This window comes from Amphiprion ocellaris, chromosome 20 (genome assembly GCF_022539595.1).
Source record: "Amphiprion ocellaris isolate individual 3 ecotype Okinawa chromosome 20, ASM2253959v1, whole genome shotgun sequence".
Classification (NCBI taxonomy): Eukaryota; Metazoa; Chordata; class Actinopteri; family Pomacentridae; genus Amphiprion; species Amphiprion ocellaris.
The window spans coordinates 24,532,387-24,604,475 of NC_072785.1; the positions used below are offsets into that span (position 1 = coordinate 24,532,387).

A 72,089-nucleotide genomic window follows, 5' to 3' on the forward strand; every position below is an offset into this window, starting at 1 on the left:
AAGTCAAACTGATTAAATTAAAATGTAAAAACATAAAAAAGGTGACGCATACTTTAGAAAAATGATTCATTTTTGTGCAAACTTTTGAGTTTCTCTGCCGCAGCACATCGTGTCCTTCCATTTCCAGCTCAGCACAGACTGTTCACCACCCTACACTGTTACATAATTCATAATATACGGCTGAACCAGCTTTCCAGAGCTGCACATACATTTGTCATAACTTTCTGAATATCCTGTTACATTGTAAGCTGCTGTTACCTCGTATTTCTGGCCGCTCTCATACACATTCTAACATATCTGCTGACAGACTCCGTCCTTCAGCATGACTTGGAAGATTTACTGATCTCTACTGATGACTGGAGCGTAATGAAAACATCAAAAGACAAAGTGAGTTCATTTTAGTGTTCATCAGCTGACGTGTGCAGCTGCAGTATGAACAGTCAGACGACATGAAACATGACTGCAGCCTCTGATAACTTCATTACTGACGTTCATCCTCGGAATTCTAATTAGCAGCTCATAAAATCTGTCCTCCTTCATGGTCGAAGGTTCGCTGAATGATTCCTGTTGTCTTTTCCTCCCTTGTGGACGCCAGCGACTCTATAAAGTCAGACAGCCTCAGTCGGCTGTTTTTCATCTTAATATGATTGAACTTATGACCGTATTTCATCCTGTGCAGCACAAAGCTCAGCACACGCATGTTTACTCTGTATATAAAGTCCAGTTTCTGCTCATAAACCTGTTTATTTCCTGTTTATTTATACGCCTTTGCTAATGCTAGAAAACAAGCATCAAGGACAGGAGATCCAACAACTGAACTCAAGCAGCTGACTCATTAAATTTTAATTAAATTACTGTGATCTGAAGTTGTGGATCAATCAGGGGACTGCAAACCGTATCGCCATCAAGTGACCCGACTTCAGACGTCAACAAACACACTGTGAAACTCTCCGTGCACGAACGGTTAATTACATTAAGTGACCTCAGACCTGCTGACTCGCGGCTGCACAGTGAGCTGCTGACGAACTTCAGTAATTGTTCCCCTGCCACATAAAGCGTGTAATTACCTCATGGTGATCGAGGCATCTCTTCTCTGCGAGGCTGTCGAGGACGCTACAGAAATAGTCCGACTCTCCTCCACAACAGCTGCAGCTCTCCAGGGAAACGCCGGCGCTGAGGCTCGGAGCGTGGAGGCCTTTTCCTGACACTTTGTCTCAGAAATAAACAGGACGCAGGAGCTGTGTGGCAGAAACTGTGCTGGCAAGTGTTGAGGCCGCCTTCATACCGTGTGGATCGATTGTCCTACAAGCTCCATAAGTGGGTTGTAGATGTATGTCTATGCTCTTTTATTCTCTGAGCGACGGCAGACCAAAAGAGACGGTTTGATAGATATCTGGGGCAGCAGCAGGTCACAGGAGAAAGTTTCCAGCTTAGACGCCACGAGCAGCTTTTATTTTTACGATTAAAATACATCTGAGGCCCGATTTGCTCAGGACAAGACGAGGACTCGTGTTACAGAAGCAAATGAAGTAAGAAACAAGACAAGAAATGCAAAAAGGATAGATATAAACATATAGTTAAGTCTATATACACCTTTCCCATGTACAGGTAGGGAATTATGGTCAACATACCAAACTGTAGGACAAACTATGCTTGAATTTGTACAGAATAACTCTTCTACATTTCTGTTATTGCCCAAAAAAATAGTTATAGACAGAAAAGTCTCATGTTGCTTTGTGATTGCATTTGTTTTTTTTAAATTGAGTGTACTAACCTTATCTGCTGAAATGACACTAAAATGTCACCACATAATAACTTTAGAGCCTGTTGAAAGACAGTAAAATGTCTTCAGCCTTCAAATTTTCTTCATGCTGTTTTGCAACACGAGCCTCCTGAATTTGTACCCAAAATGTTGTCCAAACTTTTATTTAGAATTGTCAATGCAGCCTCTGTAATTTGAAGGTAGAAGAAAGCTGCGGAGAAAACAAAAAACCTTGAAATAAAAGCAAAATAACATAAAGAGAAGAACAACCCCAATTCAGAAACTCGATAATTCACTAGTGACTTATATTATGATGGACCTCTGTGTTTGTGCGTAACATGGTTGATAATTTCCAGTGGAATTTTCACTTTACAAATTATGTGCACTGCAAATTTGCAGAGGATTAAGATCCCAAACAGCCTCTGTTGCTATAAATTACTAAAGGTCGAAATTATTTTTAAATTTATAATTAATGTCTTTTCTGTAATTTTTACACTTTGTAAAGTCATCTGGCGGGCCGTATTGGACCCTCTGGAGGGCCGGTTTTGGCCCGCGGGCCACATGTTTGACACCCCTGGTTCAGACCGTTGTGAAACAGGTTAGTTTTACCCTACTGATGATGTGTTGCTGCAATAGTAAAGTCAAAGTCTTTTAGAGCACTGCACTGCCTCCTTAGAAACCTTCAGCGTAGCCAAAACTATTCACCTCCATTGGTAGTTTCACCCTTTTATTGAAAAGCAATAAAAAGGAAAACCTCCAAAGGGGTAAATACCTTTTATACGCTCTGTACACTCTATACTGCTGGCATCTGTGCTGCATTTGCATCATATTTATTGTAAATCATCTTCCTGCAGTAGCTGCCTCATGCATTGAAAGGCTTTGATGCTATTTATTTACATATTTACAGTGTTAAAATATTCATCTTGTTCCTGTTATGAATATATACATGTCCTGAGGATCACCTGCTTCCTCTTAACTGTACGTAACCTTTCGTAAGAAGAGGCTGTTTGCTCTAAGGCATGAATGTTTGAAATATTAATATAATTACCAGCTGTATATGCAATGTGCCTCATCCTGCTGTTACATGTTAGATCTGGATTTAGATTTGTTTATTACGTAGTTTGTCTGGTGTCATGGTTGGGTATGTTTTTTGTTTTCCTGGTTGCTGAATAATGACCTGTCTGTGACTTTTTGGCAGCTAATAGATGAATAAATGAATTCCGGTCTCCTCCGACTGTGGCAGCCGGTGGCGTCTTTTGTTCCAAATGAGATTATAATATTAAATCATTTTGCTTGTTAAAGACCGGTGAAGTTCCCAGACTTCAGGACAGTTGTGGCTTCGAGGCGGCATTGCCATAACACCATGCATCCACATCCGCCCGGTTATGTAACCGCATTATGAAGCTGCACTGGTCGTGTCTTCGCTCTCGCTGTTGTCAATAAAAAACATCCAGACGGCGACCTTTCGGTTCTGCAGTGAACACTTCTGATTACAGCACTGTAGATCTAAAGGATTTAAACTTCAGCTGAAATATATTTGCCCGACCGACAGCAGGGACTTCACGTCGACAGAAACATGTCAGGCTCGACGCTCGTGGCTCTGACCGCCTCTTATCTGCTCTTTGTACTGAGCTGCTTTTCTTCAACAGATACGAGCGTTTATGGGCCAGACAGGCAGCTTAAAACTGACGTCAACCTCTAAATCAGCATGTAAGACATCCAGAGATCTGAAAGGACCACCAAAGATAAAAGAAAACTGAAATACATTCACTTATGCACAATTTTGACATACTTGTGCTTAACTTGGTAGTTATATTCCCATCATTAACCGCTCCATGCTTCCACTTCAGAGAATTTCAAAAGGAAACGTTGGGCTTTCTACTCCACTGCATTCATCTAAGACATGGAGTGAATATGTAGAAATTTTACACACAAAATAGATGCTCATAATGCCTTTTTATAGTCCAAATACTTTTTTGGCTATTGGCTTCTTTGATAGAATTTTACAAAAGAAGAAAAGCACTCAGAAGCCCTATTCGCATGGGATTAGTATTACCTCGGGACCTCTGGTAATTTGCAATAATTGTGGAGGATGTCTGTGATCTTAATCCCGTGTGAATGCGCCATATCTGTAATTTGTAAAGTAAGAATTCTACCACAAATTCCCTACCATATTTCACCAAACACCGACGTCCTGTGATAATACTAGACCCATGCGAATCTACATGTCAGTGATTGGGGAGTATTTTAGTTCTTGTTTTTTTGTTTATTGCATGCCTTTTTCTACCACTTTCCTGGTTGAATTATGAAGGCTGCAATTAGGTGCAAATGCAGGAGTAGGCCGATAAACAACAGGCCTATGGACCATTCGCAGAAATGGAAAAATTAGATCAACAAGAAGAGGGAAATTTCAACGGATATTGAGATGGATGACATGTGTAGCAGAGTGCGGTATGCATATCGTTCAACAGGCTTAATACAAATGCCCCAACGGCCCGTTATCCCGACAACGCTGCCCACTGCTCTCAAGTCACGTTGTTGCTCTGACATATTTATTGTGGCCATGACAACTACAACAACAGCGACAACAGCAGATGTTGCCACGTGTACAGATTTGACATCATATCCGGGCTGTAATGTCAGTAAATTCTAGTAAAATACAGACTTCGCTTATCCCGTGTGAATGCACTGCAAGAAACACAGACGTAGAGGAGTAAATCACAGATTACCAGAGATCCCCAGGTACTACTAATCCCATGCAAATAGTACATGAGAGCGCAGTACTCCGCCAAGGCTGCTGAGTAATTGTATCATTTCCAACGAATAAGTCCACAACGGTGGATTTGTAGTAAGATTGTAATCATGTGATCATCAGCAGGCAGCTGACGTAGCGTGCACTTGTTGTCATAGTTACAGTGACACCATGCCGCTGTCTCACAATGATACACAAATCTTTAACAAATCCGTGGATCCAGACTGTAAGCCGCATCACTGCCAAAATCTGATCACTTGGTCCTTGTGTCATTTCTGACCTTCCTTGAAAGTTTCATCCAAATCCGTTAGTCTGTTTTTGAATAATGTTGCTAACAGACAGACTGACAGACAGACAAACCTACGCCGATTATCACATAACTCCACTGCGTTCCTTGGCGAAGTAAAAAGACTCTTTCATGTCTGACTTACATGGGAGCATTTATATACATTTGAATTTTCAGTTTAAAGAATCTGAGCACATCTTCCATCAGTGGACCTCACAGCCGGCAGACAAACGTGGATTTACAAACGATGCACCGAAAGATAAACTACTGCACCAGGATTAAATGGAAATGTGCCGTGTCACGACTCCTCATATTTTAGCGGCTTGAAAAACAGCTCTCAGCCCTTCCCTTTTCCTTTTGTCCAGCTGCTGCTAAGAGATTTAAGATGCAAAAAAAATCCCTCCGCACAAAGGAATGCACATGTCTAAACACACAACCCACTCCCAGACTCTCGGCCAGCTTTCTGCTCATTCCTTCGACCCGTGATAATATTTAAACTGGACCGGGGGTGTTTGGCGTGTTAGTTTAGGGACTTCTAGATGACCCAAGAGGACCAGATGTGCGTTTTGCATCAGGTGACGAGCTCCACAACAAACCTTCATGTCCATGGGAACAGCTCAGCGAGTTTGGTTTGAAAGTTTGGGATCTGAGTAAACACCGACCTCCTCCTGACCACATAATGAATGTTTTAACACCAGCAAACCACAACTCACACGAAGCAGCGCATCAACACCTCAGCGCTCAGATAAACATTTACACGGAGCAGTTTCACAGGATTTACAAATTTCATGTTTGTCTTGCAATAAGGAATTAGGTTTTATTAACAAGCAGGTCGTGATTAAAGCAGCAAAATCTGACAGTTTAATAATAGTCGTGTGAAATAACCTAAAGATGAACTCACAGAGCACCTGCAGAGCTCCATGTTTAGCTGTTTGGCTCACATCTTTACTGTTCTGGTTCACCACACTGTAAATAATGAACATTTATTAACAGGTTTTAATGTAACAATTTACTGTTATTTTACAGGTTGTCTTTGGTATGTTAAATTACAGATAATAACCAGTAAATGTAATTTGCTCTTTGCAACATTTGACTGTAAAATTTGTCTACATTTGACCCTATTCAACTCAGCAAAAGGTCATGAGTATACAGAAATTTGCTATTATTTGAAAGAAAAATTATGTATATTAAGAACTGAAAAGTAAATAATAAATAAAATAAAATTACTTGTCAAATAACAGAAAAGAGAATTAAACATTGAATCCTCAAGATCCACAACAATATCAGTCCGTTACAATATTCTGTTTTCTTCTTGAAAAATGACTCATATATGCATAAAAATCACTGGTATTCATGACTTTTCTGAAGAACTGATCGATAACATGATGCACGTAACGGCTTTGTTTACATTTTCACCGGATTTTCAACTTACGGCGAAAATCAACTTATGACAAACCGTAGGAAAGGACCTCCAACGTAAGTCGAGGACCCCCTGTACAGGATTTTGCTATCTTTTGAAGCTTGTAGAGCTGATCCCTAGTAACTAGTAAACAGTTGCTTGCCCTATTATGTAAAAGGCAGCTAATTATATGCTGGTGTGGCATTCACAACTGTCCCCAGGAGGCCAAAAAAATTGGTCATTGCAAGTTCAAGCAAGCTGTAACCTTGTTTCAAGACTTTATCCCTGCAATCATAATTCATAAATTCCTACTTCAAGACTGTTCGTGAGAGGAAAACCCTTTAGAAGCAGCAGTTTTGTGGAGTTTCCTTGTTGCATGAGTCAAGCTGGGGGCATTTATTATTTCTTTAAATGGACCTCGGTGTGTTTTTTTCTTCTTTGCCCTCCTGGGATCTTCCCTGTGCTTTGGCCTTTATTCTAAACTGGCCGGCACATTGCAGGGCCAGTCGGTATATTTTCCTGTGTTTATACTGCAGGAAGCTTGTGCTGCTATTTTAGTATCCCGCATACAGCAGAAAGAAAGGTCTTTGCATCCAAGCAAAGACAAGGGGCAGGTTCTTTCTCTGAGGCATGACCACATCATTTTCCTGAAAATATACCTGCTGTAGACCAAGGGGGAGACACAACAACAAACCTTTGTGTTTCTTTTTTATTTTTAAGCCACCATGTAATTATCTGGTCTGAAAGGAAGTGACACAGCTCGTAGATGTAAATATGGGTGGGTACAGGGCGTGTTTGTGGAAGAAAAAAATCATTTCGGTCGACTGTAATCATAGTTGAGAAACAATTAGTCACTAAACAGTCAGACTTTGTCATGAATGATACAATGAACATAGTGTAGTCAAACAGAGTATTATACATTTACTGTAGCTGAACAGGTTACAGTCTAACATTTTTTTGAGTTTAAAGTTGAATAATTTGTTCAAAAAATTTAAGAAAAAACATTTGCATACAAGGCTTTTCATGCTCTGAGCAAAAATCTGTGCTGCTTTGGATTTGGCTTAATTTGTCACTGAATTTTTGCTGCTCTTATTGATTAAAACTTATGAAGTCTTTATGATTAACCCTATAAGATTTTTTAATTTCTCTGCAAATTTAAGTTCTAATCCATCAAATAGTGGTTCAGACACTTTGTTCCAGAACAAAATAGTGTAAAAAGCACGCTTGAGCCAAATAATGTTGACTTTTCTCTTGCTTCCCATTTATTTACAGCATAAACACTTTTAAAAATCTAAGGAAATGGAAGAAAACACACAGAAATTTGGCAAAAATTTACAATAATTCATATAAATTAGTGCTGCAATCAATGAATGTTCTGTCAGTTATTTTCTCTATTAACCATTGGCTGTCAATCAGTGTTTCCAAATCCCAAATAACAAATGTTTTGTTTTGTCCACAATGCAAATATGTTGCGTTTACTGTCATGAAGGAGGGAAGAAACCAGAATAGATTCACATTTAAGAATCCTCTTTTTAAAAAGCTACTTAACTGATTATCAAAATAGTTGGCGATTAATTCACAACTAATTGAATAATCATTGCAGCTTTAATATAGATTAGAAAAATGTGAATGTAAAATGTTTATAGTAACATTTAGATTTGCAATTTTTGTGTTTAATAAGCTTCACTGTTTAGAAAACTAACTTCCAAACTGAGTAGACCCATTAGGATACTTGCTTATCTCTAAAGAGGATGATGTTTTTGTTTTTAATTAGTTTTACAGATTGGATAAAATCGAAATAATGGCAGATTCTCACCCATAGGGCCTGTATTTAGATTATTCTATGCATTTCCAGGGTTGCAGGCTTTTTAAAAATACTTTTTTGTGCTGTTATCAGGAGAATCATCCCCCTATCTGAGCCTTCTAACTCTCTCTGTACTGTTTTGTAAGTTCTTTGTGTGCATTTGAAGGAAATTTTAAAAATAACTACCAGCCCCATTGTCTCCTAATAATCTTTTGTAAATTTTCTGATCGATCAATAAATCATCATTACAAACTCAAACAGAGGAATCTGAATCTCTTCATCCTCCTGCCAGGTTTTAATGGCCTGACCACACGGAGGACGCTGGAGAACAAGTGCTGCCTTGTTGAAAGCTCACACTTGCACCTCGCTGGCGTCCAGTAGCCCGGCGAGAGAGGCAGGATCATTTAACACTGTCCTGTTTTTCTCATGGATTTTTGTGGTTTGAGCAAAAACCTCTTCTGGCTACGAGCCCGGGGATTTAAATTCAAAGACGAGCTCGGTCCAAAAATGCTTCGGCCTCATCCTGCACGCTGAAGCAGAGCTCCGTTCTCATAACATGAAAACTTGCAGGAGTTCAGGGAAAAGAAGGCACTTTGCCAATCAAGTTCATGTCCAGTAATTTATCATTTTTTGGATTAGGTTCCTATTATCATTATGAGATTCGACAGAAAATGTAGCTGCCAAAATGGAAATTAAATTGATTCCTGCTGAGAATCAGATGAATTATGGAAAGGGACGAGAACAGTGTGGGAAAGTGGATCTCCAAAGTTTCTGTTTGTGTTTGTGGTGGGCTGCTCACCGCTGAGGTGGAAACAGTGACTCAGGTTTAAACATGGACATCCTCACTGACAGCAGATAAAGAAGAGCCTCTATGATAAACACAGTCTCAGGTTGTTTCTCTTCCACAGACGTCATGAAAGCACACTTGTTTATAGTTCAGCTCCACTTCAGAGGGAATTATTATCAATCTAAAAGCTATTGTTACGACTTAGCTTTCACATTAAGATGAAAGTACTTAGTTTATAATAAACAATGCATTGTAGAAGAATTAGCAAGTGGAATTGGCTCCTACAGTTCTACAAGAAATAATGTCTTACTCCAATACAATACCTATGCTGGGTTTCTTATGAAGTCAATACAGTAATGACAACAGAGGCAGAAAACAGCCACAAAGAGGTACATAGAGTACACAAAGAGATCAAACATTGACGAAATTACCACATTATAGTGCAAAATAACCATGAAAAGATGCTAAATGACCAAAAAGAGACACTGAATTACTACTAAAAGACACAAAATCACAAAATGAGGCACAAAATGACTACAAAGACACAAAATCAACAACAAAATGGACTCAAAGTGATGAAAAGTGACCATAAATAGGCCCAAAATGACCATGAAGAGGAAAAAATGACAATAAAGAGGCAGCAAAAGACCAGAAAGAGACTAAAAATTCTCACTAATAGGCTGCTAAATGATTAAAAAGAGATGTAAAATGACCACAAATCACAAAAACTGACCATTAAGAAGCAAAAATGGCCACAAAGAGGCACAAAGTGACAATTAAGAAGAATAAAATGACCACAAAGACAGACAAAATTACCATAAGGAGAAACAAAGTGACCAACAAGAGATGCAAAATGACCACAAAGAGCCACAAAATGACTGCAAAAAGATGTTAAATGAGAAAAAGAGATGCAAAACTACCACAAAGAGATGAAAAATGACCGCAAAGACATACAAAGTTACCATAAAAATACCAATTACATAAAATAGCCATATAGAGTTGCTAAATGACCAGAGTTGGAAACTGACCAAAAAGGGATGCAAAACAACAATAGAGACACAAAACTATTACTAAAAGACACAAAATCACAAATAGAGGCACAAAATGACTGCAAAAAGATGTTAAATGACAAAAAAGAGATGTAGAATGACCACAAAGAGACACAAAATTACCATGAAGACATAAAATAGCCACATAGAGTTGCTAAAGGACCAAACAGAAATGAAAAATTACCAAAAAGAGATTCAAAACAACCATAAAGAAACACAAAATTACCACAGAGACCCAAAATGACTAAGAAACTAAGAATGATCACAAGAGAACAAGGACAGCAACACCTCAATATCGGTGGAAATAATTATGCACTTCTACCGACGTACAATTTCAGGTAAAAGACTTTAACTTCTATTTTTACACTGTGGTTTTGCAAGTTTTACTTAAGGATCTGCACCTGATTTTCTTATTGAGAGCCTGAGCAGACGTGGCTGTCATGAGGTCGTTTTTCAGTTCGGTGTGAAATATCTTCATCTCGTGGGCCTCAAATAAATCTGACAAGCCTGCTGACATTTTCACTAACGCTCATCTGAACTTATTTCACCTCGTTAGCTGCAGCTCAGCACCATAAAACTGAGGCTTCAATCAGTCCACCTTTACAGTACAGTGGACCAGACTCCTCCACATCCAGTTTTCCCTTTAGGTTTCTCATATGTAGCTTTGAAGACATTTTCCATTTTAGACTCTGAACATCACAAAACAACAACAATAATAACAAAAAATGAAAAAAATTTCTGTTTATGATGCAGCAAAAGAAAACTGTAAGTACAAAAAGGTCATATTTTAGCAGCTGAGGTGCCAAAAAATACAGTAAAGTTATGGAAAATATTGATTTCATAAAAGTACCGCCATTTTCCATAAACATAAACTTTGTGTCTTGAGAATACTGTTTAAAAAATAAACTCTGTGTATACAAGACCCCTTAAATCTGAGAAAAGCTGTGTTCTATCAGATTCCTCTTGTAAATTGATCATAAAAAATGAGAACCATGTGAGTTTTCTTTTCTGAGTCCAGCAGCAGTAAAAGCTGCAGCAATATGTATTCGAGTTCATTTGAGTTAATTCACATTGCACTTGCCTAGAAAGTGACTAAAATGTCACATGAAGTTGATGCTGTGAAGAAAACGCTGTTGTTTTTCTGACCCAACTAGGGCCACAAGAAAAAAGTTCTCGTTAAGATATTTGTTCTCAACTAGAAATGCCAACTTTGCGGTGTTGCAATATGAAAAGTCCCCCAAAGTTTGTAGAATCCACTTAAATGGGGCCATAATGTGTGCAAAACAGACGGAGGCTTGTTATAAACGTGGCTAAAACAGGAGAATTAAACATCTTCCCGACAAATGGAACACCACAGTAATGTCACTACACAGAATGCAGTGTGTGTTTGTCCTCAGTGGCAGTGGTACTTAACTGGCAAAGTGAAAACAAGGACGATGGAGAAGCATATGGAGCAGAGCGAGCTAAATGAACAAGAACAGAAACCACTAAACCAGCAGCGATGCCATCTGCCTTCACTTTACGTTGCAGAGCAGTAAAACAGCAGAGTCCAGTGCGGAGGAATCTGTGTATGCGGCCGACAAATCAGATTTGGTATCAGTGGAGTGTGGGGCAGCTCTTATCAAGGATCTACCCGGTGTGCACCCGGCTGGCCTGCAGCAGGGGGATCCCATCAAACACCTTCTTCCTCCTCCCTTCCAGGAGATCAACCCCTGCTAAACAGACCGTGTGCAGAACGCTATTCCAGCTGCAATTACAGCGCTGATTAGACATCGACTCTGGAGACGAACCCCTCCTTTAATCCACTCAGGAGACTCCACGGAGGAAACAGGAGGAAATGTGAGCTGTAGCTTTACATTTACTACAACATGCAGTAAGTGCCACTGTTGATGTCCTGTCACCACTTCCTGAGGTGCAGCGTTGTCCAGGTGAATATCCTCAGTTGTTTTAATACAATACAAAATGAATGCAAGAGTGACATCTGCTGGCAAAGACTGGAGCTCAATCTATTTTCTTTTTTCTATTTATGATCTGTTTTTGACTGATGAGAAAATACCAAGGGTGGATGTACTTATTTAGAGTGTATATTTGTCCTGTTTCTTATGAGTCTGGATCATTACATTTTACATGTTGTCCTTGTAACGTACTTAATCAACCCTCCTGTTGTCCTCATTTACAGGCACCAAAAAATCTTGTTTCCTTGTCTGAAAAAAATCCAAAAATTCAGCAAAAAAAAAAATTCCCCAGATTTCTGAAAATTTGCAAAACCTTCAGGAAGAAAATTTCAATAATTCTTTAAAAATTTCCCTTAAAAGTTTTATTTAAAAAAAATTCCCCAAATTTGGCAAGATATTCTTGGAAATATTTTCAAAAAATGAGTAAAAATCTTTCCAAAAAAATCCTAAAAATATCTAAAATATGAGTAAAACTCCTAATATTTTCTTTAAAAACATTCACAAAAAATCTACCAAAATCCAGCAAAATTCGCTGGAATTTGGTTGATTTTTTGTGAATGTTCTTAAGAAACTTATTTTTTTCCACCAAAATATGTTCAAAAATTTCCCAAAAATGTTGAAAATGTGGACGTCAGAAGTTTCCCTGTGAAAATACATTTTTAAATCACATCCTAAAAATATCTAAAGTGATTACATATATATCAGTAAAACGAAATTCGCTGGATTTTGGTTGATTTCTTTCTGAATGTTCTTAAGAAACATTTTTAACATTTCTTTTTTTTCCCACCAAAAAGAAGTTTCAGAAGTTTCACTATGAAAATATTTTTTTTTTCTCCACATTTTCAAACTTTAAAACGGGTCAATTTTGACCCACAGGACGACACGAGGGTTAATACCAATAAACGGCTGAATTTGACAAAAGTAATCTTATTTTGATAATCTTTAGGAGCTAATTCTTGCCTCCTTTGTAATATTACCACAACACAATATGTGATATTGTGCACAGGAAATTGAGATGTATGTTTACTGAAGTATTTCTGTTAAGTTTAGATCTGCTACGCTACAATTCAGAAGGCAGGGCAATACTGGGACAAAAAAAAGCCACTGACATGTTGGCAGAGACCAACGCATCATAATTGATCACATTCATTTCATCTAAAAACACTGAACTGTGTAATGAGTAAGAAGATTAAGATATAAACAATAAAAACATGATAAATACCTGAAACAAGTGGCGATGCACGACTGCTCTGTGATGAATCCTAAAACAAGTCATGGCTTCCTGTGAGAGAAAGAGTAGACGTGATAAATTACTGATCAGATAATCACTGTTTTCCAGACAAGTAATGTTAAATAAGTCAGAAACTCACAAAGTCAAAAGGATCCTTGTCAACTCCTTGGATTAATCCTTTAAACGGGCGATGAAATCCTGAGTATATGAGAGAGCAGATATATGATAAATGACTGATCAGATGACCAGTGTCTTCCAGATAAAGCTGCCATTAGCTGATTACCACCCCCCCCCCCATTAAAGCCCTTAAAACATCTCAGTTTCTTAGTAATGAAAACTCTTAAAAGCATTTCCATTTCATAAAGCATCAGTTCCGTTAAAAGCATTTCCATTTTCATAGTAATCAAAACCTTTAAAACATCAGTTTCACCTGGTTACCAAAAACATCACTTTTCACAGTGAGTTGCTGTTCTGACTTGGTTACTTCTTAAACAAAGATTAATAAAGATAAGTATTCAAAAATAATCAAAAACATCACTTTTTACAGTGAGTGACTCTTTTGATTTTTACACAGTTTCAAACAAAGATTATATAAAAACAGGTATTTGGGTTAGCTTAATCACATTCATTGGGTTATGGCATAATTTGATTATAAATCTCAGGTTACAACATCACAATGTGTTCCCTTATTTAGTTGTTATTCTGCCAGAGCCCCCCTCTTGTGGCTGATTCTGGGATCTCATACCTGTATGCATCTCGACACCACAACGACCGAATATTGGGATATTGGGGTCCAGTCCTAGTTGTATTGTTATTTTCTTTCTGCTGAGCCTGTACCATTTGGAGGGAACTGAAATACAGTAGATCTTGTCACCGGAAGTAGTTTGCACTGTTCAAGCATACAAACGTTCCCTTACTACAGGTATTTGTTTCAAAAGCTTTATGTTGTGAAATAACTAAGATTTGGAAATTTGTGTTTATTGTGCCATAACTTGTCATTTTGTGAAGATGGTATTTATTTTTGCAATTTTTTATTTTATAATTTCGAAATACCAGAATTTACACATTATTTTACATTTTTGTCTGTCTGATCACATCATTTCTTAAAAAAAAAAAAAAATAAATAAATAGAACATTACTATCAAACAGTTAATCAGAACTTGAGTAGTCTTTCACCAAATACTTTTTTACTCTTACTTGAGTGATTTCTTTGGAAGACTACTTTTTATTTCTACTTGAGTGATATTATTTTGAAGTAATGTTACTCTTACTTGAGTACAATTTTTGGCTCCTCTACCCACCTCTGCTTCCAAGTACATTTACTGAAATATCCTCGGTAAGCAGAATTTTTAAGTAACTGTCCTGCATTTCCATTTGATTCCATCTACACCAATACATTGCAGATTAATTCCATCACAGTTGTTCTGATTCTTTGCTCTTCTTGTCCAGTAATGTAGATTCTGAATCAATGACATGATGAGAAATAACAGTGAAAGTTTAAGGTTTTTCTGTTTAACAGTTCCTGATATATTGTTGCTCAAACAGCCTTAAATTTGAATTCATGTCCAAACCTGCAGACACTCGGTTTCTGGGTATTTATTACATTTATTTAATTATTTTAAACACAGAAACGTCTCAATACATCGGTGTATTTTTATTATAGAAATATTAATATTTCATTGTATCCCAGATTTCAGGCCAGTCGGAGACGATATGGAGCAGAAAGTCAACTTTAATCCATGTCGTTTTGCAGTGATCGTTTCTGCGCATGTGCGGCTCATGTCGAGCGAGCCCATTGGTTCACGGAGACGTCGGCCGCTGATGACGCACTAAACCGTCGACGGTCGTAGCCATAGACTGAACATAAATATCTTTATATACAGTCTACGGTCGTACCGGAGCCTTGTTTTGTTGCCACTAGCGACGAAACGAACATGTGGCCGCCGACAGAAGCAGCTTAAAGTCTGTGAGGGAGAATTTGAGCAGCAGCGACGTGAATTTGTGCCGGAAACGGGTGAAGACGGACTGCGAGCTGCTGCCGAGCCGCTTCCAGCAAACACAGTCCGTCCGCTTCGAGGCCTTCTCCGGCATCTGGAGGGACAAGAGCTTCTCACACATCTTCTGGTAGGTTCACACTCACAACCTCTCTACGTTTTCACCCACAGCTTCGTCAACTCTCTTCAACCAAGTCACGGTTTGGTGTCTTTCTTTGTGTGGGAGCTGAGGTCAGTTCAATCACAACTAAAGACTTTCAGCTCACAGACTGATCAGCTTCATTTACATTAAAGCCTCTTTGAGATTTAATCTAAAATGATCATTTTCTCAGTGAACTGAAGTGGTGCTCGTAATTTACCTACAAAAGTGTAGTCCCGCTGCCTACTACTAATAAATGAATGCACATAAGCAGTAATTGAACAGATGAATAAAACATGGAGATGGCCTTAGTTCGGTAAAGTTGGAAAGATATTCACAAATTCGGACTTCCGGCATCAATAACTCATCAGATATACGTTGTGAAAACAAAAACGATGCCTCTTTCAAGTCGTTGTAAGCTAGACAATGTGCTACAAGGCCAGTTTTATCAAAAGTCGCTGTCTTTCCAGCTGCAGAAATAACACTGGCTGAGACGAGTGAACAGGGACCGTCTGCAAATTGCAAAAGCGAAGAGAGACACGAGACAAATATTCAATTGCTTAACTTTTATACACTGTAGTGTCATCAAATTTACTGCAGCCATTAATTGGCTCCTACTGGTTATACTACAGCTCTTGGTTTGATACTAAATAAAAAAAAATCTGAATTTTACGGAATTTATATTCGTAGTAAAATTCAATAACTTCACTCTTATGTACTGTAGAGTCACCAAAATCACTGGAGCCATCAATTGGCTACTACTGGTCATACTACAACTCTTGGTTTGTTATATAAATGTTTTTTTCATAATTTTAATAATTTGTTATTGTAATAAAATTCAGTAACTTCACTCTTATGTATTGTAGTGTCACCAAAATTACTGGAACCTTCAATTGTCTCCTGCTGGTCATACTACAACCCTTGGTTTGATATTAAATTTTAAAAAACAACATTATTTTAAGGGATATTTATTTTAAATAATATTCAATAACTTCACTCTTATACACTATAGTGTCACCAAAGTCACTGGAACTTTCAGTTGGCTCCTGCTGGTCATACGACAACCCTTGGTTTGATATAAAAACATTTTTTCATAATTTTAAGGAATTTATATTTGTATTAAAATGTATTATCTTCTAATATTTCCCTTTATGTGCTACAACTTGTCAAAGCTGTTCAATCAGTTGTAGCGGACACGACTTGGCTTTCTTTGGAATGCCAAGGATGAGGCCAAACCAGGTAACAAAGCCTTTTTGTTTAGGTTCTGAACTTAGAGCCCACATAAAACTGCCATCTTGGACATTACACAGGACGGGGAACCCTCCAGTTCTCAGGAAGAAACTCCATTAGTGTCAGAGATTAATTACAGCAGAAGACGGTTGTAATCAACCTCCCCATCTGCAAACCTCTGGAGCAAATGGTGCTACATTCATTTCTTTACAGCATGAGTGTGAATCTCAGACCTCCTGTGGAAGGATGAAGCTCCATACAGGACATTAACATTTTGGGAAGTCCACAACTTAAAAGACACTCACATGCAGTTGTGAATGTTCCTGATCCCCACTTTATTCATTTTGGACCCCCTCCTTTGGAATGCAGACATCCAAGCCTTCCCTGCAAGGAGAGCAGCTCTTTATTCTCTTTTTCCATGTCTGTTTTCTGTGCAAGTTGATTTGTATGAGATTTAGGTGAAACCAAAAGAGCTAAAAGTCAACTGTTGAGTTGAAATGTGTCCTCTGTGTTGGCTGATGAACATATAGGACACTCTGACACTTGCATATAGAGTGGTATCTAATTAAGATCTGTTTGATGTCACAGGTGATTGGCAGGAGGAGGAGAGTCTGACGGAGGAGCAGAGGAACGTTGTCAGCCATTTTCTCTGAGCTCAACAACGGAGGAAAAATGGATTCTTCACAAAAAGTGAGAAACATATCACTGTAATATCATCATCATTAATTTATTCTTTGGAATGTCTAAAGTTGCTCCAGTTGAATAGATGATCAACCAAAGCCAGGTAATGTTGGCTGGAGAGACGTAGCTCTGCAGAGGCAGATCAACTGAGGATAAAATGGTGGACAGCTAGGAAGCTGTTTATTTTTTGTTTAAGACCAAACTAACTGCTAGTAAAACATTCCACAAATGTGTTGCATGGTGACGTAGATAAATAATGAAGGAAAAGTCTTGTTTTTCAAGCCAGGTGTTCAGGAAGTAAAGGACGAGTGTTTTCTTTGGTAGAGAATAATACTTTTGGGCATTGTAAGTTTGCAGGCCTTTTTCCTTCTCAAGAAATTCAGACAGTTGAAACCAGAAGTTTACTTACACTGTATAAACACATAACCACACATAACCTTGTTTTTTTTGTTTTTTTTTTCAACAATGTCTGACATTAAATCAAGTGATGCTTTTCCCATTTTAGGTCACTTAGGATTGCCGAAATGATCTCTATTTGCTAAATGCCAGAATAAGGAAAGAAAGTAATGTGATCCTTGTAAAAATCGACCGCTGTGGACTTATATTGGGAATTATCCGTCGGAAACCATCCAAAGAACAGTTGATTAAATTGTGAGAGTGTTTCCGAGTCCCATCAGTTCCTGCCGTCCGCTACATTTACATCACGCGATTCGGTATCTGTACATAATATACACATGCACAACACGCCTGTGCTCAGCCCAAGGTAAACTTTTATTAAAAATTTCATCTGTCTGACATGATACGACTGAGCAGCCTTGACAAAGTACTGCACTCTAAGTGCTTTTCTTGTTTCACGATTGCATTTAAATCACTGCCTCTGTTTGTGTCTTTGTCTGTTGCTACAGAAACGTGAAAACAACAATGGAGTGAGACATCAGAAATCTGCGGAGGAAAACAACGGTTCCCCAACAACAACAAACAGAGATGAATCACTCAGTTGTGATCAATGCGGCAAGACTTTTATCACAGCAACAAAGCTAAGAATTCACCAGCGAATTCACACTATGGGCAAACAGTTCAGTTGTAATCAGTGTGGGAAGGCATTTACTTCCAAGAGTAATCTAACAACCCATCAACTCATTCACAGTGGAGTTAGACCATTCACCTGTGGTCAGTGTGGGAAGGCATTTACTCAAAAGTGTAGTTTAGCAAAACATCAACTCATTCACAGTGGAGTTAGACCATTCAGCTGTGGTCAGTGTGGGAAGACATTTACTGAAAAGGGTAGTTTAGTAAGACATCAACTCATTCACAGTGGAGTTAGACCATTCAGCTGTGACCAGTGTGGGAAGACTTTTACTTCCAAGTGTGGTTTAGCAAGCCATCAACTCATTCACAGTGGAGTTAGACCATTCAGCTGTGATCAGTGTGGGAAGACATTTACTCAAAAGTGTAGTTTAGCGAAACATCAACTCATTCACAGTGGAGTTAGACCATTCAGTTGTGATCAATGTGGGAAGACATTTACTACCAAGGGTTATTTAACAAGTCACCAAGTCGTCCACAGAGGAGGTGAACCATTCCACTGTGATCAGTGTGTGAAAACTGTTACTCAACATGAACAGTTATTGATCCATCAATGCCCCCATTTTGATAGACAGCTGTACCACTGTGACTACTGTGAAAAAACTTTCAAGCGCCAAGGGAGCCTAAAATGTCACCAACGCATCCACACTGGACATGATGTGTACATATGTGATCACTGTGGAAAACTATTTGCAAACTTCTCACAGTTAAAAGCTCATGCAGTTACCCACACCAGGGTTAAACCGTACCGCCGTAACCAGTATGGGAAAGGCTTCAACAACATTGGAGTCTCTCACCAACGTGACCACACTGAGGACAGACCCTACAGATGTGACGAGTGTAATAAGACTTTTAGAACTTTGGCTTCCCTGAAACAACACCAGCAGATCCACACCAGAAAGAAAGCATTCAATCAACGTCACAGTAAGGTATGTAAAAGTTGTCTCAGCAACAGTGTACACACTATTCTGCATTGGATATTTTGGATATTGTTGTGAAATTTAGTGTGATACTGTTTTGAAGAACTGTGGCCAGTCTTGACACAGAAATCTGGTCCAGGTTAATCTGGGGATGTAGGTAAGATTGGGAATTCTGACATAATGTTGAAAAGACATCGCATCAGTGTTAAATATTCTACTGGGATGTTGGATATTTAGCGAATATAAACCCAGCTTAACTCATGAGTTGCTTGCTGGCCTCATGTCAGTGAGCCTCATATAAGTCTCTGGCAAGAAGCTCCACCCTGTGGTGCAACGAGGTACTGCAGCTCATCTACAATAGCTGATGTGTGTATTATGGAGGGATACGTTATCAGCAGATGCTAAGTATTTCATGACTCACCTTGGATTGTGAGCCAAAAGTATTTTATCCAGGTGTACCTAGTTTAAACCCCTGCAGTCATTTTCTTTCTATATGAGTGTTAATCTTTCTGGAAGCTCAGACAACTGAATGTTAAACTACAACAGGTCAAAGTGTCTTCAGATGTCAGTAGTGGTGCTCTGTATTTCAGGCAAGGCATCAGTTCTTCAATACTGCAGGAAACCTTGACTTCCACTGTGTTTGTGTGTTTGTTTTCCAAGCAGAGCGGCACAGATATGCACACTGGACACAAACTGAACGTCTGCCAAGAAGATTTCCCCATGCCGGGTCCAGTACAAGTTCCTGAAGTCGTCCACAAACTTAAAGTCCTTGAGATCAGGCTCCACAGAATTCAGGTGTAATCTCTTGTTTAGTGTCTTGGTTAATGCTGCATTCGATCGATCGTGTTTTAATCATCTCTCTATTTCCTGATGAGGTTTCCTTAATTTCTACTACAATGTAAAAATAAAGGATCAGCAAGTACAGTGCCTGCAAAGAATATTCACCCCACTTAGAAGTTTTTCCCCTGTTATTGCTTTTAATCCAGTAAAGAATGAGTGACCGAGGACGAAAGAAGTGAGAGAGGTCACCAGGACACCTAATACTCTTCTGAAGGAGTTCCAAGCTTCAGCAGCTGAGATGGGAGAGACTGTTCATACAACAACTGTTGTCTGTTTTTCACCAGTCAAAGCTTGATGGGAGGCAAAGAGAAAGACTCTGTCAAGAAAAGTTCTGATTAAATCTGGACTAGAGTTCAGCAGAAGACATGTGGAGACTCTGAAGTCAACTGAAGAAGGTTCTTTGGTTTGACTTTCTCTTTGTACTTTGGTGTACTGCTGTAGGGAGCAGGCTGAAAATCCTGGTTTGAGCTTCAACACCATGAACTTACTTTGTTTTTTTTTAAAATCAAAATAGTAGCTTATGCACTGTTAAATGTTGTCTTGTTCGATTGTTTTAAATGCTCATTCATGAAATTTTCCTTTGGTTGCTTCATTTAAACCCACATCCACTGGTTCTTTAGCGTAAAGTTTTAGCACAGTATATGAAATGGTCTAGGAAGCAACCAAGCAAACAACAGACCAATCAACCAAACAAACAAATCAAGCAAACAACCAACTAACCAAACAACAGACCAAACAAACAAGCAAACAACAGATCAAGCACTCAACAAAACAAACAACAGCCCAAACAACCAACCAGTAATTCATTAAATTAATACAAATTGGTGATAATCAACTCTGAACCCTTCAGATTCATCTTGGATGAAATGTAGTAAAATAGTTTAAAGTTGTTCTCTCAACCACCTACAATGACAAAACTGACATATACAGTAATATGTCACACACAGGGGCTGTTTATTTATTTATTTGATCCTAGAACTACGTTTTGCCTATAACCTCTGTACTTTTACTTCAGTGTAATTTAGGTTTTTACTGCTACTTTTACAAAATAAAAGGATCAGACTACTTCTTCCATCACTGTGTGTTGGTATGTCTTTTCCGAACATTTCTAAAAATGAATAAATCAAAAACAACATCAGCATTAAAGCACAGACAGTCATTGGTCTTTTTCTTGGTTACCTGTTGGTGTGTGAGTTGTTGTGCATGAACCAGGAGCGGTTGTTGTCCACATACATGGCCCAGGCCTTGTCATCCTTCCCCAGCATCACGTCCTTCAGCACGTCGGCCCGGGCGATGCCGAATGCTGGGTCGGGGTGGTTGTCATAGCGATGGATGGTCATCTCCCAGTAATGGACGCCTCTGGAGAAGGCGGAGTTCCCCATGACCACCCGGTCGTCGTAGCTGTTGCAGGTCACCGTCAGGTTGTCGTTGGAGAAGATGATGTCGGGGTGAGCAGAGGCCGGGTCCAAGGTGAACCAGGCAACTGTACACAGGAGGAGGTTAGTACACACCATTGTTTAGTAGAAATACACAACCACACCAGGACCTGATGCAGTGATGATGACTTTACAAACACAACGTGATACTGGAGGTTAAAAGTTCAATGAGGTGGAGTTACACTGTAAAAAAGAATATCTAAATGGAAAGAGTGGTAATACTATTAAAAAAAGTATCAGTATTATGAATAAGATTAATAATCCTTCACACTACGTGACTTAAACCCTATAAAGCTGAATAATTTCTATATTATCACATCTGTCAGACAGTCTGCAAATCTTAAATGGTGCCTGCTTGGAACAGAAAAAATCTACCTAAATTGGTCTTTTAAATACATATTTATCGTTTCTTGTCAGTAAAATATTGTAATAATTATCAAGAAAATTCAGTTCACCCAAAATACAAAAACAAAGTATGTCAGGAATAAATATTGAACTCACACTTGGCAGGTAGACAGAAAAACAATAATGTTGCAAAGCAACATGGTGTATTTATTTATCTCTGTTGTGAGGTAGCCTGTCTTATGCAGCGCTAAACAACCGTGCCTAAATTAGCCAACCGCCCGCCTGCTTCACAAGCTCAACGCTACCAATAATAATAATCAATTAATCGACAAAAAGTGACAACGATGACCACACAACCAATGTTATTTGGTGAATTGATACAGCATATGATCAGTATACTATAAGTGAATATTTGTGTAGGTTTATTATTAGCCTACATTAGGTAGAGGCAACACTTGCTGTGACTTATTTGCTAAATGACCAGAAGAAAAAGTAGCTTTCTGCCTTGTTGTAGCCTCATATCAGGAATCAGTCTTGATATTGTCAATCTCTTTTAATTTACCAATTGCAGCATGCCCAGAAGGGAAAGGATCAAGAGCGACAAAGAAAGGGAGCTTCATGTCATTTACAATGTTACGGTACAATGTTTTATTGACCCTATTGTGTGTTATTATTAAGATGTTAAAGTAAATGCCGTTACAGAAAATGTGTTCCTGATTTTTTTTTCTTTTTTCAAATCTCACACTGTTATATTAAGGCAGCCAGTGGTTCTACATGCCGCACAAGTTGCCCTTTTTTTCCCACTGAGCACCTGCCCCCCAAAATGTCTGTGCACACCACCAAACAAGTCACATTTCTCTCTAGTGTTCACTCATTTTTAAGGTCTCTGGCTTGCAATTTGGTAGTACCATGTTGGGCTTGTTTTTTTTCTTGGTGTAATGAATGGCTGTCTTGGGGATCTTCAGTTTTTTTGCTGCCTGTCTCTCACTCATCCCAATTTCCAACAGTGCCAAGATGGCTGCCTTTGTGGCTTCACATAATTCTTTTGTTTTCGACATTATGTGAGAGCTGAAAACTTATGAGTTGTGCTACGGCTCTAATGCAAGCAGGAAACCACTCTAGGCCTTTGCATGTGCTGTGCTGCTTATGACATGCAATTGCCTCTTATATACCCTGGGAATACAATGAAGCTTAAGCATGTCAAATATGTTCATTGTATTCTTCAGTTAATGTACCTTTATTGGTACCAGGCATTGAAATGAACAATAAATTGAAGAAAACAAAGGTGGTCTAAAAATTTTTTTCCATGACTCTAGTTATGAACTTGTCTCACTACACAGTTTCTTTGCATCCATAATAAACATATTCGACACTTTAAGTTGTTATTTATTAAATTATTGAGTTGTGAATCGACATTTTTTGGTCGGCATTTTTTTTCTTTAAATAAATTTCATATTTTACCTTAAATTGCCGTGGTAAGGAGAATGTTATTTTTTTTTAGTCTTGGAACCTTGGAAAAATGTACACTTTGACACCAACTTTGTCATTATAGCTATAACACAAGCACAGGTATGGGCCTCTAAAGTATAGTCAAAATGTGACCTCACTTGTGTCTTAGAATAAATGTATTTCTATGGCACTAAGGTACTTCCATGCCAAAGGGGACTTTTGCATCATGACTGAAGTCAAAAGTCACTTAACCTCCCTACTATGAACAAGGCCAAGTAAATAAATGAACAAAACAACAACCGCTGCCAGTTTTAACATTATTGTTGAAGAATATCTATAATAAAGCTACATTCTTCCAATAAAACATCGCATCGCAGCCACATTACGTAATATTTTTGCTCACCAGGGAAAATATGCGAGCTAGTTTGCTAGTCACTAACAAATGTTGGCTAACTGTGTTAGCTAGTGTGCACAATTAGCATAGATTGTATATAATGTGTTTACAGCTTCTATTTAGATATAGTCTATGTATTTCTTTTAGCTAACAACTAAGACCTCCCTACATGGTGACATGGATGTTAAAACGAATAAACTAGCTAGCAAAGTACGCTTTAGTTCGTGAAAGTAGCTAGCTAACGGCAAAAGTAGCTACTTCGCAGCTAAAGTAGCTAGTTCGCAGCTAAAGTAGCTAGTTAGCACCTAAAGTAGCTACTAAGCGGCTGAAGTAGCTAGTTAGCGGCTAAGGTAGCTAGTTAGCGGCTAAAGTAGTTAGCTAGTAGCACACTTCTCTAGCAAGTAGCCAAAACAGCTAGTTAGTAGCAACTCTAGCTAGCAAAAATATTGACTTAAATAAAGCTAGATAATTTGTTTTATTCTAATTGCATCAATATGTTTGTAAACAGAGAGTTTAACCACTTACACTTTTTTGCTGTTTTATCAAGCAGACTTGTGTAGCAAGATGCTAACTACCATATTTTTCGTAACATTGTTGAGCCATTGTTAGCTTCTGTTTAAAACAAGTTCTCAACTCTCTCCAGTCTTACCTTCATCTGTCTTCCTGACCTCCTCCTCCTCATCATGTTCATCCACAAAATCTGTTCACTCTTTGAAACTTACTTTGTAAATTCCTGTTATTATTTTGAAGGTATCTCATGTGGCAATGATCCATCAGATGCTTTAAATCTATTACACAAAAATAGTGAACTGAAGCTTTACAAATTAGATTTGCAATTGCAGTATTTGTACAAAATAAAATCATAAATATCTTTCACAAATTGTTCAACCCAATTTTGCCTTATCAAAATATTTTTTTTTTTACAGGTTTAAATGTGTGTAGGTTAATGACTGGCAGCAACACAAACGATAAAAGTGAGACAGTTTTCTGAGTTAACCGTTTATTCAAAGAAACAATAAGGAGCACAGCTGGCTCAGGGTAAAGAGAGAGAATGCTACAAGCCATAAATAGTGGTTTGATACAAAAGAAAAAACATCACCGAGAAGATTAATTAGCTTTTCTAGGGATACAAAGCAATATAAAAATAAATCAAAGTCAATGCAAGGCATTAGAAGCCTCATCAAAACAGAAATGAAATGTTTGCTCACACACAGAGCTCCTTTTTTAGCCTTAAAAAAATGAAATGGAAACAGGCATTGTTAACGTTCTTAAAAGTGCCAGTGTTCATACGCTCTCTGAGAAAATGGTGTACAAAAAAATGGCATCCATGCAGATAAATTAACCTCAGGTGTTTGACATTTTTAAAGTGGTTAAAAATGACAGCTGAATCGCGCCTCTTTTTGTCCTCTTTGCTGCTCCATGTAGCTCAGCGGCGTCGGGACGGATATGCCACCAGAGACCCTCCACATTGTTCCTCTTTTTAATTGCATTACGGCATGCATATACGGTGCTGTAGAGACAGCATGTCTGGGTTCTTTAAGTAAACATGTTCTAATAATTAGAGAATCACAAGTAAACATTAGAAACAGAAAAAGTAAACCAAACGTCACGTTGTTGGACTATCAGACTGATGATACATTACGGGAACATACAGTATCTACAGAACAACATTCACCAGGCCTTTTATTTGGAGTTAATATAGGTCCTTACTTAATAAGTAGCATCGACAACACGTGGCCTTCTTTTCTGCTCAGCAAAGTCAAAATTTGGTGTCTGGGGTTCCTGCCCCACACGTACCTGTACTGACAGGATTCAGAAAATACAAAAAGTTTAATTTACAATGATCCAATTGATATTCAATACAGGAGCCACAATGTCTCCTGCTAGTATTAATATATCTATATTCCGCATTTACTATATTTACTATACAGAAGATTTCATTGCATGCGGCTGAATTTAAACCGTCTTCAAATACATGACATAAATAACGTCACAGTCCACTCTTACACTCACCAGCCACTTCAGTAGGTACATCTGTGAAATCTAAAGCTATAAAATACATAAATCCTGTCACTAATTCTGCTTTTCTGAAGCCTCTACATTTAGTTTTTTCAAAATTCTCAAAAACATGACAATTCACCTTTATGCTTTTATGGACTGCATCATAATTACATTTCTTTCTAATATTTTTGCCCTTCTTGTGTATGTTATTGATTTAGACAAATAATTAAGAACTTGTTTTATTGTAAAGCTGTCAATTAAATCACCCTCTAACTTCAATAATAAACATAATGCAAAATTGTGATTTTTTTTAGACATCAGAAAAAACTGAACATGTAGAAGCTCTGTAAAAGTAGAATTAAAGATGGATCTGTTCCATCAGATTTCACAGGTGTACCTAATAAAGTAGCCAGTTAGCATATAATTCTGATTTAGAAGTGTATTAAGTTGCAGCTAATGCCTACTGAACATTTCCTGCGGCTGCTTCGCATTTAAAATATTCAATTTGCAATAAATTGGGTGGCTTTGATTGTGAAGCAGCAACAGAAACTCACTGTGCAGCATAAAGACACTCAGCACTGAAACCTTTCTAAATTAACATTTTAGCTGTTTTCACTCCTCTCTTCTTTATAGAGTCAAAGTATAATGGTGTGTGAAGTTTAAACTGTCAGGGTTTGTATGCACCCAAAAAAACCCTTGTATGTATGCATTAACTAAGGAGGACATAAACCATTTTTCAGAATAATAATAATAATAATAATAATAATAATAATAATAATTTTGAGATAAAAATATAATAACACACATACTTCTAAAAAAAAATGCATAGCATAAACAGCATTGCAAAATCCAGCTGTACTCCCCTTCTTATCTAAACCCCAGCCAGGCGGTTTGTTCCCACGAGTGAAAACAGGTGTCAGGAGTGCTTTTTCTTCGTCGTCGTTTTTCCAGGTGGAGCCTGCTGCTCAGGAGGAGAGAGCGGTGGTGGGAGTCTGAAGCGCTCCGGTTAAACTCGAGGGACGGGGAGGAAAACAAAGCGAGGTGTTTCTGGGGGGGTCCAGAGGAAGAGGAAGGGGGAAGATTTTTGGACTCCCTGCTCTAAACGCTGCTGCTCAGGACCACGGCTCCTCCAACTCCACGGCGCTCGTATCGAAAGGAGTGAAGAAGCTCCATGCCGGATCTCTAAGTGTCTTCTTCCTCCTCGCGGTTTCCCACCACCCTCTTCCTCAGAGCTTCGTCAGGGAAAGCCTGTCCCTTCGGTTCTGGGCGGCCCTCGGGGGACCCTCTCCGCCTCCTCCACACGTCGGAGTCATCATCTTCCTCCTCCTCATCATCATCCTCCTCTCCATCGGCCTCGTGGTCTTCGTCTTGTTGCTGGATCAACCTCGCCTGCTCCATCGTTTGTTTCTCTGCAGAAGAACATTCAGAAAAAACATCAGTCTTTTATTATGAAACAGAAACAAGCAAAACTCCTACAAGCCCATTTGTAATCTACATTGTAAAAAAATGTTTTTTTAAAATAGTTTTTAATTCCAATTTTCTTTACAATTTACTGTTATTTTTACAGATTGTCTGTTTTGCTAAGATAATAAATAAAATTACAAAGAAAAAGCATTCCTTTAAAAGTTTAGCTTTAAAAAAAGCAAAAAATATATAAATATGCAAAATATGTATTTTTACAAATGCTAATTGATTCTTTTGACCTTGAAAATCGATTATTTTTACTGTAAAAAAATGAAAAAAACTTTTACAAATATTTTCTGATAATTTACAGATGTCCACTGTTTTATTGAAATATATTTAATACCTAGTAAAATCAAAGAAAAGAAATAGTTACATGTTGACTGCAACAAAAAAAATCTGCCAAAAAAACACATTATTTTATGCATATTTACAAGTATTTAAAAGAAAAATCTGTGCAGATTTGATGAAGTGCCTTTAACCTTGTAAGACCCAAATATTTTTAAAAAAGAGCAAGGAAAAAACTAAAAATAATAATAATTACATATATATAAATGTATATAAATACAAAGAAAAATAATTTAAAAAACTGATGTGCTTTTGCAGCACTGGGGTTTACAGGGTTAAACTGTTACTTTACAGATTTTCCCCATTTTGTTAAATTACAAATAAAATCGAGTAAAATCACAGAAAACAAGTATTTACATGTGGTAATTTACAGGTTGACTTAATTTGAATCATTTAAAAAAATCCTTATTTTCAAGATATTTGCCATTATTTTAACAATTTTGTAAAATTTCTGAACATTTATTTACCATTCTTTAACATATTTTATGGCACCCTTGCAGCCAGAATTTCACCATTATTGACTTTGTTACAGTGTATCTCTGTGTATAATATACATTTAAATGTGTGGTTTGGTGACGCAGGATTCAGTGTAATCTCATATGAAACTCACTCTGGTAGTAATCAGGAGAAGAAAACCGTCTTGAGGGGAAGACAAAATCTGCAATGAACACCAGTAACTGCAAGGACAAGACAACAGCAACCATTAAATCATTGGCAAAGCCTGTGTTTTACTTGATGAACACAAGAAAAGCTGAAATGCAGTTTCATAAAGGGATGATAAAGTGTGGTGAAACGACTCACCAGACCCAGAGCCAGGCCAGAGAACAGAGTGGTCAGGCCAAAGATAACATATGAACCCCAGACAGGAATCCCCAGCTGCTCCGTCATGTAGTTATGACAACGCTGGAAATCACAACAGCACTTTCACACATTGCTCAGATTTCATGTATGCTTAAAATTACACACAGCACTGTTAAATGCTTTTAAATCTCTCCATGTATCTGTTTGCATGTGACCAATATTCATTACCAAGACTTAGATGCTACTGAATGTACCTTTCTGTATTTTTGTGTTCTTGCATTGTGCATAATAACTGTGCAGGTTGAGAATAAAGTTTAGGTGCTGTATCTGGTCAAGATTTGGAATGAAGATGCTCACAGGGTCTAAGAATCAGACTAATTCCTGAGTAGATTTTCTGTGAGTCAGACGAGGAAGAATCTATGGTGCCAATGAAATCACAATGTGAGGGATAACCTCCTTAAACAGTGTTCATTTTTGACAGTTCGGTCAATATTTGTGCAATACTTCTGTCACTAAAATAGGAAATGCACTTTTAAGATGCATTTTACGTTGAATTATTTGCAAAAAGTTACTGTTTTCTAAATGATGAATACAATCTTTTTAATTTTTCCCCCTGTGGCTATTGCCTTTGACAAAGGAAACCAACAAATACAAATATAATTTGTATATTTATTGTTTTTAGCATTTTAGATTTCTTTTTTTCTGAGCACTTAATTTTATTCTTTTATTTATGGAAGCCTATTTATTTATTCTATTACAGCTTATTTATTGTGGTGCTGGAAATGCTGTGCTTCTCGTTTTTATAACAATGACAATAAAGAACCTTTGAAAATTTTTGAACCTCCAGCACCATCATCAGGCCACAATTTTAAATAACACTTTTGAACTCTAATTTAAAGCCATTTTTGGATCCATTCAGGGGAACATAAGCACATGATCTAATTTAAAAATGTGAAATGTGTGTGTAGATTCTCAGTAAATCAGGTCACAGTAATCCTAATTGCACTACTGTACATATGAACAATCTGCTACCATATATACACTACTATCACCTCAATAAGCCACATTGCACTACCGCCAGTGTACATAGGTTGATTTTTCTACATTTTATTTATACTGTATTTTGATCATTTTTTAATATGTGACACTAATACAAAGATGACAGAAACATCTGGTTCCTCTGTATGTCCTGGATATATAGAGAAATTAATAAAAATATTTTATTCTATTGTAAGTGCTTCAGTTCAAGGCAAATTATAGATAGATAGATAGATAGATAGATAGATAGATAGATAGATAGATAGATAGATAGATAGATAGACAGACAGACAGATGTTTTATTAATCCCAAGGGAAATTAAGCAATTACAAAAAATACGAAAACATATTATCGTTTTACAGTGACATTATTATTATCTGAGAGATATTGCAATCTAATTTGTGTTAGAATCATTTAAAGTCTGGCTTTATATCCAAAATTCACTGGGTAGTAGATTAAAAACATGATAAAGCGTTATAATGCTGCTGAGATACCTTCAAAAGTTTAACTGTTAGAAAAGAAGAACAGCATGAATTTGTAAAAACTCTCCATCAGATGCACGGCATAATGTACATTCTAAATTGTGATCTGCTACTGTTTGAAAGGGCAACCTTGACTTGAAATCGACTTATTATTCAGCTCTAGTTAAAAGTGTTTTGCAAATCTTTTCTATATGTTTAGCTCATATTTCAACAGTTATCACAACTTAACTTAAAAATAGATCTCGTGATATCCTGTTTTCTCTTGTCACCACAAAATCTAGTAACTTAAGTTGTCTCTGTATAAATAAATGTAAATATACAGCCTGATTAAGCAGGATTTAGTATAATCTCGAATGAAAGGTACTCTGGTAGTAATCAGGAAGGGAAAATAATATAAGTTATTTGTACTCCTCTGTGTGATGGAGATCCACTGGCAATCAATAACTATTAAAAAAAGTGATTAAATGAGTCACACTGTTCCTTTATTACATAAATACTCACTAGAGCAGGAAATGTGCAATAATTGGCAAAAAGGTCTCCATGAAAAGCACTACTTCCTACTTTTTATTAGTATCATTTGATAAAAACACTGAGCCCAGTTGTTGTCAGAAGTTAGAGCCTTTCTCAAAAGTGAAATCATTTTTTTTTTTTTACCAGTTTAACGCCGACTTCTTCACTAGATTTCAGTGGGTTTGACAATGACTCACACAGAGAGAGCAGGGAAGTGAAAGCACTGAGAGCCAGACTGTTGGTTTTGTAAGTTTATCCTGCTGTCCTACCTCACATATTGTCTGCTGCACTTTGTTCTGTGTTTCCGTGGTAACTCTATATTCTGTAAAACTGGGTTTTTGATGCTTCAGCTCAGCGCAATTTCACTCTGGACAAAGCGTCCACGCGAAACAAACGCTTTACTGTGTGTACAATAACCTGCAGCGAAATCCTCACTTACCCGGATAAACATGGAGAGCTTGAACAAAGCGGACATAGAATTCATTCTGCCAAAAGAGGAGGAGACGACAGCATGTAATTTAACACTGATTTGTCAAAGTGTAGCATCACTACAAAGCCTGAACACACTAAAAATAACACAGCAGAGACCAGAGAGGCTGTTTGTGTTTCACTTCAAATCAACTGAAGGATGCCAAGAATAAACATCTGATGTTATTTTCTGCTATTTCAAAGCAAAAAGGGCAAAACAGTGATGCAGTATTAGTTCACTGAAGTATCAATGAGGAGAAAAAAAAAGTTAGAATATTGACATAACCCAGGCTTATGTGTTGCTACACAGCATTTATCTGGCTGGAGCTCAAAACTCACAAAAACGAAGACGGCCCAAACCAGGAGGAAACCGGCTCCACTGCTTTCCATTTCTGCTCATCGACAAAGCTGAGGAAGTCGTCTTTGCTTCGAGCTCCCTGGTACTTCCGGAAGACGCCATCCTTACAGCTGAAATGCACACAAAAGCACAAAGACCATTTAAAAAAGTGTGTACGGGGGGTCCTTGGTTTACGACGTCAGAACTGGTTAGGCGGAACTAGTTGGTGAGTGGAGTGGACGAATATGTCGCTATAAAACTGTTTGTTTACATTTGCCACCTTGGATTGTGCGACATTCGCTAGCTTTTTGCACTTCATTATGGCTCCCAAGCGTAAGTTTGACTCTTCTGATGGCAGTGCTTCGAAGAAAAGGAAAGCCATCTCCATGGAAGTGAAATTAGACAAAAATAAAACGCTCAGAACAGGGCGAAACACCGACGAACATCGGTGAAGTTGTCAAAACGGTGCAACATATTGTGGCGATACTCTGTGATGAATGAGTGAGACTTAATCTCGTTCTCTGGTCATTTGTTGAACCTTCACACAGGCTACTGTGGGCCGTAGTCAACGCCAAAATAACTACAAAAACCCGAAAACTTAGCTCTGGAATTAGCCGCCATTCCCAGCTCTCTCTCACTCGACGCATACGCTGCTGCTGACTCTGAGCCAATCAGAGGTGAGCTAACTAAACATGGCACGTTCACTGACATTAGGTAAATCTGAAACTGAACGATAAACATTGAAACCTCAACATCCACAACAACATCAATCCGTTACAATATTCTGTTTTCTTCTTGTAAAATGACTCACACATGCATGAAAGTCATTGGTATTCAACTCTTATCAGAACAACTGATCATAACGTGATGCACGTAACAACTTTGTTTACATTTTCACCCGAGTTCCGACTTATGGCGAAAATTGATTTACATCACACTCTAGGAACAGAACTCCGACACAAGTGGATTACTCCCTGTTTTTAGCTGCTTTTAGCCTCCTGATGGTGATAGTTAAAGCTGAGTGAAACCCAAAAAACATGAGAAAGCTACAGTGGCAATAAGATAAAATGAAGAAATTTACTCCGTAATGCAGCACTTAATGTAACTGCATTACACAAATTGGACAAAAGATTATTTTGGACAGTATGCAGTCATAATCTTCATGAAAAAGCAAACCAAACCACATTCAAGAGGCTGCTTTCTATTATAACTAAGAGTGGTTTTTGTTATCAGTGATAACTAAAATATTACTAAGACCATGAGTCAATAAATGAACAAAAAATCTAATTAATTTAAGTCATTTATTGGGACAAAGTGCCCTTTTCATGGCTCCAGCTTACACAGACTTGACAGCAGCAGAGGAAATCATTCAACTTGGAATATATTGATTCTAAACCTCGTTCAGCTTTTCAAGACTGCGTACAGTGGCATTAACACACTCACTCGAAAGAGGAAGCAATGAAAACCACAAAATAACCAGAAACTTACTGATAAATAGTAGGAAGTGATGTGATGATGAATCGTCCACTCAGACCTTGAAGAGGGAGGAGACGAGTTACTGTCAGCATTCAGGAAGCAACATTTTGACTCATAACTAAACTGAAATGTCCTTCAAGCTTGGCAGACGGGCTGAATAATTATGTTTAAAAACTAACAGGCTCACATTAATATTAACATTTTTACAGGAGACTGGAGAAAGAACACAAACAGACACTACAGCAGAATAAACTGCTGTAAGAGACGCTTTGGTAAAGCACATGCGGATCTTTTTTGACTTTCTGAAGACGTCATTTTTCAGGTTTTGGTCTATAATGTAGTGCACTAAACAATATTTAAAGAGTCCACATGCTACCTCTGTTTCTGTGAAGCTCTTCTACACTAACTAACTACAATTAACCTCAGCATGTTTTTGGACTTCTTTCCAGAGAAAACCCACACATGCACAGGGGGAACATGCAAAGTCCATGCAGAAAAATCACTAACTGGGTATCTTCTAGCTGCAAGGTGAAAGTGCTAACCACCAAACCACCGTGCAACCTAACTAAGTACTAATAACAAGGTAAGTTGAGCAGAGAATAACAAAATCAGAGCAAATAAATCCTCATAAGTAGCAGTATTTATAGTGTGTGTGCTAATCAATAACAATTGCACTGCATCATGCAATTATCATGTGTTTATATATTCCTTTCTAGCTGTAAATTTCTGTATATATTGTGTTATATTTAATTTTATTTGTACTATTTTTTTCCCTCCCTGTTCCTCTTTCTATAGTTTCTTTATTTTTTATTGTTCTCTTTCATATTCCTAGGGTGACACCAACAGCCGAAACCAAATTCCTTGTATGTTGTGTACGTACTTAGCCATTAAAGCTCATTCTTATTGTGATAACTGTGAAATAAGTAACCAATAATCGTTAATAGAGCTAGCCTCTATTCTACAATAACTGAATTCTTGTAGTTTACAGGGTTTCTGCAGAAATCAGCCAGTCAAATTTAATGCTTTTTAATGCCATTTTAATGCTATACTGTAAAAATTGTAATGCCACGACTGCAAATGCAACAAATTACACAGATTTGTTTTTTTTAAAAGGTGATTTTTATTTGAAAACTGTCCCTACATTTCACTGTTTCCGAATCTGGAAACCACCCCCTGACCACCCAATTATCGCAGTGCTTCGGCATGTTTACGCAGATGCACATATCTGACGAATCGCCGTCTACAATTAGATATTATTATATTAATTATTGTCAAATACTTCTCTTGAAAACTGCAGAAAGAATTTTTAATGCCACTGAGAATCAAATTTCATGATTTTTAATGCCATTTAAGGCCTTAATGCTTATTAATGCCCTGCAGAAACCCTGGTTTAGTTCTGGCTTTTGGTTTTGATTTGAAGATTTTCTGTTAACCCATCTGGCACCAGCTAAGGAAATGCTCTGGTTGCACCCCTGTCCAGTATGGAAACCATTAACTGGAGGATATGCATGCAAGCACAAGTCACAGTGTGGTATGCGGTTGGGAAACAGGGCTCATTCAGGCCTACCGGGCTGCTCTGTCACGTCCACCTTGGCTATGTTGACCCCCATGTCCTCCCCCCAGTCCGCAAACTCCTTCCACACCGGCTGCAGCTGCTGACACGCCGGACACCAGGGTGCGTAGCTGAGGAGGGGGGGCAAAGTTTCACAAGTAAACACCCAAATAAACCGCACAGTCACTCACATTAACGCGAAAATTAGCATTCAAAGCTGCTCGTGTACTTTAATAGCATGTTAGTTAGCAAACTAGCTAGCATATAAGTGTGGTGCGCTAAAGACGGCAGCTGTTAACGTAGTTTACACGTGTTCACAACTTTAAAGCAGACAAAATAACAATCGTATAAGTCGGAATATTCACGCTTAAGCGGATTCGAGAGTTAAAATGACGTTTTGGTTTTTTTTTTGTTAACGAGCTGGAAATGAAACTGTCAAGCTATCTAGCTGGTTAGCCGTTAGCAGTGGACGTTAGCAGGTCACTGACAATTCAATCATCCACTCTCCCGTCAGGATGTCCTCCCAGTTCCCGTCCGTCACTTCTCTCAGGCTGTCCGGTTTGGCCGAGACCGACGATAGATAAATCCCCAGCAGTAAAAAGCGCATCCATGAGCGGTGTCCGGCTCGTCGAGGTAAAGAAAACATTGTTGTGCTGCCGCTAGCTAGCAAACACGCCATGACTGAGCCGCTCACTTCCGCTGTGCGCCTCATTAACGTCCGAGTCAGCTGGAGGCAGAGTTACAGTAAAAATAAAAAGATTTAAAAAAAAAAAAAAAAAAAAAAAAAGATAAATAAACAAATAAAATCTCTATGCCTCTATACACTAAAACAAGTAAAAATGCATAAATAAAACTTGGAGTCGAAAATAAAAACCAAACGTCATAACTGCATTTTAAAAATACTTTTTCTGGTGTTGTAGTGAGTAGGTTAGTAGATGAGTCAAAAAAGAATAATCACACACTACATTTCTAAATATTTTACTCTTTTTTTGACAATAAAATAACATCTTGATATCGTCTCTTCTCTGAGTTTTTCTTGAGTTTTTTTTTGTTTCATCTACAACCCAAACATCAGTAAATAAATAAAAATAAACAAAAACACTCAAAACATACATAAGTACTGATTTTTCACTATGTGGATGTTGCACAGATTCTTCCATGAGTAGAAATGCTGACATTGTCCAGATTCCTCTCTAAGTCGAAAAATACTGATCCTTAAAAAATCAAAAATATCACCCACCTTTGTCAAATCATGTTTTAAAATTTTAATCTGATGATCGAAGAATATTTTAGGGATATAAATCAATATTTAATATAATATTTTATATGAGACAATATTATTTCATTTTTTTTCTTTTTGAATATTTCCTCTGTACACAAAATTACACAATAATTATAATTGTAATATTTAAATAATAATAACAGTAACAATAATCAGCATAATAATAAAAATAATAATTTCCATTATTCTTATTCTATTATATACTTAGTTTGGTAATGTATGTTGTATGTTCTATATTATCTTTGGATTTTATTAGTAATATTTAAAGTACTAAAGTAAATTTGCATAATCAATAATATTGTAGGGTCCTAACTTTACTGTTTAATTTGATCAGGTAACTTTGCACTTTATGTAATATTGTGTGATGTTAGCCATAATATTTAATATATTAAGATAAATCTGCATATGTAGTAGGGTCCTTAAGCATGATATATAAATGTGTTAGGTTAATTTATTGCTTTAATAGTGTTATATTAGTAATAGTGACTTGACTAATACTGTATTGACATATTGCATTTTTCTGTCATTAGTCTTCTCAATTTAAACTCTATCTTAAACTTCTGGGTATTCTGCTTTTCCATTGTCTTTCAAACCACTTTGTCAACCTGTTGTTTAGTAAGTACAGTATTAATATAGTTATTAATATTATCATTTCATACCTGGATAAATGTACTAACAGTGAAAACATGTAGGCTTTCAGGTTTTCATAGCATTTCTTGTCTTTTACAACACGAATCACCTTGACAAATTTAAGTATATAAACATAAAACTTTTTATTATTATTAAAATAGTAGATATCTACATTAAACTGGGTTGATTTTTCTTTTTTCGCTTTTCTCATAAAATACTGCTAAACTATCACCGCTGTAAAAATATTTTATATATATTTTATGTTTTCATTTTACCAGCAGGTGGTGCTATTGTCCCTAAAATAACCCAGACAGGAAGTAGAGATTAGTGATGTGTGAGTTTGAATTGAATCTTTTTAGTGAGGCTTTTATGAAATATAAGCTGTAATAAATTAATGTATTAATGGTTAATAAATATTTACTCTTGCTTTATAATTTGTGTAAAAGTTAGTGAGGACATTCATTTATGCTGCAGATAATCTGGAACCCGAACTCTTATATTAATAACATTTAATTTATTGTGTTTTAATCTTTAAAACCTGATGATTTTATAAATTTTTCTGTTTTATTTTTGCTGCCTTGTGAAGCACTTTGTCACCTGGGGATTACAAAGAACTCTAGATGTAAAGATTATAATATTTTTTGATACTGTTTTTAAAAATTGCCAACATTTAAAAATCCATTATTACCAAAAAATTAGGAAGAGCATCTGCCTGGCAATGACAACAAAATATCTTATTTTTGACCACTGATAGAAGGGTTCTTTATTAAAAATGGGATCAAAGACTCTTTGCAATTAATTGATTAATCAATCAACTACCTAATTACACTAATTATCTGTGTATATTTAAGCCGTAGTAGAGGAAATATAAGGAAAGAATACACTGAGTCATAAGCTGAGGATCAGATAAATGCATTTATCCAGTAAAAACGAAACAGAAAAATAACGACTGTCCTTTAGTTGGCGTCTTCAAAAGCTGCAAGATCCAAGTGTTTCGCATTTTTCATCTGTCACATGCAAAATTCATTTGATTTGACTTGAAGGTGAAGTGGAATCCTGTTAGATGCTGCCTTTAAAGTGATGTCAAATGAACCCAAACTGCCAGATGCACAAATGTCCCGTAAAAGGCTCTGAGTTAGAAACAGTTTCCAAGGTCGGATCATAATTTCATCACATCTGAGCGTCCAAAACATCCTTTGCTGCAACCATTGCAACCCAAAGGGTCTCTTGCACTCATCATTTTGTGAGTGTTGCACTGAAATAAACTTGGAAAACAAGCAGTGAAATGAAACTTTTTCTTTATTTCCAACCTCCAAGAGCAGTTTTGACCACCAGTCCGACCAAATGCTAATATTATCTTGTTTTATTTACATAATTAGCTTCAGAAATGCTAACTATTTACTTGAGTAGAGGAACATTTACAATAATATGCATAACTTTGAGCAGGATAAATGTGTTTTTTTCTTCTGTTAGTTATCAACTTTTAAACTTTTCTCACCCTGCAAAGAAAACTTACTGGAAATCTCTGTGAGCTTCTGCTGAAACTACTTTAGTAAACAATGACAGTAGAAGAACAGAAATTTGCCAACAAATATGTTCTGCACACAAATCTGTCCTTTCTTTCAGCCGACTGACAGCTTGAATTTGCTTTGCTGCTCAGTTAGTTCCATCACTCAGAGCACGTGTCCGTGCATGTGAGTTTGTGGAGAGTTTCTGCACAAGAGGACGCCACTCTGAGTGAAAGTGCAGAATGAGAGCAGTTATTATTGCTGGGAAACCTGCAGGCAGATTGCAGCCGGTTATCAGTGCACCTCACGCTCTAAAAATACCCTCCAGATGACATCCTTTTGTGCCCCCACCGTCACCCCTCTTTCTCCAGCCATCAGCTCTGCTCCACTTCTGGCACAAAATGCTCCACAGTCGTCTTTTAACTTGAGGAAAATAAGTGGCAAACCAGGGAGATGTAGCATCGACTCAAACTCTGATGCAGTTTGCTGCTAAACGTAGCCGAGTTCTTGTTTTAACACATTTATGGAGCTTTCAGAGGGAAGAGTTCGCCTGCAGGACCCCATGATGCGACACACACTCGGCCATGGAAGAGTTCTCTAATTTTACATTTAATTTGCTGTTGATTAAACCGTTGATAGCTGGCCAGAGGCTGATTGTTACCATGGTAACGGCTCTGCCACAGTGCAGCCTGTAGATGCGGTTTGGAGACATGAATGTGGTTGGAGTCCTTGAAAAATGTCTCTCTTTGAACACTTTCTTCTAGATAAACCACAGTTTACATCAGTCTGTGTATTTTAACAAGAGGTCACATTGGTTTTCGTTCACTTTCACTCACGGCTGGGTGATATTTGGCATTCTGCAATAAGAAATAACAAACTTCAGATTCAGTTTGGGGTGCCGAAGTGGCAAAAATATGAATGTTTCACTACTAATGCTGCAAATCCAACAAAAAATATGCAATAAATTAAGAAATGAATCAAGTGAATACAAGTCACATTGTATGTGCGGCTAAATAAAAACAATTAATGTGATTATTGTAGCAGCACAACAGCAAACGATGTCAACTATAGAGGTTCAGAAAAAAATGAAGTATAGAAATAGAACAGAATAGAAATATTTATTAATCCCAGAGGGGAAATTCAGTTACTCCTCAATTCACTGTTTCTGAGCCATGCTGCATTTATTGTATTCATCCTGGAGGTTTGATTTTCCTCTCAGTCTATGTAAAGTAACATAAAATTGCCCAAAATTACTCAAAATGTCTTCAAAATGCATCCAAAACTATGCAGAATTGCTTGAAACCATTTCAAAGTGTCTCAAACTCTGTTTAAAATGGCCAATTTGAGTTATTTTGGACAATATTCTGTCCAGTTTTGAGTCTCTACTCATCAGCTGTACTACGATGTTTTACCATGTTGAATGAATCTCCAACAACTTGCTGCTCTGTTCACTGTTTCTGAGCCATGCCACATTTATGATATTCATCCAGGAGCTTTGATTTTCAGTCTCTGCTAAAAGAACAAAATTGCCACCACCATAAATACAGATAAAAGAGCAAAAACATACAGTAAGTAACAATAAACAATAAGAAAAATAGCAAATACAAAATGCACAATAAGTGTAATATAGACGCCAAGTAAAAGTGTCCTAAAGTGTTTTATGTGTAGTGCAGGTGTAAGATGTTTCCTACATTCGCACTACATCCTGTATTTGAGGTTGTGTTTCTAATAGAAACTCTTCTTTTTGCTCCATTTTGGTTTCAAGCTACTTCACTTCAGTTTCTAAATCCTCCATTATCATCACCAACTATTGTTAGATGCATTAAATCTTTGATGAAAATTAGGTTTATTAAAGCAGAGAAAAAATATAATAATATATAATATATAAAATTACACAACAATACTTCTATTTCTATTAATTTTCATGAATTGTACCTGATTTTTGAAATATATATTTACAGTGTTAAGCTTGAATTTATCAGACTCATCCTTTAAATTAACAGGATTTTTCTGTGTGAAATTGTAATAAATTTATGACATTTAAAAAAACATATAATTTCTTTGTTTAAAAAAAAAATCCAGTTGCATGGTTGGATACAATCACCACTTTTAAACCATAATTTTACATTACACATGTAAATTCAGAGTCGATTTTTGGAATTTTGTTGCTCTTTTGGAATTTGATTTTTTTGTGTGAAGTTGTAATAAATTTATAAATGTGTTTTAACTTCTTTTTACGTTAAAATAATTTATATGTCTTTTTGGTTAAAATTGCAATTGCATGGTTGAATACAGTCACTGTTTTGTTTTTTTAAATATCATTCTACATTACACATGTCAAATTCAGTTTAGTCGATTTTTGTAATTTTATTTCTATTTTGGATTTTTTTTGTGTGTGTGAAATTGTAGTAACTTTTATTATTATTTTAAATATTTTAATATTCTTTTAACTTATTTTGACATAAAAAAATTATTTTTTAAAAAACAACTACCTGGTTGGATACAGTCACCGTTTTTAAAAAAAATATTATTTTATATAGTTTTGCTATTTTTGTGTATTTTGAAAATACAGAAAAAAAGAAGAAAAATCTGTAAAATTACAGTTTTGTTTTTGTTTTGTTTTGGGGGTTTTTTACAGTGCAGAGTCTAAACCACAATATTAAAACTGCAGACTGTTAAATGATGCTCCATAATTCTCTGTGGGTTCGTATGAGCTTTTCTAAAAAAAACATGCAGTAATTTGATCCATTTATAATAAAGACTGTTGCATTGTTAACTGAATCAAATTAATTTCCACTTGCCTTTCCCTCTTTCTTTCTCATGTGACGGTAAATGTAAAAGAAGGATGATTAAGTGCAGCTCTTTGGCTCCAACAGGTGGAGATTCTCGTCTTCTAACAGCTATAATTGTCTCCATTTTTTCTCTAGTTTCTGGGTTACTTACTGCTGTATCTGTGCGTGGATGCAAAGGCCATCAGCGCTCTGTTTTATGAGCTACGGCTCTCAGAGAAAGTCCATGTGACGGCTGATGGATTCCAGTAATTTCAAGGTTTTCGAGAGTGACGAGTGCGAAGTGGTGCAGCGTGGGAGGATCAGCATCAGCCTCTCCAGCACTCTGCAGCACACAACACTCTGCAATCTCTGGGGTTTCCTGCTTCTTTCCGTCCTCAAACATCATATTTATCTATAATCCTGTCACCTTAACTTAAAATTGATGTGTTGCAACCCAAATCTTCAGTGATATTTAATAGTAAGCAAGTGATGAGATGAAATAGTTTAGTATCAGTTTGCAGAGATATCCAACCTTAATGTGTTTTTTGCTCTTTTTCTGATGATACTCTGCAAATTCTAGTTCTGTTTTCAGCTGAATTATTATTTTTTAAAGTTTAGTTTCTGTAATGTTTTTCTGAAAGGCAGGACATTGTTCTTTCCAGACGTTCTAAACATTGTTGATGATAACATTAACTGTGTCCCAGTTTAGAGGCTGCATCCTTCAAAAGATTTAAATTTTATTTTATGTTGAACTTGTAAATTCACTTAATATTTTTCAGATTTTATTGCTATTGTTGTGTATTTCAAAACTATGGAAAAAAAAGCAAAAATTCTGTAAAATTACAGCTTTGTTAAATGAGACAGGTTACATGCCAAACTGCTTTAAGTATGTACTACAAATACTCCTATGAAGTACATACTGTTTCATGAATTATGCATACAGTTAGGACATACAGCGTTGTCATAATATTGTCCCTTAAACTTTGACTGTAATGCAAAACAAGCTGTCATCTTCTTTGTGATCTCGGCAGCTCAAGCTTGTTTATATTCATGCAAGACCATGATGTGTCAAAAAATAGACTTGTGGGACTACTTTTGACAAAATACGTCCTGGAACATGCTGAATCCTTCTCTGGTGTACTACACAGTTTGGTACTATGGATGCTGCAACGTAGCTACAGTCTGACCTACAGAGGAGCTCCTTGAGGCGTCACCAGCTGTTCCCTCCCACCTTTGTCTTGTTACCTAGCAACCTACAGGTGAAGCTCATTTTAACATACACGACTGTTCAAATGTTTGGGGTCACCCAGACAATTTCATGTTTTCCATGAAAACTGCACAAGGGTTTTCTAATCATCAATGAGCCTTTCAACACCATTAACTAACACAATGTATCATTAGAACACAGGAGTGATGGTTGCTGGAAATGTTCCTCTGTACCTCTATGGAGATATTCCATTAAAAATCAGTCGTTTCCAGCTAGAACAGTCATTTACTGCATTAATAATGTCTAGACTGTATTTCTAATTCATTTAATGGCATTTTCATTTAAAGAAACAGCCTTTCTTTCGAACATAAGGACATTTCTAAGTGATGACAAACTTTTGAACGGTAGTGTATGCAGCCAGAAATTTATATTTAATGCTTTTGTTGTTGTAGTTTTATCATTTACTGAAGGAAATACACAGATGCTTAACCACCAGTGCTTGCAGGTGATATATCCAAGACTGGGAAAGGATAATGAACAGTTTTTTTTTTCTTTTTTAAGTAGCATTAAACATTAGGTATTTAGTTAACACCTATATGGGTAATATCACTGACCTTTGACAGTGTAATTTCATGTTGAATGAAACAAAGGATATTTATTCTGTATATAAGTACAACGTTGAGGTCCTTGTACTTTTACTCCAGTTGTTGACTTTAGTATTTCTACTTTATGTAACTTTGTACTTTTAAGGATTTAATGGTTGTTTTTTTTTTTAAACATATGGATAGCTGAGTTGCAGCAGCTCAGGTTACTAATGTCAAATATTTTAACAAAATTGTAAGTTTTTTACATCTATTTTAATAGCTTTATTGTTAGCTATTTTAGTTAGTCAAAACCCAACACTTAGATTTAAAAGTTCTGCGATATTCTGATGAATCTACAGTGTGCTGTGACTCTTGGGATCCACTAGATGGATCCTTTCAGGGTTAGAAAAAGAAAATACATTTCTCGGCAGCATTTGAAGGAGCTTCAGAAATGAGACAGTCTTTGCTGCACCAGCGACTGTTAGACCATAATCCTGTAACAGTCTTAAAACAGAGGGAAGCTATTTAGTAATACCAGTCAAAATACTTCAGTTTTAGTGGCTCTAATCATGGCTCTAACTATCCATCTAACTATTTTTGTGACTTTTGAAACCAGCAAGTCCACTAAGCAAGCCCAGGGATGTGTTAGAGAGCATTAGTATGGTTTAAACTTCTCTCTTAGTCTTTATTTTCAGTCATAATCACTGTTCCCTCTAAGCTGCACGCGTGCGCAATTGCGCACTGCTGACACGGTCTCCACGCACAGAAAATCTGCGCTGCGCACAAAAAAAAAATCCAACCTAAATTGTAAATAAAATAAACACGTAACAATTCATTCTGTGCTACTTTTCAATGTGAGTCAGTGAGTGACCGGTGACTGGCTGCTGCAGCCAATGATGCGATTCACATACGTATTTACCATAGACTGTATATAATGGTATTTACGCAGCTAATCAACGTCAGGCGTCCTTATGTGCAGCCACTGTTGTTCTCATAGATATGAATGAGTAGATAGGACACGCCCCTTTGAGCTGCGTGCTACAACGAGGCTAAGCTAGTGGGGGAAAAGCTTCAGTGCATTCCGTTGATGTAGACGGCGTGAAAACGGAAACAAGAAGTATGTCGGCTCACTGTGCTGCATACAATTACACACTACGTCATACGATTGAGACAGACAGTCTGAGGACTGAAGTTCCTGAGTAGTTCTCTTTTAGTTTGAACCTTCTGACAGTCTTTTAATGTTTAATTTTCATTTTAAATGCTTCATTGTATTTTCTGTTTAATTCCTTTTTGAAGTTTTATTGTCTTTAAGATGTAATTTTCTGATTAAACATTTAATTTTTTAATTAAATGTTTTGCCTTTTTTTTTTTTTGCCTTTTTTAGCTTTTTATTGGATAGACGTAGTGAGAGACAAACAGGAAACGGGGGAAGACATGCAGCAAAGGGTAACAAGTGAGACTCGAACCTGAGCCGTTGCGTCGGAGACCATCCCCTGTACATTGGTCACACGCTTAACCCGTTGAGCTATACAAGTACCCATGTTATGTCTTTTTAAAGGTTTAATGATCCACTTAAATGTTTTGCATTTTTTAAAATGTTTAACATTCTTCTTGTTTAATTGTATTTTTTAAATGTTTAATTCTGGAAAATATTTTATCTGTAATTTTGAATATTTGTATTTTAAAAATTTTGTTTCATTTCATAATGACATGTATTGTATATTGCTGAATGATCTCATTCAATATTTTGTCTGTTTAATAGAATTTAATTGTATTTAATACTTTACTCTATTAAACAGACAAAATATTGAATGAGATCATTCAGCAATATACAATACATGTCATTATGAAATGAAACAAAATTTTTAAAATACAAATATTCAACATTACAGATAAAATATTTTCCAGAATTAAACAGTTAAAAAATACAAGTAAACAAGAAGAATATTAAACATTTTAAAAAATGCAAAACATTTAATTGGATCATTAAACCTTTAAAAAGACAAAACATTTAATTAAAAAATTCAACGTTTAATTAGAAATTACATCTTAAATTTGTTAAATCTTTTTAATAATAAAACTTTTTAAAAGTTTTATTGTATTATTTTTTTTCCTTTGATTTAATTGCTTTTTGTTATGTAGTTTATTTCTTTAATCTTCTTTTTCTGTCAAGATTTTAACCCCAACCTTAAAAACGAAATAAACCCTTAAATCACAATGAAAATACTTCTGTTGTCACAATCATGAGTTAGTCAGTTATTCAGTTTATCAATTCAACTTTATTTGTTTAGCACCTTTTACACAGATGACAAAACTAAACAAGCAAAGAGAAAAAACTATGCAAGAACTATGATTAAAGCTCAAAAACATATTTTTTAAAAAAAGATTTAACATGGTAATAAAATATGTTGTGTCCAGGGGATGGAGGGAGTTTATTGAAATTTTCTTGGGCTCACATGGTAAATCATTTAATATATAAACTTGATATTCAGTCTAAGGAAACTGCAGAATGACAGAAGAACCAACAATATCTCCTGTTTTCTCCTTTAATGAGTCGACTCTTCTTGTGCTTTCAGACCAAAGAACTACAGACTCTTCACAACCTGCTCAAACTCTTGGTACAGGACCTCACCACACGGGTCAAGAAGGTTTCCATCTCATTTCTACTCTGAAGCTCACCTTCTCCTGCTCAAACTGCTGACAAATGTTTCTGCTGCTCTAAAGTCTGGTCTCTAGAACTTCCTATAAACTCTCAAAGTGTCTTCTGCTGCAGGTTGCTTTGTAGAACTGTTCCAGAAAACCTCACTAAACCACATGGAGGGGCCTCAAGATAGTCGTCCAAATGAAACCATACAAAAACCAAACTAGTACAACCCAAACGCTAAAGTCTCCTGCAGTCTACCAGAGAACCTCTGAGAACAGAGAATCAGGACAGGAACTCTTACCTTCTGGACAACCAACGTTGCTTCACAAACCAGAATACAAAATGTGTCTGACCAAAAACCTCTAAAGACTCACTACAGCCAAGATAAAGACACAACTCAGCTGTACCAAATCCACTAATCACTGCACACATTAGCACCATGTGCTAACTGTGGCTAAAGAACTACATTTACCAAGACAACTATCCAGTACAAAGCCCTAAAACACACCAAGAAACACATTAAAGATGATTTTACTGCTGGAAGCTGCAAGCCAACGCCTAAAGAACAAACTAAAGCAATGGAGCCAAACCCGGTTCAGTGGTGAAGAGAAGCAGAGGAAATGTTTGTCTGCAGCTAAATAAAGCAGGAAGACACTGAGCTGCTCAGGTGTTCCTGATAACACCAAGCAGCCACCTGGACAGCCAATAGGAACACAGCTTACTGGAAGTCCAGAGGGCGGGGTTAGTGAAGGAAATTTAGTTTAAAGTTGAAGCAGAAAGTTAACAAAGAAAGTTGAAAACCACCTTCTGATACCTGAAATCTCTGAGTTTTCACACAAAGAACACCTGAACATGTCAAACTGGTTCCATAGTAGAACCATCATTGTAAAAACGTCATAGTATGGTGTGTTGCTCAAAAAACATTAGGACCCGGCTGTCAGGGACAAACATGTAAGAAACATGAGAACAGAGAGAACCCAACCAGTAGGTCACAGTTTATCATCCCCCAGTCATCTCCTGAAGTCCATATGGTGAGAGACATCAGTATCTGGTTGTTAATTTACCAGAGGATGCTTATAATCATGCTGATGTGGTCTGTACTCTACAGTATTTTAGTGACTCAATAAATGCCTAAGTCAACCCGCCCAGCCAGCAGGCAGATGAGCCGGGTAGTGGCAAGGAAAACACCCTTTTAACAGGGAAAAAAACCTCGAGCAGAACCCGGCTCTAATGTGAGGGGACCCATCAGTAAATGTGAAGCGATCATGTGAAGTCCTAGAATGTATAAAAGATGGATGCAGCCTTCAGGTCTGAACAGTGACAGGAATGCAGAAACACCTTAAACCTGCATTATGTCTAACAAAAACAAGTTCAATTGTGTAGAAGTCAGTGAGAAAATAACTCTACCCAGCGTATGTTTTGTATTGAAATTAATGGATGATATTGAACGTCTTTTGGCTTTATTGCTGCTCTGTGATTTGTTATGTGTAATTAGATAACTCAGTGTCAGCACATTAGCATTGACTTCTTCAACCCCAAGCACTTTCTGGCACATTTTTACTCACTGTGGGCTCATTTTTGCTGTAATATAAACTTCTGTACCTCTATGGAAACAGCACAACCATGACTAGAAGCAGTGAGAACTCAGAAATGTCTTTTATATGAAATGACAAAGTTGTAGAGCCATGAATCATTTTTTAAAAGCATGAATTTTTTTCATTATTCTACAAAAAACTGACCTTTTTCCAAGTTCCCACAAGTATTACCGATACTGAAAAAAAGACTGCTCTCAAAAATTATCTGATTAAAGTCTAGCCAAATACTTTTCTCGAGCAATCTTTGTTGTCGAGTCACTAGACCTATTTCTATTTTTGTAGCCTCTACAAACTTTGTGTGTGTGTGTGTTTTTTTAAACGTTGCTCTGCATATCGGCTCTAGAAAGATGTTTCACCATGTTGAATGGATCTTCCAACAATTTGCTCCTCTGTTTACCATTTTTGAACCATGCGGAACTTGTTTAATTGAGCAAATATATTTTGCGTTCCTCTAAATCTCTCTTGTCGCATTTTATCTCTTTTCTGTAATCACAGCCTGCAGTTCAACCGATAAGTCCCTGAATTATTGACTATTCATCACAACTGAGTCACTAATGACTTCTTCGTTGCATTTAGGTGTGAATTGTTTTTATTTTTATTGTTTTTACAGAATTGGGTACAAATCATTTATTTTTGGCAAATTTTTAAATGAGACATGTAAAATAAAATTATTTCAATTAAATATCATAAATTTAAGCTTAGATTTGATTAATTCTTCTCATGTCTCATGATATGTTTAAGAACTGTCAGAATGTACTCGCCAGTTTTTATAAAAAATAACATGACTTTTAGATCTGCTAGCAGCTTTTGAGGTTAAGAGGGCAACAAGGATTCAGAGGTTTGTATCTAATGGCATGTTTGTGGTAAAAAAGTGGTAAAAATTTTATTATTGTAGCTTCATGATTCTCAGTCTATTTTTATTGTGTTTTAATGAGACAACTGGCACACTATGGAGCTGCAGACGTGTTTATGTTGTGTGCAAACAGTGACGAGCGTGAATTAAGTTTGTAATTGCATCCTCTCCTGGTCCACTGAGTGCAGTAGGGGGAGTCTGAGTGTATTTGTTCATTTATTCCCTCTTTAAAATGGTGATATGTCAGCAGAATGAAAGCGACACAGACAAGCTGACAAAGAACGCCAGACATACCTGCGAGCAGAAAAGCCTGGCGTGGCAATTAGAGCTAAACACCAGCTGTTCCGGCATCCCCGACAACATCTGGAGCCAGCGGAGCGATCGTAATTACCTGTGAGAATTCATATTTCGCCTCATGTCCTCGCATACATCTTATTCATTTTCACCACAAGGACCTCCTATGGTTCAGACTCTCTGGAGGGATTCACTGCCAACTGCTCACATGTTGTCAGCTTCAGGCAGCAGATGACTGTCGATGACTACATTTGATGTTAATTACATGGTAGTGTGTCTTGTAGCTGCAGGCAGATGTTGATTAATCTGTCTTTAATCATTTCATTCATTTTGGGAAAATTGAATTGAGGAGACCTGTCTTCCACCCAAAGCCTTAAAAAGTTATGACTCAATAAATTCAAATTTTCAATTTAAATTAAATGTGAGATGCTTTAAAATGTGAGAAAATTTCTTTAAAAGCTTTTAAAAATGGAAGGCAGTGAGTGTTCTTCTTTGTTTTTATATGCAGTTAAATAAGTGAGTCGTGTGTCAAATAGGAACTGGGAGTAAAACGCTAAAAAAATGGATGTTTTATTGCTTCCTACCAATCTTCCTTCCTTTTACATCCCACTGCTATGAGGTTTTCTCCCCGAGTGTAAAATCCAAACTTTGGTAATTGCCTTTGTAACCAAAATAACACCTCCTGCTGCTTTCATAAGAACTATCAATCACTCCGCAACCCCCCAACCCACATTAAGGCCTCCCCAGCATAATGCCTCCTCTCACTTGTGAACAATATCTGCAGCGTGCAGCTCGGCAGCCTACAGAAGTGTCAAATCTTCGCTGTTGAACCCTCCAACCACTGATTAATGAGCCTGTATCCTCCATCAGCCCACAGGCCTCCTCAGGTCGTCGTTTATTTTCTTGTCTGTGTCACCTGAGGGACGATTTTGGATTCAACCCGTACGAAATGTTTGGATGCGTCGCACACTGGAAGATGAATGGCTTCTTTCCTGTTCATGTGCATTAATTACGCTCCTCAGACAGACACTTGGATAGGCATTACCAAACATTTCTGTAAAAAACACCTGCTAAAAAACAGAAAGGTGGAATACGTCAATGCCAGTATGTTAAAAATTGCACTCAAACGCAGCAATCTTCCCTTAATCACAAATTTCCTGCTGAGAAATCTCTTTAAAAATGTATTAGGTTTGCCAAAATGCTTTCAACCCCATCCCCACCCCCATCTGGTATCCCAGTACAACAGCTAATGATCTATTCCTGACAGTTACTTGAGGGAATGCACAATAAGCATATGAAGTGTGTTAAACCAGATCCTCATATGCTTAAACTTGGCATAGTTTGTGTTTTTACTGCACACACAAGCATATTTTTATGTAGAAATTAATTTGGGGATGCAATAATTAATTTAGGGATGCAATTAGTGATATATCAGTTCAAATACTATTTTTTTAATGATTTGGGCAACAAACACTATATTTGGTGAATACAAAACAGTGAACAACATCACAAACACATCATCCCCATTGTGAAGCAGCATCATGATGTGAAGCATGGTGGTGGCAGCATCATGATGTGAAGCATGGTGGTGGCAGCATCATGATGTGAAGCATGGTGGTGGCAGCATCATGGTGGTGGCAGCATCATGATGTGAAGCATGGTGGTGGCAGCATCATGATGTGAAGCATGGTGGTGGCAGCATCATGGTGGTGGCAGCAGCATGGTGGTGGCAGCGTCATGACTTGAAGCATGGTGGTGGCAGCATCATGGTAGTGGCAGCATCATGACGTGAAGCATGGTGGTGGCAGCATCATGACGTGAAGCATGGTGGTGGCAGCATCATGACGTGAAGCATGGTGGTGGCAGCATCATGATGTGAAGCATGGTAGTGGCAGCATCATGATGTGAAGCATGGTGGTGGCAGCATCATGGTAGTGGCAGCATCATGACGTGAAGCATGCTGGAGGACAGAATCCACATTGCTTCTCCTGAATCCAAAGCAAGCAGATGTAGGAAAAGGTGTTTAATGGTGATTTAAGATGTGAAGTTATCCTCTTAAATCACAAGTTTAGCTAGAAGCAACTAAGAACTTAAGAAGGACTTAACACACAAGCTGGAGAATGGCTTTGCTAAGTGTGATATATGGCCATAAATTCAGGAGTTAAAGAACCGTACAAAACGATGAACGCTCCGGTGCGACGTGTGATTTCTTGTGGAATAAATTTATATTACAGTTCCAGCCACCCAGGCAGAGACAAGGATGGAGTAATCCATCACCTGCAGGGGAAGAAAACCATGCCTTACCCACACAGAAGCATCATTTTGGCCAAAGTCAGGCTGCAGGTTAGAGCCTCACAGATCAGTGTTAACCCTCCTATTGTCCCCATTTACGGGCACCGAAAAATATTGCTTCCTTGTCTGAAAAAATTCCAAAAATTCTGCAAAAAATTCCCCAAATTTCTGAAAATTTGCAAAACCTTCAGGAAGAAAATTCCAATAATTCCTTAAAAGTTTCCCTTAGAAGTTGTATTTTAAAAAATCCCCCAAATTTGAAAAGAAAATTTTTGTAAATATTTTCAAAAAATTAGTAAAAATCTTCCAAAAAAATCCTAAAAATATCTAAAGTGATTACATATATGTCAGTAAAACTTCTAATATTTTCTTTAAGAACATTCACAAAAAAATCGACCAAAATCCAGCATAATTTTGCGGGATTTTGGTTGATTTTTATGTGAATGTTCTTAAGAAATATTTTTAACATTTCTTTTTTCCACCAAAAAATGTTCAAAGATTTCCCAAAAATGTTGAAAATGTGGACATCAGAAGTTTCACTGTGAAAATCTATATTTTTTCCCACATTTTTAAATTTTAAAACGGGTCAATTTTGACCCACAGGACGACATGAGGGTTAAATATCCTTGATAGGTTTAGTCTAATCTGGCTGGGAGCCTCCTCAGCAGTATTACATGCATCTGTCTTGTGATGGAAAATGCAAACTCTTGGCTTCAGACGCCTTTTCTCACACATCACTGGATCTGCTTGTTTGCATGTGTTATTAGGCCCCTTTGTGTGCCTGTTTTGTGTTTTTTCTTTACTGTAAATGTGCATCTAAACCCAGCAGGTGATTCTTCAGCTTGTCACTGTAGAGCTCTGAGGTTTACAGCCTTCAAGGTGGCTGTGTCGCAGTGTGGCGTGCGAAGGGAAGCAAAGGGAGGGGAGCTTCGCTGAGTGACATAAAGAGGAGGTGCAGTTAAAAGTGGATCAGTCGGACAGTGGGTCAGTGGGCCGGGGAGCCCCGCTGGTTCTGCTGAGCTCAGCTTACAGCCTATTGTTGGCCAACAGGTTTCAGATTTAACACTCCTAATCTTTACTGACGCTTTATTGCTTCCACTGATGCTGTGAAGGGCATAAATTATTGCTTCAGTAGTAATTTAATGCGTCATGGCCTCAAGATTAACTCGGCCAGGGTTCTCCGGAGTGAATTAACTTTTATTTCATTATGTCTGACTTGCCCTCAGAAAGCCTGAATCATCTCTGGTGCTTTGGTGATTTTTGTTGCCGGAGAAACTTGTATGGACTTTAATTCAAATAGCATCTCTTTGTAGTTACAGTCAAAGAATGCAGAATTCGTGCTGCGCTGAAAAACATCTTACAGAAGTGGAGAAAACGAGGTCAGTGATATTCAGATGATGTTATCTGTTGCTCTGCTTGTGTTGTTTTATTTCACTGCGTGTGTGTGTGTTAGCGCTAAATTAAAGGGAAATCTGCAGTGGTGTCTATTCATTAATTAAAGGAAACTGAAGTGCATTTGTTTTGCATATTCTGTTTGGTTTTTCCAAAGCAGCAGGGAGAGGGTTCACTGGGATTTGGGGATTTTGCACACTGTAGATTAGTTCAGGAGCGTTTGTGCTTAATAGTGTGCTGCTTGGGATGCCTCTTCGTGAGGCTCTGTAAATGTGTCAGGCAGCAGCAGGGGAAAGCCGACTCCTCTGGTTCGTCTAATTGGATTTACACGTGTGGAAGAAGGGCCTGGATTCATTTGGAACAAAAGACTTTATTCTGCTCGTCCTACACAGTCCGTCCTATTGTTCCACACTTTCAATTACCTGGTTTCCACGCTGGAGGAGGACCAGGAGTGGAGCTGAGAATCAGCTCGCTTGTTTTAATGAACGGGTTTGGAACAGGACGGTGTAGGTTTAACACTAAAGAGGATGGCACGGTCTTTGGAATTGCTTTAGATGTTTCCTCCTATGATTATATGTTGATAGAAAGCATCTAGAATGAACACCAGAGCAACAGAACTGGGCCGTGAAGCAGTGGAAGAAGATGGCCAGGTAGACTTATGTGCATGATCTACCTGGGGATGAGATGGCAACAGGATGGATTATTGGAAAATGGCACACTGGTAAGACAGAAGAATGCTCTGGACAATGTTCTGCTGGGAAAACTTTGGTCCTGAGATTCACGTAGATGTTGCCTTGAAAATACAGTAGTAATTGTAATTCATAATAACCTCTTTCAAGACAATAACGTTCCCTGTCACACTGCAAACATTGTTGGGTAATAGTTTGAGGACAGAGTTCAAGGTGCTGACTTGACTTCCAAGTTGCCCAGATTTCAGTCCAATTGAGCATCTCTGGGATCTCTTGGAAGAACACGTCCTAAACCATGGAGGCGCCACCATGCAGCTTCCAGGACTTAAAGGATCTTTTTCAAACATCTTGGTGTCTGAAGCCACAGAGATACAAGACCTTGATGGGTCAGTGTCGTTTTGGTGGCATGAGGGGAACCTACATATTACTGGGCAGGATGGTTTAATGTTGTCGCTCTCTAAGTAATGGTCCAAAGACACAACATGTAAGAACAAGAAAAGCACTCAGAGAGCGCAGTACTCCTCCAAGGCTACTCAGTCGTATCATTTCCAGTGGATGAAATATTTAATAAAAAATTACTTGGCATGTGTTATGCATGTGTACATTATGTACGGATACTGAATCGCGTGTTGGCTTCATTCATTTTAGGATGTTTTACAGTAATCAGATGAAGACTGGTGAGGCTCTGAAGATGGAAATGTGAGTCTGTTGGTTGATCCTGGTGCACTTCAGGCCATAATTTTGATTTTGAATGTGTTGCAGTGCTGATTCTTTGCCCCAATTCACCTTCTGATATGATCATAAACAGCTGAATACCCCCCTGAGGAGACAGAACAGCAAATAGCCCTCGTTTTGGCTCACAATGTCCCTGAACAATCACCGAGTCTATTTTAGAAGCATAAATAACAGGAACTGTCTGCTTCTTTTACTGATGAATCAATGTGGATGTTCCAGATACAAACAATCAGACCTCCCTGTCTTGATCCAGACTTAAATGCAAATGAATTCACAGGAAAACCTCAGAGGAGTCCTTTAGCGTTCACACATGCTCACTTTAAAGTTGCAGGATGTGAAGGTGAAGGCGGGAGGTGTTGAGCATGTGTGACAACAAAACAAATGACATCCTGTGCTATCTCATTTGCTGCTAATGGTGAGACATCTGCAACACACCGAGGACTGCTCATCTGTCGAGACATAATAGAGCTGACAAACTCAGTCACTGTCAAAATTAGATTTAAAAACAATGCTGCTTTGTGCTGTCCTTCCCTATATCTGGGTCTGTTTCCAGACTTGTCTGAACTGAAATTGAATTTGTAGAAGATGTTTGCCAGATCCTGCAGTGACAGACTTCAGACTTTGTAAATCAGGAGCAATCAGTGGTGGAAAGTCATTTCTTTGTTCAAACAGTACTTTCTTTATCAATAAGGACAGCACACAGTAATCAATATTTGTATTAATGCACCAGTGTTAGGGAGCCAGTTGATTTTCATCTACAATTCCTATGGTAAGATGGTCAGTACATCTGATTACATATGGTCCTGAAACACAAATTGAAAGGAATTTAGTGACTAGCTGACCATTTACCTTAGTTAGTTTTACATTTTCACAACTAATAAGATGACATTGAACAAATAAATCAATCAAATTGCAGGTAACTCACATGCTTCAGGCAGCACGGGATTTATGTTTCGAAGTTGAATGAGTTTTAGTTGCATCCACTGTCGCTGTTTTCTGTCATTCTCTGTTGCTGATTGCTCTTAATTACTCTACAAACCTACTTGGTTAACTTTAAGCACCAAAACTACTTGGCTAGTTTGAGGAAAATATGTTTTGGGTTAAAATACATCATTGCAAATGCTAACTAAATCTCCAGTTGTTTTCTGGGTTGCAAGAGTGATGAGTTACACCTGAGCAGACACTACATCTCCCAATGTTATAGCCTGTTTAGTGATATGACTACATTTTGCTCTGTAAACTATTGTAGCTGTTGCACATTTTCCATGTGTGCCAAAAATGTGGAACTTCAGTATCTGTGAAATCCATTGTTCTGCCACTTTACTCTGCAGCATAGGTGCATTTTATGGCTCACTCCCTCATAGAAAGCTTAAAGTAGTTATCCTGTGTGTACCTACGTATACTTACATCACTGCCAGACCCCGCTGGTGCTGCTTCTTCCAGTTCACCTGAACAAACCTTTCTAATGCAGTTTCATTTATTTAACAAAAACAGTAAATGAGTAAATTCTGTTGCAGTAATGAACTCTTCAATGTTTAAAACAGACACACGGCAAATTTTCGGGTTAGATATTGTAAAATTTAGAGCAAAAGTGTGAGTTGGTACCAAGCTAACCCAACCAGTAAAAGCTAGCCGTTTACCTGAGCCAGGTAGCTTTCTTACCTTGACTTGTTTGTTACGGCAGGTTCAAAAGGCTCAGGAGCAGGAAACAAAACACCAGCGTAAACGTTTTAAAAATGCTTTTATTAACAACAAGAAACTCTATACAGGAACCTGAACTAGAATCTTAGACAAGGAAGAACTAAACTACGACTAGAACTAAAAAACAAAAACCATCTAGAGGTACAGAGGAATAACTACATGAACATGGAGACTGAAACTAAGGTTAACCCACGTATGGTAACACCAAGGTAGGGAAACAACTGAAAATACAAAACTAACCCAGCCTAGACTACCAGTAATTATGAGCTGAAACCCCAGACTAAAGCTATCCTATGCAGAGCATAAAATACATTAAGTTAAATACGGAACGCTGATTATTTAATTAATTAACAAAGAGTCTGGTGATACTAGGGCTTGGAGACTCAGCTGATGAGCTGAGAACAGTCCTTTTGGTTTGGCTTCATCTAGAACTCTCCCTCCCAGTGTTCGCCATGTGCCTGGTAAGTTGGTGTCAGTAAAACCCGGTCGTGGCAGATGTTTCCAGAGAAAGTCCTCTTTCCAGGTGTATGTGGATGTTCCCAGGTTAAGCTGGCGACAGGTGGAGATCCTCCAGAGAAGAAGGCAGAATCCGGGGTTGGGCGGAAAACCAGCAGATGAAGGAACCCAGGCAACTCAGCAGGCAGGAATCAGCTTTTGAAGATTAAACGACGGTCCAGCTTTGAATGACGGGTGCCATCTGCTTTTACAGAGACGTTCAGAGACCAGTCACTCAGCTCCACCTGCAGCTCGTCTGCTGATTACAATGAACCACACCTGCTGCCAGCTTCACCATGAACACACCTAGGAGAGAGAAAGCAGGAAGCACTACCACAGCCCACAGCCTTAAGCTGTGGCTGTGACATTGTTACCTCTTTGTTCCCTCGAAGATCAACGAAGTGAAATGAAATTGGAAATTCGACGTAACCCAACGTACAGCCAAGTTCATTCCACAGTTGTGGAGTGATGGCTGAATTTAGAGATGTTTTTTAGCCATGGGCTTGACAGATTATGCATATTTTCTGACAATAAAGGTTTTTTGACCAAAATGTTGATTGCAAAATGACTGCCGTGTAAATTCATTTTCAATAAAACTTCCATTGCAACCAGAGTGGGCAATTCCTGGAGGTGTGATTGCAAAACATACTGTACAGCTCAGTATATGTACAGGAGAAAGCTGGTATCAAACCTATGACCTCACAATTTGAAGGCGCTTGCTCTACCAACTGAGCCACCATCACCACGTGATGCTAGCCATGTTCTACCACGTTTCCTCTCGATACATCTTGCAGCTGTAACATCACAGTACCAACAGAGGGCACTCAAAGACCACAAATGACTGCAACGGCACCATTTCGTAACCTGACCTGTCTTAGTCACATGAAATGCAACAAATGCATCAATTGAAAGACAAACACAAAATATGATAATGAAACAAAAACGGAATTTGATTAATCTGATATTCATGTAAACAAATATTCCATTATGAAATCCACAGTCACCACAAGATGTTTATCATGTTTTATCGTGTTTTTTGCTTTATCCTCATCTGCTTCTTCCAGTTCATCTTAACAAACCTTTCTAATGCTGTTTCATTTATTTAAAAAAACATTTGTAGAGTAAATTCTGTTGCAACGCTGAACTCTTCAATGTTTAAAACAGACACAGTAAATGTTCTAGTTAGATATTGTAAAAATTGGAACAAAAGTGTGAATCAGTGCCAAGCTATCCCAACCAGTAAAAGCTAGCTGTTTACCTGTGCCAGCTAGCTTTCTTACCTTGACTTGTTACCTCTTAGTTCCCTCGAAGATTGACGAAGTGAAATGAAATTGGAAATTCAACGTAACGCGAACGCAAGTTTAGGTTTGGTTTTTAGGTTTTTTTGATGGCTGCATTTTGAATTTTTGTTTTGAGTTTTGACCCATTTTACGCATTCATTCATCTCACACACACATTGACTGACCTGTATTCATCCAGGTCGGGGTTTGATCCAACATCAGGCTGTTGAAGGTCTCCGTCCTTCTCCACTGGACTGTCTTCAGCGCTGATCAGCAGCAACAACAAGCAGAGAGATGAAGATCAGACTGAATGTGAAGCAGCTGAAGGTTTCTGGGCTTCGGTCTCAACACATTCACACTCCAACATGTTCACAATGAAATGCCAAAGTCAAACTGGAATCAGGTTTTTAATGGTTCTGTGGAGCTGATCTGAATCCAGGTTAAATCCGAAGAGAAGGCTTGCAGGTTTCATTGTTTCTGTGGTACATTGGTTTAAGATGTTTCTCAGGTGATCACAGGGTTCTTAGTTCAAGACTCTTCTTCTCCTCTAAATCTGCTAGCTTTTTATGAAGGCAAACCACCAACAAAGAAACATTCAAACCATCAGAGTCAGTTCTTCCCTCAGAACTTTTTGAATTCCTACTAAAGATGTCTATCTTTAAAAACAGCTGACAAATCTCTACTTTCTGTCATTCCTGAAGCCTTCAACTACATCCTGTGACCTTCCTCAGCACATTTCCACCACATAAAATACATCTTAAAACCAACTGAATCCAATGAAGAAGCCCAGCAGATGTGGCTGAAAGCTTGAGAAACACCAAGAAACTGATGATTCTCAGAGTGATTCCCCTGCTTCAAAACTAAAAGAACCTGTTGAGACTTTTACCAGATTAATGTGGACATCAGTTCTGGTTGGCCCTGATAGTTCAACTGGTTAATCAACTGTTCTGCTGAATGGAAACTGTGGGTTCAATTCCCGTCTTCTCCCTTTTTTTCTTAATATTTTGTCAGATTTGACATTTTGTTTTTAACACTTTAAATCCAGCCAAGAAACGTCATCATCATGTGATTGGAGGAGTTTGGAAAGTTCAGCATCATCCTGATGTATGAATGAAGCCTTCAAAAGACAAGGGAAAGAATCACACTGTCAGCAGTGGTGTGATAGTTCAGTGGTTTAGGCTGAAACCTTCCAACTCTTTTATCCCTGGTTCAGTTCCTCTTCTTCTACCAACTGTGTTGATGTCCTCCTTTTCCTGAATCTTCTTTGCCATTTGGACCTGAACTTTATATATTCCAGTGTGTGCAGTCTGTAAGTGTAGAAGTGGAGTGATGACTGAATTTAGAGATGTTTTTTAGCCATGGGCTTGATGGATTGTGCATATTTTCTGACAATAAAGGTTTTTTGACCAAAATGTTGATTGCAAGACTACTGCCGTGTAAATTTATCATTGCAACTAGAGTGGACAATTCCCGTAGGTGTGATTGCAAAACACATTGTATAGTTCAGCACATGTCCAGGAGGAAGCTGGTATCAAACCTATGACCTCACAAGTTAAAGGCACTTGCTCTACCAACTGAGCCACCATCACCACAAGATGCTAGCCATGTTCTACCATGTTTCATCTCGATAACTATTACAGCTGTAACATCACAGCACCAATAGAGGGCACTCAAAGACCACAAATGACTGCAACGGCACCATTTCGTAACCTGACCTGTCCTAGTCACATAAAATGCAACAAATGCATTAACTGAAAGATGAACACAAAATATGATAAGTCAAGCGAAATAAAAACATTTGATTAATCTGATATTCATGTTAACAAACATTCCGTTTTGAAATCCACAGTCACCACAAGATGTTAATCATGTTTTATCGCATATTTTGCTTTTTCCACATATGCTGCTGTTAAGTTGAACCACCAATAGATGTCGCTCAAAGACCACAAATGACTTCCATAACAATTTCGGATTTTGTTTTACTCACATCAAATGCGTGAACTGCAGTGATGCGAAGTAAGATGACAAGTAAAACTAATGTAAAATAGCATTTTATTACTCTTGACACAATCTGATATTCACATGGACAATTATTACACTTAGAAAGACAGAAGTCACATCAACTTTATACATCGTATAAAGTTGATGTTTATACAGCTGCATACTAAAATGGCACTTCAGAGGTAATAATTCTACTGATTGAGCTACACCCAGACCCATCATGGAAGCTGACAACTTAATATTTTGTTGAAGAGTCAGTAATAAAATTTTTCAGTTGTGATTTTTGTCATTTTAGCTGACCATGGTGATTTATAGTTACCACGCTCAAAACATGAAGGAAGATATTACTAGTTGAAGAACATAGTTTCTGTTGCAGTGAGTTTCCTACCAATTAAGGCTAAAATTAGAAATACCAAAGCTTATTTGAGTTTGATGTTAACATTGTGAGAAAGAAGACACTTGTGGCTACATTTTACTACCAATTATTTCTCATGGAGACAAATTTGTGCATTTTTAGAGCAGGTTAGAAATCTTTTTTTGATCACCCAAAAACCACTGCTCTCCACTCCAGCTGGTCACATGACACACTGGTAAAGTCTACGAAACACTGCAAAGTCTTCACTTTGAAGGCACATATCTCCAAAAAATAAACATTTTAAGCCAATGAAAATTCACACAATAAAGTACTAAAGCTTTGAAAGTATTTTAAGTCTTTAATGGGGTCTGTAAATATATGTATATCAGAGTAGTAAGCTTTTAAAGTTGAGTATGTCCATGCAAGTTAATTCTGTTTTCCCGTAGGATCCCATTCATTTTAAAATGCATGAAAATATTGTTATCAAATTTTAAAAAACACCTATCAGCACTCAGAATCATGTCACATATCTCCTTAACATGATTTACATTAAGTTTTGGAACCATATTTGGAGCTTTAAGTGGGAAACTGGACTAATTATATTTTGAAGAAAATGTCTTTTGTTGGTGGCATATCTTAAATATGCTTTAAGTCAACATATCTTTGCATTTTTTTTATTTTCTGTTTCACTGTCCCTACTTTTCAGCCATCAAAACACATGGGAGATTGAATTGGACTAATTTCCCTGGTTACTGGAAAAAAGTCAACATGTTGTGAAAGGGTCTTGTTTGGGCCCAAACTATGATATTTTCCTTATCCTGACTGTGCAGTTTTTAGTGTCTGAAGTTAACCAAACCGTAGCTTTCCAAATATATGTGACTATATGATAAATGAACTCCTTTGTCACTATTTGCAACATTAAAAATGTACGAATTTGTGAAATGCCTCAAATTGGCCATCTATATTTAACGGTATTTGCGATTTAGACCTTCAGAAAAATTTCTAGGAAACGTTTGAACAGTGAACGTTATCAAACAGCGAGTTTAAACTGAGGAAAATGGAGTGAAAATTAACTTTTAGTCTGAGAATAATGGTCCCACACAGGATGCAAATCAAAGTCTTCTCCACAAAAGTCCTGTTGTTGACTGATGCCTCCATCCTCTCCTCCTACCTTTCTCTACAGACTTTGTGGTTCCTTCAAACTAAGACCCTTTCCAAATACGTCATAGTCATACATTTTGCAGAGAAAATAAGTTTCTAACAAAATGAGGAGGCAGTTTAGTTGTGTAGGAACGTCATGTCTTGGAGACGAGGTTGAGCATAGCTGTTTTCACATCTTCGTCTGTCAGTGGTAGTATTGCTTCTCACTGTATTGCAAACACAGACCCAACTCACGCTGTTTATATTCCCATCTGGCCTGCGTTACTAATACACCAGCACTCGTGCTCATATTCTTCCATAAACAGACAGCAAACCTTACATAAGGTGGATTTCCTAGTGCCTAAGACTATCCAGTGCCCATGTAAGTCTCCATGACTCAGTGACAGATGATGCTCCTGCACAGCAAAGCTTGTCGGAAGCAGTGGGAGGACGGACAAGCAAGTGTGAGGAAACATCCCAAATAGAAAGCGGTGGGAGGCACACAATGGCATCTCATTCTCAGACCGACACCCACTCAGACACACACTCATCAGAACCTTTAAAAATGTATTTACGTAAGAGGCTTCCTGCCTTGAGCAAAGAACATGAGTAAATCCTATTCTACGAAAATAGACACATCCTTTGAAACAGACACCGCTTTGGGACTTGTCGTCAAACATTTCTCTTGCCATACCTTTCAGTTTATTGAGCATCGCATCACTGTGAAGATGCCAAACGGATTGTACGCAAGGATTCATTGAAAGCGTTGACTTATGCAGATTCAGTCTAGCTTGCAGAGCTTTGGAGCTCTTCCTGTTCCTCTGACATGTCCACCCACTTTCATTTTTTTCATCCATTTTTGGCTTGGTGGGAGAAAACTGCACTTTTTTTCTTCAGACTTTTCCCAAAATCCTGAAATAAAGACTTCGAAGCTCCGGACTGAGCCAGCCAGCTTTTAACCCTCCTGTTGTCTTCATTTACAGGCACCAAAAAATATTGCTTCCTTCTCTGAAAAAAATTCAAAAATTTAGCAAAATATTCCCCATATTTCTGAAAATTTGCAAAATCTTCAGGAAGAAAATTCCAATAATTCCTTAAAAGTTTCCCTTAAAAGATGTATTTTTAAAAATTCCACAAATTTGACAAGAAAATTCTTGTAAATATTTTCAAAAAATGAGGAAAAATCTTCCAAATAATGAGTAAAAATATCTAAAGTGATTACACTCATATCAGTAAAACTTCTAATATTTTCTTTCAGAACACTGACCAAAAAAAAAAAAAAAAAAATCAACCAAAATCCAGTGAATTTCGCTGGATTTTGGTTGATTTTTTTGGGTCAATGTTCTGAAGAAACATTTTTAACATTTCTTTTTTTCCACCAAAAAATGTTCAGAAATATTCCCAAAAATGTTGAAAATGTGGACATCAGAAGTTTCACTGTGAAAATATATATATTTTTTCCACATTTTCAAACTTTAAAGCGGGTCAGTTTGACCCGCAGGACGACACAAGGGTTAAATTAATCATGAGCTTATATCAAAAGATTCAGAAATATTTTACGAAAAAACAGACAAGACTCAAAGTGTTTCCCAGCTCCATCTTCCAATACAGAGTAGTATGCTTCAATCTGTTGCAATCCCCGTCCATCACTGAGACAACCTAGCTGTATTTACTGTTGAATCGAAATACTGCTCAAAGCCTGCCAGGATAGTTTCAGCTGAATCACTGTACTTTTTAATGATTTTGTTGTATTGAACTCCTGATAGAGTCCAGCATGAAGACATTAAATATAGCAATATGGCTACAGACGGTGCTTTTAAAAAGTATTCATCAGACCTGAAAATGTTCCCTTTCAGAATCACAGAACCAAGAATTTACTCAAAAATGACTCTTTTATGTCAAAGTAAAAACAAGATTTCTACAAAATAATATTAACTAATTAAAGTTCTCGCATTAGTATTTAGTCCCTTGAAGTCAGTATTTAGTAGATGCACCTTTTACAACAATCACAGCATTGAACCTGTGTGGACAGGCAGCAGTCAGACTTACGCATCTAGAGTCTTTAGTTTTCAAGGGGGGTGAGTACTTATAATAGGAAAGGTATCTACAACTTTATCCAGATATCTACAGAATGATGGTGAATGATCAGCCCTTTTCAAGTCCAGATGCATATTTTTCATTTAATTGAAGTCTGGGCTGAGACTTTGCCACTCCAGAACATTCAGCTGTTGGTCTTTAAAGTATTTCTCTATGCTTTGGATTGTTGTCTTGCTGGAAAACAAATCTTCTCCCAAGTCTCAGTTCTCCTGTAGACTGCATCAGGTTGTCGTCCAGGACTTCCCTCTACTTTGCTGAATTCATTTCACCTTCTACCTTTACAAACCCTCCAGGGTCTGCTGCCACAAAGCAACCCGACATCATGATGCTGTCACCACCATTCTTCAGATCATGATGCTGCCACCTCCAATTCAAGAAGGTAAAACTTCCAAGGGGGGGTGAATACTTTTTAAAGATACTGTTTATCACAAAAAAACTAATCACAGTCAGCTTTTTTCCAGCCCTAAAGCTGTTAAAACCATTGCAGGTTTTTAAAAAGATATATTTATGTCCTGTCCAACTAAGAACAAGCATTTATAATGATTTCTCTGCAGTTGAAGATGATTTATAGAGCTTAGTAGCCTCTCCAAGCTTGTGGAATTTGGGTTAGGGTTAGTTGCTTCAAAAAGAGCCAAACCGTTACATAAAGCATGACTTTACATCAAAAGCATTTAAAAATATTTATTTACTATCTCACTTGATATGTTATTTCCTAACAGGGCCTCCTGTTCTTTAGTAATAAGCTGCACAGTGAATTAAATGGGCTTGAATATAGAGCTGGATTTGACATTCACATTTACATAAACCGAATGATTCATGCTTCCCACCAGACTGGAGCGGTTCAGTCCTGACCCTCCTGCACTCATCCATCGAGGTTATTGCCCAGACTTGACTGCTGGCTCTCTGCTGCTGGAGCTGGTGTTCGGTGTTGAGCGTTTTATTGCTACCCAGGGCGCTGCTGCTGTTACTCAGATGGGGGAGGCCTCACTGAGCAGCCCATCAGATCAATGGTCACCAAGCCAACCTCCCGTCCTCATCTGGAGCCTGTGGGAGGTCAGATCTCAGCGGTGGCAAACGGAGATTTACAGGGAGGCGGCTGCGGTAAATTAAGGAACGATGGAGGGAACAAAGAAACATGGAAGCAGGAGAGAAGCCTGAGCACAGAAATTGTTCCTCGGTATTTTAGGAGCATAATATCTGGATTGTTTTTGTGTTTTTTAAACATTATGACTACATGGATTTTATCAGGGAGGAGTAATTTATTACCAAAACCTTTAGATGATTATTAGCAACAGCTTTCATTTCTTTCTTCTTATTTTTTCTTTTTGGTTCTTCCTGAGTTGTTTATTATTTCTGTCATTGGAAAATTACTTTTTAAATATTTTACCTACACTGTGAAAGAGGATCTTTTTTCACAGTTTTATAGTGTGAAATTTCTGGAACAATTTATCGTCATTTTACAGAATTTCCCTGTTTTATAGATAATAACTAGTAAAATAACAAAAAAACAACAACATGTTGCCCCTAAAAAACAAAAAAATAGTCAAAACTGTCAATAAAATTCACATCAAAAATCTGTATATTGACAAATGGTCATTCATTCTCTCATAATGTTTGATGGTAAAATTAAACTCTTCTTTATTGTATTTAAATTAGCAAACAATATATATATTTTTTTTTTTTTTTTACAAATATTTGCCATAATTTAAAAAAACATTTACATTGAATGAAACATTTTTAACAGTTTTTTATATTTATTTTCTGTTTTCTATGTTTGTGTTTAGTTAAATTACAGATAGAGGTGATAGATGAGGTTGTGGGTGCAGGTTGAAAGGTTGTAATAGAGGAGGTCAGAGTGAGGTGAGATCCTTCAGTATTTTTTATGATCTTCCTCAGTCTGATTTTCTAGATTTATTAGTCTCTGCATCAAACTATTCCTGGATTTTACGAGGGCATCAGTGATGTTCCTGACAGACTCCAGACAGCAGGACGTTTTGCTATACTTCTGGGGTTTTTCATTATTCAGGTCCCCTGGATCAATACCGCCTTCATGAAGGTGGTCTCTATTGAGGTCTTTTTTGGGAGGAGGAACGGAATATGTTTCCTGCAGCCGCTGTCTTTGGCATTGAAGAATCCTCACATAGATTTCCATTCAGGATTCTTTAAGGGGGTAGTCTCTCCTTTATAACGTCATCCATCTTCATATACAGTGTTTGGCTCTCAGGCTTTGTCTCTGCTCCAGAACCTGCTTCCTGTATATGCTGTAGATTTATCAGCTCTTTGTTTTCATGGTTTATTTATTGATACGGGACAGAGCACATAAATCAACATTATATGTTCAGTAACTTTAAAACTGCCTCCTTTGTCACTCTGAGATTTGAAATAACATCAGCACTTTTATGAGCTCAGTTCCCTGAGGTCGTACAGTGTGGAGATAAACAAGTGTTATATTTCACCGACTGCTGTTAGGGGCTTTTTATATTTGATAAAGGTGTTTAATGGGTTGAAATTTCTGAGCTACAGGGCCTGTCCTCCTTTTCTTCACAACTCTCAGTAGACTTCCCCTGCTTTACAACCACTGACAGATATTAGACTTTCATGGGGAAAGATTCTATTTTCTGTCTTTTTCTATGATTTTCACGTGAAAGCAACATTAGCTGTTACATCATGCAGCTATTTTTTTGTGCCCTCGTGCTCCATTTCCCTGCACCTGTTCTGTTTTCGCTGAATCTGAGGTAAACAAAGGAGTCCGCAGGCCATCGTGGAGTAACAAGAGATGCTTCCATTAGTGGGGTCCCTGCTGGATGCTTGATGGAGGGTGGGGGGTTGGGAGAGGCAGTGAATGTATAGACTGAGCCTTTGTGAGGCACGTTGTAACTATGGTGTTGAGGGTGATGGCCAAAATGAAAGAAACACTCCATTTAGGGATCCAATATCCACGTTGGGCATCACTATAGCTCAGGGGTGTCAAACATGCGGTCCGCGGGCCAAATCTGGCCCACCAGAGGGTCCAATCTGGCCCACAGGGTGACTTTGTAAAGTGTAAAATTAACTGTACATTGTAAATTTGTACAATTATAAATCTAAAATAATTTCTAGACCATGACAAGTTGTTTTGATCACAAAGTAAAATACTAGATTGCTCATTGTTCTTTTGTAATTTTGTGTCTCATTTTTGTAATAATTTGTTGTGTTTTGTTGTGTTTATTTTTTGTCACATTTGTGCCTTTGTCTATTTCTTGTCATTTTGTTGCTTCCTTAAATCATTTTGTCTCCTTTCTTGTCCATTTGTTGTCGCTTTGTAACTTTCTTGTCTAATTTTTTTGTCTCTTCTTTCATTTTCTTTCATGTCGTTTGTCTCATTTTTGTCATTTTGTGTCTCATTTTTGTAATATTTTGCCTTGTTTTTTTGTCTTTTTTGTCTGAATTTTGTCATTTTAATCATAAAACTAAATACTATATCATTTAGTTCCAGATACCTGTGACTAAAAATTTTGTGCCTTTGTAGATATACTGTGATCTGTAAGTTTTAAAGTGTAAATGATAAACTGAGGCATAGTGTTTTTGAAACTGCACTGATTTTTCTTTTAAAAATTCAGGTTGTTCACAATGTTTTATAAAAATGATAGTTCACATTTTCAGTATGTACTTTTTTACACTAAAACAGAGGGACAAATTTGGAGTTGTTCTTATTTCTAGGTTATTATATGACAATTTAACTGGTGCGGCCCACTTCAGATCAAAATGGGCTGAATGTGGTCCCTGAATTAAAATGAGTTTGACACCCCTGCTATAGCTCCTAATTTTCTTGACTTTTCTGGGTTATTGAGAGTATTTAGTCCTTGGTAGAAAAGGGCAGCTTGCTTGAACTGCACAACTACATTATGATCCCCAAAAGATGCACAGATTTCCACACGTTTCGACTAATTTTCAACCACAAGCCCCGTTATTTGTATGCTTCAGCCCACAGCAGCTCAGAAACGCTTTGATTTGACTGATCGCCCGTTTAAAGACTCAAGAAAGATCAATATTTCCCCGTCTGTGCTCAATTCCTCAGGTTGCTTTGGGTTAGGAGAACATCGTGCGAGTCCCCGCGCAACAGGAGAGCTGGGTTTAGTAGCAAATCCCCAACCCACTTAGAATAAAAAATCATTAGGCTATTAATTGCAGCACAGATTCCCTGCAGAGCGCTGGCAGTTTGTATGGGGAGAGGTGGAAAGCGATGGTGCACGTGGAGGCCTTTTTGCCGCTCACATGTCTCTTCAGGCAGCCCACACATGCAGTTAAGCGATGATTGCTCGTTCTCTAGCGCTTGTGATGCAGTGCATTCTCACTGGCTTGTTTTCTGGAAATGTACAGTTACTCTGACCTTGGCTCCTCTCAGAAAAGAGGACTGTGAGCAGCGGCACAGAGGGAAATAAAGGTTTCAGCTGTCGTTTCTCGAGCTGCTTTGGCCTTGGACTATATGGCACAGAGAGGCAAAGAGCCAAACCAAATCTGCAGCGAGGAAACACATCATTATGACATTCCGATTGTCTCAGATTCTTCACAAAAATGTCGACAGCATGCAAAACTGAGGGATAAACTGACACAGATTCTCTTTTTACAGAGTCAGGAACGTGATCCTCTTTCCTCTTACATACATAACTGATCTGCTGTCACTTTATGAACCATCTCGACCTCTGAGGTCATCAGGTCCTGGTCTGCTTTCAGTCCCTACAGTTACAGCTAAACATGATGAAGCAGCATTTACTCATTATGCTCCACATATCTGGAACAAACCTCCTGAAAGCCGTAGGTCCGCTCCAACTCTCACTTCTTTTACATCAAAGCTCAAGACTTTCCTGTTTGCCACTGCTTTTCTACTATAGCTTATTTTAACTTGTTTTAAATGCAAATTGTAATTTCATTTTTAAAATATGTTTCTAATTTTCCCCTTTCTTTCCTATGTTTTATTATATTTGTTATCTTAATTGTCCTCTTTTATGCTTGTCTGAATGTTTCCAATGCTTTTAATGTTTTAGTGTAAAGCACACTGAGTTGCCCTCGTGCATGAAATGTGCTATAGAAATAAAGCTGCCTTGTCTTGCCTTTTGCACAAGCAGCAAGTTTGACTAATTTGTTTGACATTGTTCTTCTTGAATAAGTGACTGAATCTGAACAAAAATGCATGATTTTGGGTTTCATTTGACTTTTATCAGAGCGGTGAAGTGAAAAACTGAAAAATCCTGTTCACAAACACACAGTTTGACTCTTTTTCTGATGTTTTTCACTGTGTTCTTGCTCAGTCTGCTGAGCTAAGACACTTAACAAACACATGCAAATGCAGAAGTATCTCTAGACTTTGCCTTTTTCCTAGAGATCATGTTTTGTCATCACTTTCCCTTGTCTGTTGGCATAATGTTAAGGTGCAGAACTGCAATGCTCATGCTTTGATTATTAATTAAGACGCCTTCTCTCTGTCTTTGTGTTTTCTCTCTATGACAGTCAAAATGAAAACTCTATGAGTGCCAAAAATCAATAATCTTCCTCGTCGCTCTCCGTCTTTTCCCTCTTCTTTTGGATATATGAAACTAAAATTACACTTTAATAAAATCAAATAAGTCGCTTTGTGCTTACTGTCATAAATTTTGGAGCGTATTGATGAAAAATCATAATAGGAGGCTTCTCCCTGAAGGCCTAATTTACAAACACTGCTTTAGGAAAATGCATTTTCCGGGTCACTGTGAAGGGCACAGATGGTTCGGATTCCATAAACATGAGTTGGTTTGAGGATTTTGAAGGTGCTGCATTGCGCCGACGTGTCAGCAGAGTCATGGTGGGCTTCGTTACCCAGAATGCCCTCTCTGCCGCAGAGAATAACAATAGCAGATGGTGATAATGTTGCATAAAGAAAGGTTGCTGGAGGTGAATTTGCAAATTATTTTTAGGCAGCATCTTATTTAAAGTTGTTGGTAGTTTCTGAAAGTCGCATGAAGCCACGAACTTTGCCACTTTCTGATTCACTCTCGTTGATTTACAGGATATCCAGTGTTTAGAACCAGAGGACATACGGAGGGAAGATAAAAAGAAGGTACAAAGTTTTGTTGTGACTTTCAAGCAAGAAGTCAGAGTTTGATCCAACCAAACAACAGTATTAACCTTGATCAGGACATATTTTTGAATTTGAAAGTTCTACACTGTGTCTTAGTTGTTCCTACAACTGCACTTTTCTGGACAAGGACTTTAGATGTTGCACCTGGAATCTGCTGGAGCTACTCTTCAAGTTTTGGGGTTGTTCCTGATACCACCAGAACCAGTGTAGATCTTCCACATCTGTTCAAGTTGTTCCTTCAGCCACAAGACAGAATGTAAGAGTTGCTCAGGTACTGCCATGATCCTAATGGTTCTGTCCTTCAGAGCAGCCTTTATTAACCAATCATAGAAGTTCTTACTGTCAGTCACCTCCTCTATCTGCTGATGATACATCCAATAGAGAGGTTTGGTCTTCTGTCAACCAAATCATAGTCATACAGCTTTCAAATTTAAGACAATGTGGTGCTTACATCTTTAAAGAACCACTTGGGAAAGAGCTTCTTCAGTTTCAACATGAAATGTGTGTTGAAGATGTTGACAGCCTTGACCTTTGCCCCATTCAACCCCTCTCTAACGCTCTTGTTGATGTTAAAAAATAGGCTGGAAATCCTTTCTGAAGGCTGTTCAAGCCAGAATAAGATGTTCTACCATCTGAGGGGAATGTAATATCGTGTCCATATGCTTTGGTCAAGTGTCCATATATTGTTAAAAGTGGTTTTAGTGATATTTTTTTTGGCCTTTTGCCTTGATTAGATAGTTGCCGTAGAGACAGTAAGGAAATGTGGGAAGATAGAGCAGAGGAATGATATACAGTAAAGGACCGCTGGCTGGAAGCGAAACTGATGAGTCACTGCTGATCCCATTTGTCATCCGAATGGTTTTCATCCTACCACTTGGCTACCGGGTTACCTCATTGAGAGTGGTTGTTTTGGTAAAAAAAAAATGGTTTAAAAAAAAAAAAAAAAAAGTCTGTCCAGCTTTGACTTGGACATTTTAAAGACTTTAATTTTTCAATCATGTTTCATCCAGTTTTCACTGATTTGTTTGAACTACAAATTGAGCTACAACTATTCTCATGAGGGAGCTGCCAAACACTTAAAATTCAAATTTTTGTCTTTAATTCAACATAAAAGATTGTTTAGAGCAGGGGTAGCCAACACAGTGTCCGATTAGTACTAATGTGATATGATTCACTTCAAAATTTGAAAAAGTAGATTTTTTTTCTTACGTAACTGATTGTTTGTACAAATATGGGACAGAGTTCATGATTTGCTCAAAAATGTTACAAAGGTAGTAGTTTGTACAAATGAAGCATGATTTGAAGATATGACAGTGAATGATTTACTAAAAATGTTAGAAGTGACAATTTCCACAGAAATATAACTGGTGTGATTTTGAACAAAGTACTGCAAATATGCTGATTCATGCAAAACTGCCAAGAAAGATATTTACAAAAAATTTCATGTGTATGTGTGTGTGTGTGTGTGTGTGTGTGTGTGTGTGTTTCCTACCATCATTGTTGTGGAAATTGTTATTAATAATTATTGTAAGGAATAATTAACATAAATGTGATCAGATAGTCTTTTTACATATTATTTTCATTATTATTATTATTGTTGTTTAAAGATGATGGCACAAGTTTGCTATTGAGGAAGTTTGTATCAAACAAGGTGTCCTTCGTACTACTCAGTACCCTTGAAGTTGCTCTCAGGAACAAAAAGGTTGGTGACCCCTGGTTTAAAGGGAACGTTTGCTTAGCTGCGTAATTTTGGACTCGGTATAACCATCCATTTTCTTCAATTACAGTAACTTCATACTTTAAAGAGTTATAAAACCACAACTTTTCTTAAGCCAGAGCTCCACAACAAAAACACCAGCCACTTCTATTCAAATCTGGACAAGATCACCACTGCATCTTATAGAAATTCTTATCCAGCCTAAGCTGTGCACTGTAAAGCTTCTGCAGTCTGTAAACATCTTTATACAGATGAAATGATGCCTCTGGAGCTGTGGTGAAAAGAGTTAATGGACTTAGAGTCACATACAAAGGAAACCTTATCGATAAAGCAGAATGACTGAACTGTAAGGTTAACACAGCTGTAAGTAACAAGAGGGGCTTTTTTCCTTTGGTGTTTTAAAGGATCCAGGTATTGAACATTCTGCTTTTCTTGCTTTTCAACATTGAACCATGGCCAATATAGTTTTTGACCAAAATTTATAAACAAGACCTCTTCATGTCAAAGTGAAAACTGACTTCTATGAAGTGGTGTTATTTATCCATCTTTAAAATATAAAAGGTAAAATAAGTGATTGCATAAGTATTCGCCTCCTTCAAGTCTGTATTTAGTAGATGTACCTTTGGCCACAAATACAGCACTGACTTGTGTGGATAGATCTTTATCAGTCTGACTTAGCCATGCAAAACAGTCACCTTGCTGTCTTTAAACCATATCTGTTGTTTTTACTGTTTGTTTCAGATCATTGTCTTGATAGAAACAAATCTTCTCCTCAGTCATGGCTCTACTACAGACTATATTATGCTTCACATCATGATGCTGCTACCAAAGAATTTTCTTCTAGTTGACTTCAGAGTCTCCCACATACCTTCTATTTGTTTTTGGTTGTTTTTTTGTTTTGCATCAGTGGCTTTCTCTTTGCTATTCTTCCCTAAAGCTTTGATTGGGTTCTTCCATCTCAGCTTCTGAAGCTTGTAACTCCTACAGAGAAGTCATAGGTGTCTTGGTGGCCTCCTACACTCGTCTATTTCTTGCATGGACAATCTGCGCAGGGCAGATTTACACATGTGCCATCTTTCTTTTTTCAAAAAATAAAAATTAAACTGACCATGATTGAGTGTTACAAAGCAATGAATTGGGAAAACTTCCAAGGGTGCTGAAAACCTTTATAGGTGCTGCAGCAATAATGAAAGTCTTAGCAAGCTATCACTAAGAGAAGATGTTTTAGAAAGTACCATAACTATGATTCAGACTGATATATCAAGTGTTAAAAGTGTACACTCCATTTATTTGGCCTTGGGTTTGTTGAAGTTTGTTGATTTGCTGCACTGTCAAGCCAGTCACTGTCTTTACTGTTCAGTGTTGGTGCATTCGAGGTCACCGAAAACAGCAGCTTAATCATAGAAGCAGGAGACTCTGGGATATGATCAGAGAAAAGTAAAAAGAAATCTGTGAAGATTTTCTCTCAGAGCCGCCTGGTGAGTACGTCTGTGTGTGGTTGTGTGTGTCCTGGCAGCAGGAGAGAGTTGGCGCCGAACAAAAAAAAGAAAAAAAATGATGAAATAGAGATTTAGCAGTGTACTCAAAGGCAGCAAACAGGAAGCTGCAGTGTGGCCCCAACCTGAGGAGATTACACAGAGAACAATGTCATCATGCTGGAGGAGTCGGTGAGCAGGCATCCAAAAATAGCTGATGGACTTGTTACCAACATTTGGTTTGAATCTGCATTGTATTTGGTTTAATCCAGGCATGTATTTACATGGATAAACTTGCCATTTGTTGTATATTTTCACAAATCTTAGAGGATAATGAGCAGAAACATTAACAGCACAAGGAGCTCTGGAAGGAATCAAGCAACTCTTCGGTAGAGTTATGTCCAAGAGCACAATATATTTAGGCTTTCTTGAGCGTTTTTAGCTATCTTAGGTATAGAATAGGCATTACTGCATGCCTTTCTTTATGTAACAAACTTCCATATCAATGCTCTTTATTCTCAAACTTCTTTAGAGAATATGCAGATGTAATCAGACTGAGTGGCCTCACATTGCCCTCCGTGGGTCTGACACACAAGCATTCCTTTAAATGGGATTATTCCATTTCATTTCCCTATCAACAGCCCCACCAAAGACTAAAAGTGGGAGCTCACGTTGCCATGGATGTCTCAGACATGACTGAGGTATTTGGCCACAGAAATGAAGAGGCTCTAAAGAAAAACCTCTCTTGAGTGCTGCTTTATCTTATCTCACAAGGTGTCCGTTTTCAGTCTGCTTCAGGAGTGATCTCTGCTCCCACTGCAGCAGCTTTTCAAGTAACAAACAGCCAAAATACTGCAGGTTTATACTGGAAACCTGCAGGATTTTTATATATGGATCTTAAGTGTCAGATAATCTGCAATGTACCTATGGGCCTGTAATGTCAGATGTGGAAAGTACCGTCCAACCATCCATCATTTTTCTGCTTGTCTGGGGTCATGTCATGGTGGCAGAAGGTAAAGCAGGCCGCTCTGACGTCCATCTCCCCGGTAAGGTTTTCCTCTTCATCCTGGAGGATCCCAAGGTGTTCCCAGGCTCCAGTGAATTTTGGGTCTCCTCACCAGTTGCCCAGGAAACCTTCACAGGAAGTCATCCAGGAGGCATCATAATCAGATGCCCAAACCATGTCAGCCGGTTCCTTTTTATGCAAAGAAGCAGCGACTCTACTCCGATCCTATTTCTCGTGGT

The 72,089-nt window shown here is 37.7% G+C and overlaps 3 protein-coding genes and 1 long non-coding RNA gene across 7 annotated transcripts; 2 read left to right on the forward strand and 2 right to left on the reverse strand.

Annotated features, from left to right (window-relative positions):
- Nucleotides 1-14,844: 14,844 nt before the first annotated feature.
- Nucleotides 14,845-20,989, forward strand: LOC111584723 (oocyte zinc finger protein XlCOF6.1-like). 4 transcript variants are annotated; one of them, XM_055006230.1, is made up of 5 exons: nt 14,845-15,149; nt 16,977-17,078; nt 17,975-19,084; nt 19,736-19,870; nt 20,062-20,989. In XM_055006230.1, exons 2-5 carry the CDS (start codon nt 17,061-17,063, stop codon nt 20,062-20,064), a joined length of 1,266 nt encoding a protein of 421 aa, XP_054862205.1. In that variant the 5' UTR covers nt 14,845-15,149; nt 16,977-17,060; the 3' UTR covers nt 20,065-20,989. The 4 variants fall into 4 exon arrangements, with proteins under 4 accessions (XP_054862205.1, XP_054862203.1, XP_054862202.1 ...); XM_055006228.1 differs by having other exon boundaries at nt 14,845-15,153; nt 19,736-20,989; XM_055006227.1 differs by having other exon boundaries at nt 19,736-20,989.
- On the reverse strand, nt 20,072-21,542 carry LOC129347819 (E3 ubiquitin-protein ligase TRIM9-like). The gene is made up of 2 exons (XM_055006231.1): nt 21,095-21,542; nt 20,072-20,205 (listed from the first exon to the last, which is right to left on the reverse strand). Exons 1-2 carry the CDS (start codon nt 21,427-21,429, stop codon nt 20,193-20,195), a joined length of 348 nt encoding a protein of 115 aa, XP_054862206.1. The 5' UTR covers nt 21,430-21,542; the 3' UTR covers nt 20,072-20,192.
- Nucleotides 21,543-24,522: 2,980 nt separating this feature from the next.
- Nucleotides 24,523-34,692, reverse strand: tmx1 (thioredoxin-related transmembrane protein 1). The gene is made up of 8 exons (XM_023293955.3): nt 34,502-34,692; nt 34,029-34,144; nt 32,474-32,519; nt 30,988-31,116; nt 30,620-30,665; nt 28,151-28,252; nt 27,960-28,026; nt 24,523-26,949 (listed from the first exon to the last, which is right to left on the reverse strand). Exons 1-8 carry the CDS (start codon nt 34,690-34,692, stop codon nt 26,723-26,725), a joined length of 924 nt encoding a protein of 307 aa, XP_023149723.3. The 3' UTR covers nt 24,523-26,722.
- LOC129347807 (uncharacterized) lies at nt 30,775-35,025 on the forward strand. The gene is made up of 2 exons (XR_008600074.1): nt 30,775-31,211; nt 32,911-35,025. It is a non-coding gene; the product is annotated as an uncharacterized LOC129347807 (long non-coding RNA).
- The last annotated feature ends 37,064 nt before the right edge of the window (nt 35,026-72,089 follow it).

Excerpts from the sequence above, each read along its gene's own strand:
- LOC129347819 (XM_055006231.1), bottom strand. The coding sequence starts at position 21,429 with ATGGTGTGTACTAACCTCCTCCTGTGTACAGTTGCCTGGTTCACCTTG.
- tmx1 (XM_023293955.3), bottom strand. The coding sequence starts at position 34,692 with ATGGCGTGTTTGCTAGCTAGCGGCAGCACAACAATGTTTTCTTTACCT. Across the intron at positions 34,145-34,501 it reads GGAGAGTGGATGATTGAATT|CTACGCACCCTGGTGTCCGG; the intron begins GTCAGTGACCTG and ends CCCCCTCCTCAG. Across the intron at positions 32,520-34,028 it reads GGACGTGACAGAGCAGCCCG|GTCTGAGTGGACGATTCATC; the intron begins GTAGGCCTGAAT and ends TCCCTCTTCAAG.
- LOC111584723 (XM_055006228.1), top strand. Across the intron at positions 19,085-19,735 it reads TCAATCAACGTCACAGTAAG|CAGAGCGGCACAGATATGCA; the intron begins GTATGTAAAAGT and ends TTGTTTTCCAAG.